Source organism: Lactuca virosa, chromosome 4 (genome assembly GCF_052849685.1).
Source record: "Lactuca virosa cultivar CGN04683 chromosome 4, Lactuca_virosa_CGN04683_v6, whole genome shotgun sequence".
Lineage (NCBI taxonomy): Eukaryota > Viridiplantae > Streptophyta > Magnoliopsida > Asterales > Asteraceae > Lactuca > Lactuca virosa.
Window position 1 is genome coordinate 410,537,842 of NC_136429.1, and position 72,089 is coordinate 410,609,930.

Sequence of the window (72,089 nt, forward strand, 5' to 3'; positions counted from 1 at the left end):
GTTGAAGGGCACGAATATCATATTCTAACTGATACTGTTTAGCAAGGTTGGACTGAGTATACAGTCTCACCAAGTGATTTCAAACTTCCTTTACTATGTCATATTTAGCCAACTGTGTAACAGAATTGTTAATCCAAGTAATTACCTTGAATTTATCAGTTTCCCAAGCATCAACCAACAAATCGATATTCTCAGGTTGAGGCCTTGAAGGTTTGGCTTTAGTACGAGTGACATAGCCCCACATATTCTTCCCACGAAGGAAGTTCTTCATAACATAACTCCAATACGTATAATTCTTTCCATCTAATCGAGTACTGATTGACTGAATGGAATCATCATTTCTAGTTATGTTGGCAATAGATAAATAACCACAACAATAGAGAAGAAATCAGAGAATGAGAACAACAACAAACCAACAAAAGCAACCAATTGAACAACAAGAGATCGAACAGCAACAACAAACTAACAACAACAATAAACGAATACCAACAAGCAAACGGACATCAACAACGAAGGATCATCAAACAGATTGGAAACGAAACGGCTACAGTAACCCTAACAACATATCAAATGTCACACCCCCAAACCAAGGATGGCGGAAACGTCCGGGGGTGGAGGACTTCATGTATAGTATCACAACAACGAATATAATAATGCTCAAAGTAAATACAACCATCATAAATATAAATGAAAAGGTTACACCATGGAATAAGTTGACATGTTTCAAAATCAATTACATTATGATGACAAAATGAACTGTTTGATGATTTATCGTCCCATCCTCAAAATGCTGTTGGTTTTCCTGTTTCACTGATTTCCTGAGAATACAAGTAGTTTTGAAAAAGTGTCAACAATTAAGTTGGTGAGTTCATAAGAGTTTTGTTTGAGAAAGGAACTGTTTTCCTTGAAAAAGCGACAGAGTATGTTTCCAGAAAATCCAATATTTTCTTTATTAAGTGTGAAATGAATGCTTCTATGTTATATGATAATGGACCCTAGAAGGACCCATAGATTCCTTCTATAATCGCCCAACATATATAAGTTATATAAAAGTTAAGTTAAATAAACCGTTGGATATAATGGGTCTGCCCTAGGTCCACAACCAAACAAGGAACAGGAGATAAGGCGGGCCCACCAATTCTAAGTCGATTGTGACTAGATTCTTATATAACCCTAGCATATACACTTAGCGATTATAGCTGAAGTCTAACAATTCTAGATGAAATAAAGTTTAACAAAAATATGTTTCCAAAGAAAATCCAATATTTTCCTTATAAAAGTTATGTAGCCTTAGATGTCCAGACCGAAATATACAAGTATTTTTCCATACTTAAAGTAATTCATGGGAGTTAAATTGACATAACTCGCTAATTGAAAAGTAAAACCCGTAAATCTTATGATTTGTTAATACCACATGTGAGCTATTATAACCATGCTAAGACTCAGACGGCCTCGTAATACGACGTTCTTCAGGCGTCGCAAGTTAAATGACACTTGTCACCTCAGACCTGCCGGTCTAGTTGTTGCATGCAGCTCAGGTGCGGGCTTGTCAGACCCAATATAGATCTATACACAACTATCACGCTCTCCCTACAAGAGACTCTGGTTACAATTTACAGGACTTTTGACTTTGTTACTATGAAGGTAACACGAAGCGAATATCTCACAAATTTATTCATTAACAAATTTACGTGAACTGAACTGAAAACCTTTGGTAAATGAGTTTGAAATGTAAATGATACATAAACTATACCTATTATAGTTTATCCAAAACGTTTGTAATGTAAAAGAACCCCTTTTATGAAAATACATTAGTGCTATGAGTCCATAAACTATTACTATTATGTAGTATATGAAAAACTCATTTGTTTTGAGAGTAAAACCTTTCTCATGTAGTAAAAATCCATAAACTATGCTTATTATAGCTTATTATATGTGTTCGAAATGAATGAAGAATCCTTATCATGAATGACTAAATTTCAATTTATGATGATAAACTAACAAGAAAATACATTCAATATTTAGAACTTATTGTTATACACTTTGCTCAACATAATACAAAGTGTTATGAAAGTTATAAGCTGTTAACTAGTTTTTAACCTTTCTGCACTGTTTTAGAAAAATCATACGAAGTTGAAAACTAAATCCGTAAATTCTAAGAGTTCATAAAATGTGTCTAGTTTATTCATAATTTTTATTATGATTTTTAGAAGTCTTTAACTTGTGTTAAAGTGTTCATATTCACAGACTGGTCCGAATTCGTTTCTGAAATGGTAGGCAGTTTTGTAAAAATCAACATAAAAGTAGAAAAATCGTATGGAGATGTGCAAGTAGTCATTTTAAAGGTATGAACCTGAACTATTTGCATATTACACAGTTTTGAAAGATATTAAGTTTAAGATAGTCAAAACAGTCCGTGAATAAGACTCAACTTTTCTGATGAAAGTTGTTGTTTGAGTTTAGTTAAGTTTTTAGTGTTTTAACTTGTATCCCCCCCCCCTAAAACTTGAAGAAAACATGAAAATGTAGGGGTATGAACTCACCTTGAGTGATTTCAGTAGATGGATGATGAAGAAAAGAAGTGTTCAACTCAAGAACACTTAGAAGATTGCTTGAAGATTCGAAGAACTAACACAAATATGATGAAGTTTGTGTAAGTAACCTATGATTTGAATAGAAAGAGGTGGAATAATTATACGAATGATGATAATACTTACCAGCTCTTTGGTGGAAAATGAGAGAAATGTGAGGAGAGAGGAGGGCTTTCCAGCTCTTGACCAAGTGTCTGGCTGAAAAAATGGTGGGAAAAGTACTATGGAATGACTAGGTATGGTGGAAGGACAAGGGGTTGTACTATGAAGGTATGGGGAGGTTGCTTGTGTCCTTGTCGAAAGGATAAGTCAACACTCCACCTAAATATCTCACTAAATAGATTTTATTCTTAGGCAAGGATTTTCCCCAAAATATAATTAAAATATGAATATTTAGGGTTTATTATGTTAAAATACGAGTTTGGGTGAAAATCCCGTGTTAAAATCTCGAAAAACGGGCTCAAAATGCTAAAAATATTGGAAACCGGGCAAAAACTGTCAATTTCCGAAGTTCAGGGCCGGAGGTTCGGTCCTAGTCCTTAGAACCGAAAGTAGAAGAAGAAACCGAGAGTAGGGTTCGGCTGCGCAGGGTCGCCTCTCGGACCGAAGGTGTAGTCCTCTCGGACTGAAAGTGTAGTCCTCTCGGACCGAAGGTGGGAAGAGGAGAGCTGAAGGTCAAGTCTCGGTTCGGATTAGTCAGGGGACCGAAATAGACCGAGCCCTCGGTCCATTTCGGCTGAGAGGGTTTCGGTTCTGATGCAAGGTTTCGGCTCCTAAGAAGGTTCAGTTCCTAAGAAGGTTCGGTTCCTAAGAAGGTTTGGCTCCTTAAGACTGTTTTTCGCGTAGACTTCCGTTTTCGAGCTGTTTTCGTCAAATTCGAGGGTCGGGATGCCCCAAGTGATTATAAGAAGTTGAGAGAGATTTTGAGAGAGATTTGGGAGAGATTTGACATACTTGGAGAGATTTGGCATACTTAGAGAGATTTGGGAGAGATTTGACATACTTGGAGAGATTTGGCATACTTAGAGAGATTTGGGAGAGATTTCACATACTTGGAGAGATTTCTCATTCAGAGAGAGATTTGGGAGAGATTTCACATACTTGGAGAGATTTCTCATTCAGAGAGAGATTTGGGAGAGATTTCTTTTGTGACCTTTTTGAGTGTTTGGTTTTGTAACGCAAGGTTTGTAAATCTCGTTAAGTCTTGTTATGATTATTATATGCCCCCCGAGGGTTAAGGAATAATGTTTTATCGAGTAGTTTCATCACTTGCCCTAATTAGGGTTTAGAATTTCCGAACACGTGAAAACTCTAAGTGATACTTTGTATTAAGATTGTGAGTAGTACAATAAGAATCATAATGGAAACCCTAATATACAAGGGTTAGATGAGTTGACCGGTTTGACTTGTTGACTTTAGTTGACTTTGACTTGGCCAAAAATTAACGGTTGTCACATCAAACCTCCGCTCTGATACCATAATAATATTGCTATATGATTATTGAAAGAGAAAAATTACAAGGTTCTTGATGAAAAGCATAAAAGCTAAAAACAACAAATAGTGGAATAAATACTAGCTAAGACCAAACCCTAATGGGCTAAAGGCTAAAGAGCTCATAAACATGTGGGCTAACAACATATAGGCTAACATGTACAAAATAAAAATTAATAGTTTAATGGACAATCAAATTGCAAATCTGTTGATATTTCTTACCTTTTAACAAAAATATGTTTCTATTTTTGGCCCTCAATTACTTGATTAACTAGTTAAAGTTTCTTTTGAGAAAATCACTATAGTGATCCCTTTCTTTTCACCTGTTTCTTATATACATTAAACCAGAGGTTCCTAATCAACTAATTATATGTGTATTCAAGTGCATCTAGTGTAACGGTATCTAGCGTTGCTTTTCCTTTCTGATGTCGATGATACAAGTTGTGTCTGGGACATAGATAAAATTAGAAGTAGTTTAAATTAGATTAGATTTTCAGTTAAAAAAAACTAATTAGGTGCGGATGTAATGTGATAACAGCCTTGTCCTTGTTATGTTTTTATTAGTGTATGAAACGGCTTGCACATGGGCTGTCATGGGGTTGCACAATGTGGGTTTTAATGAATAGGTGGATACAAGAGAGCGACTGCCTATTGTTTATGTCGATATCTTTTATAATGTAAAATCCACATCAGTATCTAGATTCTGTTACCTATGATTTTATATGCCTAATCAAAATGTGAGTTTTAACTAATTATTTAATGTAAATGATTTAAAATGGCTACTTTAGATCAATAAATCATGACTAGTGTACACTAGAATGTTTGCATATAAAATTCCATGGTGCATTGCTACTAAGAGACATATTATCTTGGTTTGGATTTTTAAGAGATTGTTATGTATAATTGAAAGTCTTTTATAGATCGAAACCTTTGAGAGAACCATTCAAGGAACCTATTTTCTTGGTTTGGAGTTTTGAAGGATATCATGTGCATCATTAATTTATAGAGCATAAAAGATAATGCTTGCTATAAAGTTTCCATTGCCAACTAAAGGTACATATATACTTATGAGATTGTACGTTAAGGCAATTTTAAAGGTCCGTTGGGGTTTTATATGTCATTCGATTGTCTTTAATTGTTATTTAAGAACATTATTCACACTAGCACCCTTTGTTAGGGAGGTATCGGCATACAATTTTCCAGATTAATGTTTTGTAAAACAATATTATTTATTTGAATTGTGATCAGCTCAAAATGTATACAGTCTGACAAAATTATAAGGTTACTATAACAAATGATTTTGTGCGTTATTTAGATTATTTTTCAAAAGTTTATGTTCAATCATGACAATTATTTACATGGCATTTTATTTTATAGTTTAATTACGAACAATCATATAATTATTATTTGGCAAAAGTTAAATGATAATCAAATTCATTTACACATATGCTGAAATAATTACACGTCAGATTTTACATTTTTTTGACATGAACGATAATAGAATAACTTTTTTATTTTTCTATGGGTGTATCTATTTTAGTTTGAATTAGTTAAAACAAACTATTTCCAAAATAACCTCTATTATGTAGATTAGCCAACAAAAAAAAATAGATATTCGTCGGAAATATTCATGCAAACTATGATCTATACAAAATAGACACAATTTGGTTGGCTAACAATATGCATGCGATCGAAATTAGTTGGCGATTATAAAGTTCCATTTATGGATGATTATAAAGTTCCATTCATGTCAACTATGGTTAGCCTAAAAATTGTCGTTTAAAGGATTTATTAGCATTATCAGATCATTATGTTGTTCTAGGTAACATCATATGCTCCCACATCAAGACATTAATACATAATAAAAATTTAATGTGACTACATGTTCTCCAGATTTTTTTTTTTTTTTTTTTTGGATTAAGTTTTCAATGATTTGATATGAAACATGTCCATTATGCTGAATGAAATGAATTTTTAAGACATTTAAAGAAAATCCGACAATGTTGGTGAATACCATAGAATATATGATTGATCAAGAGAATGTGTTCAATGCCTTTTTGAACTTTTCTTCAAGGAGTGTAGATTGTTCCATAATACATGATGGCAAAAAAAAAAAAAAAAAAAAAAACTAGCATGTATGGTTTAGATTAATGAAAAACTGCACTCTTAGAGATATTGTATGAGCTTTAGGAGAATCTTTTGAAGACCGCGGCCAATATCATTAATAGAGTTGCAAAACCCTTATGAGCCTTAGGAGAATCTTTTGAAGACAACAATTACTCAAAACCCTTATGAGCTTAGGGATACTAAAAGACCTAGCATTATGCATGTTGTGACATGTTCTACAGGGGTTTGGATACTGGATGATGGATCTGTCCTGGTGACTTTCCTGAGAACATAAACACAAAAGAATCGTTAAAGGGCGTACGGGTGTTCTCCCGGGACGTCGCTCCGACGATCAAGTTAGTTTTCTGGGAGAGGTAATTTTAGGGTAATATTCGAGAGCGAGAGAGAGAGAGAGAGAGAGAGAGAGAGAGAGAGAAGATGGATCCCTTCCTTAAGGCGGAAAAGACCCTTTTATACCTGCTTCTAACGGATCGTGGAGACCTCGTCTAGTGGGTGTGAGACATGGCCTCCTCTGACTGGGAGGATCACGCCCACGTTAACTAACCGCATGGTGACGTCGGTTTTGGGCATCACCTAAGCCTTTTGTCACGTCCTTATTGGTCGTGAGTGAATGAGAGGATCACGGGGAATATTCTTTCCTTGTGAAGGAAAGTGAGCTGTCGCCCTGGTCCTGGCTCTCTTAGGCCGAGACTGGGTCTTGGCCAAGGCTCTGGCATGGTAACATCTCTGTTACGTTTTTCGTTACATTTAACGTGGCCGTTCGTGGTAACGTTAACAAGTCCTTTAGACCAGTAGGCTCATGCGTTCGTGACGTAACAAAGTTGTTCTGGTCTACCCACAGACATGTGGCGGGCTGCTATTGACAGTGATGGGTTTTAAGCACTATAACACTCCTATGGTGCACATGCAACCCTAGATACTTTGGATCTAAGTTTTCTCTAATTATACATGCAATTTCATTTTTCCAAAGCATACATCCTAACTAACATATGATGGAGGATATACAACATAAGAACTAAGTTAGATGAATACCTCTTGATGTAGTTAGTAGTTCTTGGCCTTCAAAAGCTTTAGCACCTCAAATGTGATGCCTCTAATGTGTTACAAACACCAAATGCAAGAGGAGGATTGAGAGAATAGGCTAGTTAGCTCAAAAATCGGATATCACTCTCTTAGAATGCATGGGCACCGATTTTAGGGGCTAGGGGGTTGCTTTTATAGTGTAACAAAAATTAGGGTTTCATCCATGCAAACCCTAATGCACCATGAACCTTCATATTTATTAGGCTCCATGGGTTACACCTCCATGGACTATCATATAGGTTTAGCCCATCCTAATCAACCATGGATCATTAGCCCAAACTATAAGTTTTACTGATTTACTTAATTAGTCCCCATAAATTTAATCAGTCTCTTTTGATCACTAAATTAATTACAAACTAATTCTTGATCAATAATAATTAAATAATATGATTTCTCAATTAATATTGTAACACCTAGTTCTGAAAATACTTTGGTTATGGTCTAGGAGGCCTAGGGTATAGGCGATTCGGTCGTTATGGGTCTCGGGTTCTATTCGAAAGGTTTTAAGGCTTGGGGGCTTCTCGCCACCTTTTCGTGGATATAAAGTTTGTCGGAAACAGACTTAGAATGAAGGAGTTATAGTGCTTTGAAGTTATTGGCAATATTGGTCCTTAATAGAGAAAAATGGAAAGAAAGGACCATGCATGTAAGGTGGCCAGCGCAAGAGTACACCCAGCATAAGCTTGGGTACGCCCAGTGTAGAAGGGTTAAGTGGTCGCAGATGCTGGAGACGTACACCCAGCGTATGAGATGTACGCCCAGCGTACGCTCAGAGACCCAAAACCCTAATTTTAGGGTCAAGCACTATATAAGGAACATTAGGACTCAAACCCTAGCCCCTTATCAGCCTCCCCAACCTCAGAAAAACCCTAGAACGTCTCATCCCTTCATTCTTGTGTGATTTTGATCATGAGAAGCCCATCTTGGTGGTTTTAAGCTTGGAAGAAGAAAGAAGAAGTTGGCAAAGAAGGACTTGGGCAGCTTGAGCTCATAGATCCAGGATAGCATCATCATTTGGGACTCTTTGGAGGTATAAAGTTCATAACTTTCCTCAAGTATGCTTAGATCTAGTGTAGTGTGGTTTTGGAAGTCATTTTGGTCCCAAGTATAGAACTTTATGGTTCAAATCCGATTTCTGGACTTAGAGTTGCCACTCTCAGTTCTAAATGAGTCCCTAAGGTAGAAAGTTGCCATCTTGAATGTCTTATTGGGATCATGCATGAGTTAAGATCATTTTTATGGGAATGGAATGTTATTTTGGAGTTTAGGCTTATTAGGGTCATGTAAAGTCACCAAGTCAGTGACTGTATGGATTAAGACGTTGAAAAGGACTTGGATCTATGATTGTAGCTTCTGGATTAGAGTATTAAGTACTTAATGGGAAAGTGGCTTAACAGGGGAGTACGCTGAGCGTACATGCATGTACGCCCAACGTATGCACCATTTAGCTTGTACGCTTAGCGTACATAGGAGTACGCCCAACATACTCATAAGATATGGGCTTGGTTTGTTTTGGGCCTCGGTTTGGGCCGTGAAGGGGATTTTGGTTCTTTGGGCGTTAGTGGGCCATCAGAAGTCAGATGTTTTGGGCCAAGAATATGTTTGGGCTTAGGGTAAGGCCCATTAGAGGGATTGGGCCCAATTTACCAAATTGGGCCATTAGTGGACCACTAGTGGGCTTGGGAAGCCTACCTAGTGTTGGGCCTTTTATATTATGGTTTTTGGCCTTAGATATGGACCAAGTTGGACTAGGGGTAAAATGGTCATTTTACCCTAAGTAGGATTATTGGTTTTTGGGCTAAGCGTTATTTTTGTACTGATAGTTCGAGGAGCCGAAGGAGCAGCAGTTCGGGGAATTTCCAGTTAGTAGCCAGAGGTTTATCGGTGGGATTTCAGCAGTGCGAGGTGAGTCTCCTCATTGTGTGCATGGGTCTACGGCCACAATGCCGGCCCATTATGTTTGTGTACAGTAGAAAGACCCGGGGGTTAGCCCTAGGCATTTTTATGATATATGTTCTGGATTACGATCTGATGCCGGACGAGGTCCGAGGTATGTTAGTATGCTAGAGGTCTTTGTGATTCTTGCATGTGTCGGTAGTATGTTTCCGGAATAGGGTTCGATGTCGGGGTAAGCCCGAGGAATGTTATATGTTGCATAGTAGTTTATACTTGTTGTCTTTGTGATACATGTATGTGCCTGGTAGAAAGGTGAGTGTGGGCGAGGTCCCGTATCTCACCACTAGCTGACTACGGACGGGGTTCCGTATCTTATTATTAGCAGAGAAGGGGCGGGGCCCAGAACAGGAAAGAGGTGAGTGTGGGCGGGGGCCCGTATCTCACCATTAACAGGAGTATGGACAGGGTTCCAAGAATCTTCAGTAGCAGGACAGAGGCGGGGCCCAAGATAGGCGAGGCCTTAGAATAGGAATACAGTAGAGTATGTTTTCGTATTGTGCTAGTATGTTTATGTGATTGTATATGCATAGCGGGCGGGGCCCGGAGACAGGCGAGGCCTAAGAGAAGCAGATATGTATACCGAGCGGGGCTCGATGCCAGGCAGGGCCTGATGCCGGGCAGGACCCGATGCCGGGCAAGTCCCGATGCAGCGGACGGGGTCCCAGTATGTGGTTATGTGTATGGTATGTGGTAGGTTGGGGAACTCACTAAGCTTCGTGCTTACGGTTTTTAATTTTGGTTTCAGGTACTTCCGGTAGCGGAGGGAAGAGCTCGGGATGACTGCATCGCACACACCATGATGTTTAGCCTGGGATGTTTTACTCTGATTTTTGATATGGAACTCTGATGAGAATGTTTTGATGAAATGCTTTGATAACTTATGGTTTATTTAATTAATTAAAATGAAATTTTTGGTCTTGATTTTTGGGATGTTACAAGTTGGTATCAGAGCCTTGGTTTGAGGGATTCGGGCACACTCTCGGGTGTGTCTGGACTCAAACTGAGGACGTGGTATGAAAATTTTTCAAAAGAAAATCATTTTTATAAGATCTTTCAGAAAAAGAAAAGAATTTTGAACAGAAAAAAGAACTTTGAAAAGAGATAAGGGTGTGGTGCATGCAATCAGCCGAGCTCAAGTAAGTTCTCCCAAATTACCCATACATGTTTGTTTAGATATGATATACTTATGAGAACTGCATGCTAGATTAGGGCTAAGGATCTAGGAAGGATTCCTTATGTGCCTGTTATGTGTATGAGCTTTATAAGTTGCATGCTAGTACAGATTCCTGATATGTGGATAGAATTGCTTGATCATGTTTATGGTTAGATTTTCCGTTGGTCTGAATACTGCTTGCTTTGTGCTTTATGGGACTTTGAGTGATGGGAGTTAGCTACTAGGTGAATACGTTAAGTCACATGTGACCAGGGTTGAATAATCTCAGAGTGCTGTATTTGACCCTATTGCGCAACTCTCATCTGAGTCTAACCGTTGTAGGGATGAGTCCTTTACTCGAAGGATTATTCGAGCCTCGTTACATCTGATGGTATTCACGTAGTGGCTAATTGGCATTATAAAGAGTCCTTCAGCAACTGAGGACTAGGTTGGGTTATAGATTCCCCTAGGCTAAGCCTAGGATGAGATTAGTGCTGGGAGCAGTAGTAGTAGTGCAAGGGATTTGGTGGAGTCAAGGCAATCTTTGAGGAAAGTACGGATAAATGTGGAAGGTAGTAGGGGCCCATACTACTGAAAGCAGAGGATCTGTACTCGAATCAAGGAGGGCTGAGATAGAACCAGGGAACTTGTAGTGCGTGTGTGATCCATCAGAAGTGATGAGTATTCTGATGATTAGTATGATATGTTGCAGAATGGTGACGCTACGGGGTAGACCAATTGGCGATTCAGGTGCCGGTGATGGATCATGCTCGGGCTCAGGAGCCGAGCAGCTCGGGGAGCAGATGAGAGAGTTTATTTCAACAGAGATTACGTGCAGTATTCTAGACCAGACTCCTATGATCTTTGGTTCGGTCAAGGAGGGTATTTTAGAGCTTCTGGATGAGAGGCTGGGAGTTTTCCGTACTGAGATGATGGCCATGATGGGGGCGCGTACCCTGACATTCCGAGAGTTCAGAGCTTGTGGAGCTCCAGATTACCATGGGGCTCGGGACCCGATCGCTAGCAGCAGGTGGTTGGCCGATGTTGCCAACGTTTTCCGTACGAGCCGATGTCCCGAGGGGGACAAGGTCCGACTTGCCTCCTGTCTTCTGAAGGACAGAGCACGAGATTGGTGGGAGGAGGTTGGACATGCCATTGGGGATGATGCCGCGTTGGACGCGATGACATGGAGTGATTTTTCGGATGGGTTCAAGGCCGAGTTTGCACTGGTGATTGAAGTGTAGCAGCTAGCGCGGGAGTTTGAGGACCTCCGGCAGACAACTGAGACTGTGGCGGAGATTACCGCCAAGTTCAGGGAGATGGCTCTTCTTGTTTCGTAGTATGTGGCAAATGAGGAGATGAAGAAGGCCCGATATCACGAGATGCAGAGGGATGACATCAGGCAGTTTGTGAGTAGGTCCAGCTGCAAGACGCTGGAGGATACGATTGCTCAAGCCATGGAGAGGGAGATCGACCTAGAGCACCCCAGGAAGAGGAAGTCGTATGAGATTCAGTTAGCCACAAGTTCAGGCAAGAGACCCAAGGGGTCAGATTCAAGATCGAGGGACTATCAGAGCCGCAACCAGTGTGGCAAGTGTGGCAGGACGCACGAGGGTGCGTGTAGGAGCGGTAATGGTGGTGATTCTGGCTGCTTCAAGTGCGGCCGGACTGGTCATTTTAGCAGAGATTGTACAGCTACCACCACCCAGGGATCAGAACTGATCTGCTTCCATTGTAGTCAGCGGGGCCACAAGAAGGCCCAATGTCTGAGCTTGGTTACCACGAGACAGGTGATGGCACCTGCCCCTGCGACGTTGAGGGCCACCGACAGCCGTCAGGGCCGGGCAGAGGCACCTACGGTGAGGAGCAGGGCTTTCCAGCTGACCACAGAGGAGGCACGAGGAGCTTCCGATGTTGCAGGTGCGTATCTTTTGCTTTCCTATCAGCTTTTATTTATGATTTTATTGTTATCGTACTGCATCGATATTGAGTTATATGCCATTTGCATACTTTGGATTTTAGAATAGTAGTTAGAGGTCGTTCCCTTTTAGAGAAGGTTATCAGGATGCAGTAACTGTAGCAAGCGTGACTAGAACTCAGGATATGTGTCGCTAGTATTTCAAGAGAGGTATTGATTGGTACTGGTCAGTAGATCACAAGCAGTGGTGAGCGTCGGATTGTGAGCGGATCGATCGTTGGGCGGTAAGAAGGATGTAGAAACCTTTCCAAGGCTGTGAGCTGTAAGGAGTTAGTTGAATCGAAGTGGCGGAGAACTATCCAAGTATTCAGGAGCAGAAGTAAGTGCAATCCGGGATAAGTTCGCATCATGTTGGGTACGGAAGTGGCCTGGTTGACCATGTGGATAGAGTAGTGCAGGAATTGGAAGTTTGGGAAACTTCCTGACGTAGGGTTCGTGTATGCACGGCAGCAGATAGATGGTTTGGGAAACCAGGTCGGAGAATTCCTAACAGGACGCGGGTTTAGCCAGGATGTAAGACTACGGGATGGCTGTGGCACCCACCAGCAGTCAGACAGTGAGAAAAGGGTTGTAAGTCTACGAGATAGTCGTAACATTCATTAGCAGCCTAGTTAGTGGAGTGTGGGCGAGGGCCCGTATCTCCTAGATAGCGGAGTGTGGGCGAGGCCTGTATCTCCTAGTCAGCATAATAAGAGTCAGGATAGGATAGCAAGATGAGATTGGAGGAGGGGTGGGCCTGCATAGCCTTAGAAAGGTGAGACATGTGGGAAAGGCCGCTCCGAGATATAGTTTGGGTGGGACCCGTGGGCGAGGCCCGTGTACTTATAGCAGCGTAGGTGGGACCCGATAGAGACCGTAGGGTCAAGGTAGGGGATCGAGGATCCCAGGACTTATAGAGCCAGAGTGGCAAGGTAGATAGAGCAGGTTTAGATAGCCGGAGTTTCTTCGGAAGTCGCTGGGAGCGAATGAGAGATTGAGTTTGGGTTTAGTGACCGGTGGGAGTCCGGTAACCCAGATGATGGTAGACCAGTTGGGACCAGGGTGGTCCCGGTTCATTCGGAAAGCGGATAAGAAACAACAGGATCTTCGGATAGGTAGTGATAAGAGAATTCTGGAGTGGAGCAGCTAGTTAACCGAGAGGTGTTAAGTCACTCACAACTAGATTAAATAATCTCAGAGTAAAGGGTTTGACTCTGTTGCACAGCTCTCGTACGAGACTAACCGTTGCAGGGATGAATCTTCTACTTGAAGGATTATCTGATTTTCACGCTGAGTTGAGTGTCCAACATCTGGACATAGTAAGTGGAAGCATTCAGTGGGTAACAGCGAAGGGACCAGCACTGGGAGTGGCTGGAGATTCGTTACAGCGAAGGATCTGTCCTTCGCAGAGACATGAAAAGTTGTCGCTTGTGTACAGGTGCCTTGGGAAGGCATTGATTGCGCAGGGTAATGGTTGGACCTCAGGAGGTCAAGTGTAGCGGTCCTTTCGGGAAATCATACTGAGCAGACAAGGTTCAGCGTTGTATAAGAAGGGATGTGAGCATTCAGGCTAGCTTGGAGTAGCTACTGTGACCCATGAGAAGTAACCGAGATAAGTATCCGAAGAAGACTTCGAGGACGAAGTCTAATTCAAGTGGGGGAGAGTTGTAACACCCAGTTCTGAAAATACTTTGGTTGTGGTCTAGGAGGCCTTGGGTATAGGTGATTCGGTCGTTTATGGGTCTCGGGTTCTATTCGAAAGGTATTAAGGCTTGGGTGTGTAGTTAGGAGCATAGGGCTTCTCGCCACCTTTTCGTGGATATAATGTAACATACACGTTAATAACCTTGTTCGATTATCGTGTTTTGTAAAGCTTATTAGCTTAAAATGAATAATATTATATGGTTTTGAACATTGAGTTCTAACAAGATAGTTTTATGAGAATTCAAGTAAAACTATGTTTAGAATCATTTGGGAAGTATTGGAAGTCTTATGAGATTCCAATCAAAAGTCAAATATTGAAATATTAAAATTAACGAAAATATAAAGTTGGAAATAAATAAAAATAATGTTATTGAAAGTTGTATATTATCTTGTTAGAAACATTTAAGCGAAAACCCCATCGAAATCCGAGTTATAACGAAGAAGTTATGACCAATCGAAGATCCACGACAAAACCGGCAAACACTATTTAGCGTAAAAAGTGAGTTTTCGATAAACTACTTTTTAGCTTTAATTATCTAAATGAAAGTTGTAGTATTCGTTAAAGCGAGAATTTTCATAAAAAGAACGTCAAAACTGACTTCGTATGAGGAAGTTATGATTTTTCTAAGTTTCAGTATAGCAGTATACAGCTAAAAACTCGAAATAAAGATTGAGTGATTTTTAGCCGACACAACCTAAATAAGAATCAAAGGTCTCGTCAATAGTAGTACAATGGTAAAAAGACAGACGAAAACGGACGTCGGATGAAGAAGTTATGAATTTTTAACGGATTTTCCTGTCCTGGTCTGTTAAAAATAATAATATTAAAAATAAAGTCAAAATTAGCCGACGGAGTCTAAACAAAAGTTGTATAGTATAATCTCGCCTACGCGTGCATATAAAGAACGTCCAAAACGGAGTTCGTATGCGAATGTTATGGATTTTTTAAGTTCGGGACACCAAATCCGAGGAATTTCGCATGGTCAGGGTTCGGCCACGTCAAAGCTGATTATTGGTGTAAAAGCTGATTATTGGTGGCCTGGATTAAAGAAAGACATTGGAAGATACGTATAGGAATGTTTAGTATGCTTACAAGTCAAAGCAGAGCACCAAAAGCCTTACGGAATTCCAGAAAGCCTTAGTGTTCCTGTGTTGAAATGGGAAGAGCTGTCCATGGATTTTATTACCAAATTGCCAAAGACTGCTAGACAGAATGATAGTATTTGGGTAGTTGTCGACCGATTGACTAAAAGCGCACATTTTCTTGCCATGCGTAAAACGACCCCAATGGAGAAATACGCACAAGTGTACTTGGATGAAATTGTTGCGAGACATGGTGTGCCACTAAAGATTATTTCCAATCGTGATACTCGCTTCACTTCTCATTTTTGGGCGAGTATGCAACGTGAATTGGGATCTCGAGTTGCTCTCAGTACAGCCTATCATCCCCAGACAGATGGTCAGACGGAGAGAACGATCCAAACAGTAGAAGATATGCTTCGTGCATGTGTCCTGGAGTTCGGTGGTAACTGGGACAAGTACTTACCTCTTTTCGAATTTTCATATAATAACAGTTACCACGCTTCAATCAAAATGCCACCATATGAAGCATTATACGGTCGTAAATGTCGTACTCCATTATGTTGGCGTGATATAGGACAGAAAATCCTTGGAGGCCCTGAAATGATTCAAGACACTACTGACAAGATTTAAATTGTACGAGAAAGAATGAAAGCGGCCCAGGATCGAAAAAAGTCCTATGCAGAAAGGAGGACACGACCCATAGAATTCCAGGTGGGTGATTTCGTAATGCTGAAGGTATCCCCATGGAAGGGCATTATGCGATTTGGGAAAAAAGAAAAACTAAGTCCTAGATTTGTTGGTCCTTTTAAAATCATCCAGAGAATTGGTAAGAAAGCATACTGTTTGGAATTGCCGGAATATTTGGCAGGTATTCATGATGTGTTTGATGTGAGTTATCTACGTAAATGTCTAAGCATATATGATGAAGCGGTTCCATTATCCGATGTGAAACTGGATAATAAGTTAAGATATGTAGAGGAACCAGAAGAGATCGTAAACGAAAGAACGACTAATCTACGTAATAAAGAAGTGGAGTTGGTGCTTGTCAAGTGGAAACACCATAGAGGCCCAAATTATACTTGGGAAATAAGAATGAGATAAGAGCGAAATATCCCCATTTGTTTAAATCGTTGTAATTTCGGGGACGAAATCCTCAAAAGGAGGAGGTATGTAACATACACGTTAATAACCTTGTTCGATTATCGTGTTTTGTAAAGCTTATTAGCTTAAAATGAATAATATTATATGGTTTTGAACGTTGAGTTCTAACAAGATAGTTTTATGAGAATTGAAGTAAAACTATGTTTTGAATCATTTGGGAAGTATTGGAAGTCTTATGAGATTCCAATCAAAAGTCAAATATTGAAATATTGAAACTAACGAAAATATAAAGTTGTAAATAAATAAAAATAATGTTATTGAAAGTTGTAGATTATCTCGTTAGAAACATTTAGGCGAAACCTCATCAAAATCCAAGTTATAACGAAGAAGTTATGACCAATCGAACATCCGCGACAAAACCGGCAAACACTATTTAGCTTAAAAAGTGAGTTTTCGATAAACTACTTTTTAGCTTTAATGATCTAAATGAAAGTTGTAGTATTCGTTAAACCGAGAATTTTCATAAAAAGTACGTCAAAATCTGATGTCGTATGAGGAAGTTATGATTTTTCTAAGTTTCAGTATAACAGTATACAACTAAAAACTCGAAATAAAGATCGAGTGATTTTTAGCCGACACAACCTAAACGAGAATCAAAGGTCTCGTCAATAGTAGTACAACGGTAAAAAGACAGACGAAAACGGACGTCGGATGAAGAAGTTATGAATTTTTAACGGATTTTCCTGTCCTGGTCTGTTAAAAATAATAATATTAAAAATAAATTCAAAATTAGCTGACGGAGTCTAAACGAAAGTTGTAGATTATAATCTTGCCTACGCGTGCATATAAATAACGTCGAAAACGGAGCTCGTATGCGAAAGTTATTGATTTTTGAAGTTCGGGATACAAAATCCGAGGAATTTCGCATGGCTAGGGTTCGACCACGTCGCCCCTCTTCGTTGCTGCCGTGTGTCCGACTCGTGGCGTGTCCGAAACTCCGAAGCGAGCCAGCTCGCCTGAGCACCCGACGCGTGCCTCGCCACGCAACCGCCACCTGCCCTCGCCTCGCATCCGACGTCTGGCTCCCCCTCGCATGCGACGCGTGTTTCTTCCTTCTCCCCTTCATCCGAACCCTCGCACCTATATAAAGGGAGGTGCGAACCCTCCCGGTTTTGGTTGGAAAATTCATACTTTTTACACATTAAACCCCATTTTTAGCTATTTCACAACCCCCGAAGCCCCGGGATCATATCTAACACCTGAAAAACGTCCCGAAGTGCCCGAAGACCCCGATAAATTTATATTTTCGGTTTGAAACTTAACCCTCGCAAGGCCCGGTTTTCAATAAAAACTCCTGGTTTTAAATAAAGCTCCCGGTTATCATCGAAGAAAGTTAATTATAGAAATGAAGTGCTGCTCAAATTACTATTTTAACCCTCGGTTATTTCACGGTGAGTTTAAATTATAGGAATAATTGTATGTTATGTGTTATATGTTCAATATGATTTCCCGTGTTTTTATGAAAATGTGCTATACCTTTGACTTGAAGTGAATGACTAAGCATCACTTGGGTATTGGTATGTAGCCTTTGACCATGAAGTGTATGAGTAAGCATCACTTTGGCACTGGCAGAATGCTGGATATGGCTGAAAGCCTGTAAAGTCTAGCAAAATGTTTATTCAGGAAATAGTTTATTTTCTGTGCCACTTGGGCCAAAGTCTTATTGATGTATATCAAGTTGAAATTGTTGTATCTCATTGATTGTAAATCTTTGAATCAGATTATTTGTTGATATGGAAAGCATGACATATGATACTCATCTGCCTTTGTTGTTCTTTGTTCCTCTTTGCTTCTTACATATTGGTATATATATGGCATAACGTTATATTGTATCTATTTTTGAACTCACTAAGCGTCACCGCTTATCCCTCTTAGTGTTTAACTATTGCAGGTAATAAGGATCCAGTATAGACATATAATGTTGGAAGATTTAGAATAGTTAATAATATTACTTTTGTTTTTAGTGATCATGTATGTATAAAATTATAATTTCCTGGGTAGTTATGTAATATACTAAAACTTAGTCGGTTTGTATCCAGTCTTTTGTAATTAAACTATCAATGTAAAATATTGTTTATAAATATGCATGTAGCATGTTTTGGAGTAATATGATGTAATTTTAGAGAGGGGTTCTTTTATAGAAAGTTCGTCGGAAACAGACTTAGAATGAAGGAGTTATAGCACTTTGAAGTTATTGGCAATACTGGTCCTTAATAGAGAAAGATGGCAAGAAAGGGCCATGCATGCAAGGTGGCCAGCGCAAGAGTACGCCCAGCTTAAGCTGGGGTACGCCCAACGTAGAAGGGTTAAGTGGTCGCGGATGCTGGAGATGTACACCAGCGTACGAGATGTACGCCCAGCGTATGGTCAGAGACCCAAAACCCTAATTTTAGGGTCAAGCACTATATAAGGAACATTAGGACTCAAACCCTTGCCCCTTATCAGCCTCCCCAACCTCAGAAAAACCCTAGAACATCTCATCCCTTCATTCTTGTGTGATTTTGATCATGAGAAGCCCATCTTGGTGGTTTTAAGCTTGGAAGAAGAAAGAAGAAGTTGGCAAAGAAGGACTTGGGCAGCTTGAGCTCATAGATACGGGATAGCATCATCATTTGGGACTCTTTGGAGGTATAAAGTTCATAACTTTCCTCAAGTATGCTTAGATCTAGTGTAGTGTGGTTTTGGAAATATAAAACCTTGTATGTACAAACCATGAAAAGAAATAATGTTTCTTGCCATTTCTGACGAGTAGCAAAAATCATTTAAATCTAAACCTAACCCACGAATAAGCACTAAAGAGTAAACTCCAATCTTGGTGACAGGCGACGCTTTCCTATTCCCCATGATCAGGTTCATCTTGCCATGCTCCACATCCCTACTTCTTCTTAGACCCTGCAAATCAGAACAAATGTGAAAACCACATCCTGTATCAAGGGCCCAAGAAATAGCATGTGATGAGTTGTTAGATTGAATAGTATAAATACCTGCGAAGGAGGGCTTTATCTTCCCATCCTTGATGTCCTGCCGATACTTCGGGCAGCTTCGTTTCCAATGCCCTTTGTCGTGACAGTAGAAGCACTCTGCTTCTTTTGGGTTGGAAGAGGGGGTAGCAGAACAAGCTTTGGTCCCACTAGAAGAGGATCCATCAAGGGGTTTACCCTTGTGGCTCTTAGAAGGAGCCTTCCTCTTCTTTCCTTTCCCTTGCCCAATAGCCAAGACAGGGGCAGCAATAGTAGGAGCAGATGCAGTAGATTTGCCTTTTAGAGTACTCTCAGCAGTCCTTAGCAGGCCTTGAAGCTTGCTCAGAGTGACCTCCTCCTTGTTCATATGATAGGTCATACGAAACTGGTCATAACAAGGAGGCAACGAGTGTAGAATGATATCTATGTCCAGCTCCTTGTCGAAGTTCACATTCAACATTAGCAAGCGGTCCACAAACCTTTGCATTTTCTGCAAGTGGGTCGTGATGGACTCTCCATCCTTCATTTTGGTAGTGATCATCGGGGCGATGATCTCGTACCTCTCCTGCCTAGCACTTTGATGGTACCTTTCCATCAAATCTTGGTGCATCTCGTATGGATAGTAGTCATCGTAGGACTTTTGGAGTTCAGCAGTCATTGTTGCGAGCATGATGCAATGAACCTTCGTAGCATCTCGCTCATGAGTTTTGTATGCAGCAATTTCCTCGGGGGTAGCAGTGTTCACGTTAACCTCCTTCAGCTCCTTGTCGATAACATACTCTTTGTCCTTGTAGCAGGTGACCATGCGTATGTTATGGGTCCAATCATTAAAATTGGTTCCATCAAATATCATCCTCCCACACAAGTTCATGAGTGAGAATGAGCCAGAAGTGGTTGAGCCAAAAGCGTTGTTGTTTTGAGTAGACATCTGAAATAGAAAAGGAACAAAGTTTAGATTAGATAATAATCCCCAATTAAACACCGAAAAGAGAAATTAGGGCTAGGACCCAACATAATTATTTACAATTTAGAAGAGGGATGCCGTAATCTAATTGCAAATAATATGAAGGTAGGTAAATGACGATTTACCAATTTCCACCATGAAAAACGAAAAGGATTGAAGTTTTAAATGAATTGAAATTCCTAGAATCTTTTGAGATTCATTGAACTTTTCAATGTCATGTTTAAATCTCGATTATGCCCTTCAAGTTTGTGACTGGGATACCGAGGATCACAACAAGGTGTGAATAACCATACAAATGTACTTGGTACTCTCGATGTCATTTACCACCTAATCAATGTGCCGGTTAACCACACACGCTCCATTGATCTATGATAAACATCTAGTTACCATTTGCCACCTTTGCTAATCCCAAATTAGTGTGTCGGTTAACCACACATGCTTTACTAACGACTTGGCTAGGTGCAAAGTGTAATTTCATGGAATAGCATACATTTTCACGTTTTTCCTAAAGTAACTAAGATTGGGAATATATAAAACATTTAGTTACTTTATTAAAATCATTATACTTATTAATGAGGAATTAGCTGCCCTATCATACCCGTTCGGCTAATGACCATCCACCAATCAAGGAAGCGGTGGGTGAGAGTGGACACCTATTAAACCACCATTTTATAGGCAGTAACCTTACACCCCCCTTATAGATCGGCTTCGTGAATGAGGCCTAGTAATGGTAAGACTAGCTTATCTTATCTTATATATATATATATATATATATATATATATATATATATATATATATTATATAATTATTAATCTTGTAATATTATAATAGTATAAGAGTTGAATTTTAAACTTGTAAAATTCTAGGGTTTAGAATTTAAATATTTCAAAATTAAAACTATTAATCAAAAAATTTAAATTCCAAAAACTTGAGGGAAAGTTTTGAAACTTTTCAAAACCTTATTAGATCAAAAATAAAATATAATTTAATTAATCAATTAATTTATCATTATCTAGATTTGACCTAATCCATTTTAAGGGAAGATAATTCAAATAAAAAATACAAATAATCAATTTTATCTTATAAACAAGTAATTATCTTATTTATTGACAATTATCTTTCAATTGAATTAGGATAATCAATATCATATTGAAAAATTCGAATTTTATCTGTCAAAACGTTTTTGGTAATTATCCCAATTCAATTCTGGCCAAAATCCTGAAAAATCTGCCAACAGATGAGTCGACTCGCCGAGTCACAAACTGGACTCATCGAGTAGCCCTGACTCGTCGAGTTCATCAGGTGACTCGACGAGTTCATCAGTCAGATGCAAAATTTTTTGACTTTTGAGTTTTGAACAATTTAGCTATGCATCAAATACAAAAGAAAAACGACCTAGGCTCTGATACCACTGTTGGGTTATGAGCAAAACAACAATCCTATGGTGCACATGCAAACCCTAAATCTTTGGATCTAGTTTTTTTATTTGTACTTGCAATAATCATCCAAAGCTTGTAAACCCTAATCTAGCATACAACAAATCGAAAACTACATATAATAAACAAGTTAGAATGTTACCTTTGATTGTAGCTTGATAATCTTGTACCTTTGAGAACCTAGCACCTCAAATGTGATGCCTCTGATGGATCACAAACACCAAAGCAATTGGAGAATCTTGGAGAGAGAGGGAGGAGGCTCAAAAGTCGGCTCGCTATCCTTCTTAGGGTTCAGTGGCCGATTTTGGCTATCCCAAGGGTTCCTTATATAGATAAGCAGTTAGGGTTTCAGTCAAAACCCTAATCTAGTTGCTTAGTCCTTAAGCAGCCCAAAGGATCCTTCCAGAAGGCCCCCTTGGACGATTTCTATGTGGACTCCCACATAGAATTCGTCAATTGCTTCCCTATGGATCCTAAGCCCAACTTTGTAACTATCTTATAATTACAGTATCAGTCCCCTTGATTTAATTAATCTCTTTTGACCACAAAATTAATTATTGACCAATATTAATTAAACAATATGATTTCTCTTTTAATATATTATTCATATAATATATTAATAAACCATAATAACCTCTTTCTCCATTATTCATCCAGCCAAGTTACTTTGGTGAAGGCAACCCAAAAGGACCATGCTACAACCAGGTCAAGTACATACCAAATATAGTTATGGGCTTAGACACCTAATCCAACAGATCTTTCATTAGGTCTGAAAGGAAGACTTATTTGGTTAAGAGCATGCCATGCTCAAGAATCACAAAGGTTGGGACCAAAAATGCCCTAAATGAAGGAATAACTAGATCCATAAGAAAAGATTATCAAGATATGAGCTTTTTACCTCCGGAAGGTTGCTAGTAAGGAGAGAATCCCAAATCCAAGCTTCTTCCAAGCTCTTATGTCCTTCTACCACCTTCTTCTTCTTCTTCTTTAAGATCACCACCAAAACACACCAATGAGCTCAAGATGCACTCTTCACACTTAGGGTTAGCTAGAGGGACGATTTTTAGGTGGAGGCTGATGAGGGTGAAGGTCTTGGGGCCATAAAGGGGATTATATAGGTTATAAACGCTCAAAACTATGGTTTTGGTCTGAACATCGTACACGCTGCGTACCGAATGAGTACGTCGGGCGCACTCGTGCGAGACCCGCTTTTCTCATGCATGAGTACGCCATACGTACACTCCGAGTACGCACGACGTATGGGCCAAAAAGGTAAACTTAAACATATTTAGGGTTAAAAACGAACCTTCTCGAGACAGGTGTTATATATAGGTAAGTTCAATTGAGAAAATAAAAAAGGTTGAAAATTGGGGAATCATTCTTAACCAGTCATTTACTTTTGTCGCAAAAAGCGTCGGCGTACCGGCGCGACGGAGATGAGTAATATTCATATATGAATATAAATGTAAATGTATTCATATATGAATCTACTACATTCCCTTCGCCGCCAACCACCACTGCCACCAACGACCGTCGTCATATTCATATATGAATAATCACATCTTCTATACTTATTTATATATGAATATATGTATTCATATATGAATACAGTTATATATATATATATATATATATATATATATATATATATATATATATATATATATATATATACGTATTTATATATAAATATGATATGTTCCGTCGGTCCGGTACGTTTGAGCACTTAAACGTCAGATTCAAAATGAATAGCCCAGATTCGTTCTCTCATTTTCAATCTTCTCTCTCTCTCTCTCTCTCTCTATATATATATATATATATATATATATATATATATATATATATATATATATATATATGTATATATATATTTTCTACTTCATTATTGTACATTGAAATAGGTGCATATTTTCATTCTTGAAAATGTTGAGCCTTATTCTTTATTTCTAATTCAATTTGGTGTGAAGATTGGAATTTAGATTCTTTTTCTTAGGTGCTGTTTGGTTCGCGGAATGTTGCTGAAGGAATTGGAATTGGAATTGGAAAATGAATCTGTCAGGAATTTGAATCCAATTCCATGTGCTGTTTGGTTGGTAGGAAAAGGAATTGGAATTAATTCCAGATCCTGTTTGGTTTGTAGGAAATGAAATTCGAATTCATGAAAAGTGACTAAACTGCCCTTTTGTCTATTTTGCTTAATCATATGAATTTATCATGTTCATACAAAATCATATCGTATTGAAGGTGTAATGTAATTTCCAGCAAGTATATCTAAAACGCAGGAATTCGAGGGAATTGGAATCCTTTTCCCTCGAATTCCATTCCAATCCTGCCAACCAAACAGGCCCTTAGTTAATTCAAAGTATTCTATGGTTTCAACAAGGGAAATCTTCAGAAAAGTCCTAATATTTACGCAAAAGTTACACTTTAGTCCCTAGATATTTTTTTGAACGAAAAAGTCCTGAAAACCGGTTGAAATTTACAGTTTGACCCTTTTTGACCGGTTAAAACCGGTACCAAATTAATTTGGGACTATTTCGTAAACTAACCCAAAATATTGGGACTTCTCTTTAAACAAAAAATATTAGGACTTTTCTGTAAACAAAAATATTATGACTTTTTCTACAAAGAAAAGTCTTATTATTATTATTATTATTATTATTATTATTATTATTATTATTATTAAAAATACAAATAAGAATACTTAACTGAGAATAATAATACTTAACAATTTAAAAGAAGTTGTTATTTTTAATTCAAATTTGTTATTATTAATATCGGTCTTTTCTGGTTGTGAAAATGAGGATGTCACAATTTCACATTTGTTATTATTGTTTTTAATTCAGAATAATAATACTTAACAATTTAAAAGAAGTTGTATATTTGTAAAATTGTTTATAAATAGTTTAAGGTAGAAGGATTTCTCACTTTGTATATAAAAATGTTTAAGGTAAAATTGTTTATAAATAGTTTAAGGTACAAGCAGACATTCAAGATTTCAATGTTAAAAGCATCATCATCTCTTCCACCTCCACCCTTAAACAATGTCATTAATATTATTTTTTTCATTTAAATGCATTTATATGTATTAGTAACAACATTAATAATAATAAGTTCAAAAAATAGTATTCTTATTTATATTTTTAATAATAATAATAATAATAATAATAATAATAATAATAAGGGTTTTGTTTACAAAAAAGTCCTAATATTTTTTGTTTACAGAAAAGTCTCAATATTTTGGGTTGGTTTACGAAATAGTCCCAAATTAGTTTGGTACCGGTTTCAACCGGTCAAAAAGGATCAAACTGCAAATTTTTGCCGGTTTTCAGGGCTTTTTTGTTCAAAAAAAAAATCTTTGGACTAAAGTGTAACTTTTCCGTAAATATTGAGACTTTTCTAAAGATTTCTCTTTCAACAAAATTGGGTTTGTGTTTTTAGTTTTGATAGTTGTTTTTTTTCCTTTAGTTAAACTTTGTTTCAGTTGTGACTTGAGTTTTAATTAGCTAAAAATGATGGCATTATTTTATAGTAAATATTATAGAGTTTAATGTATTGACAGATCATCATTTTATTTCATTTTATTTTCGTACAACTTTTGAATTTTTATTATATAATGTATGGAATTCTTCAAGTTTAATAAAATATATTAAAAAAACTTTTATTATAAAACTTGATTTATGACCTTTATTTTAGGATTAAAAAGTTTCTTTTTTTCCAAATGAATAGATTAATGGTCATTGAACTTCATATATGTTAACTCGAAGGTGAATCACAGTTGAGTTTAATCCATTAAATGTAAACTAGACATGTAATCTCATTAAGCTATTCTTTTCTTTTTTTTTTTGAACAATTGAAATATTATTAACTCCACCAGCAAGAAACTAGAAAAAAAAATTTTACATAGACTCTTGGATCATTGCGTTTTGTAACTACAAAATCCAAGTGATACTACTCTTATTTCGTCTATCAATAAACTCGTTAAATGAATGAATTACATACAAGTTGGGACTAGCCCATTTGGCTAACATGGTGGTTCTAAACTAACAATTAACTAGGAGGTCCTATTAAAAATAATATATATTTGTCGTTCAAATGAATGAATTACATTACTTAAAAATATGTGGTAAAGACAATAACTTCCAACACCTTCATTTTCAAAGCTAGTAAAGAGACCGTATGAACCAAGAAAGAACCTCTACCACTAACCACTTTAATCCAAACCTGAGTAGCTACCCCACATTCCACGGAAACATGCTTACAATCCTCAACCTCTTACGAACAAGTTGGACATAAAACTGTGGGAACATCTACATTTCTATCTACCAAATTCTGTTTAGTATGAATTCTATCGAACAACTCGTCAAATAAGAACATTTAACTTGATGGGGACAATATTACACCAACGAGTAGGAAACAAACCTCCAAGAAGAATGATATCATCTATATGGGGTCTAGTAGAGCTAACGAAAAATCATCACCTCCAACTGATTTGTCGTGATGCCATCCCGTCTTATCTCTCGGTTCCACTCCCACATCCAATCTCCATCTCGCCACCTATTTGCAACCAAGCAATCTTTATTTGTTTCTACATAAAAGGTCTACAGAAACGATCCTGAAGTCTTTCCACTCCCACCCATACCTACGGTGTAAAATAGTTGAGAAATCTAGGATAAAATCTTTATTTATATATATATAATTTTCCATAATAATACATGTGATTTCTGTGGTTTAGCTCTAAGAACGTGAGTCAGGCGTTCTGTTATATTTTGCTAATGTTATTTATTTGTGACTTTTTACCTCATGGGTCTTATATACGAAATTTGCAAAAGAATATCGAGGGAGATAAATTGCATTTCTTTAAGTAGGTTGAACGTTGAAGGTTTACTTGCATGTTGGAACGAATGGGTAGTCATAAGTTGATTACAATCTCAAATTATATGTTTTTATAAATTATAGCCCCGACCCTCTTGTTTTATAATTCAAAAGCATTTTCAGACTTTAACTACCAAAACTTACCTCTGATGAGTTTACCATTCAAAGCTTTGCGGTTAGATGTATTTTTCATATTTTTAATTAGGTTATTTTAACATTAAAATATTGAACGACTTGTGCACATTTTGTTGCTTCAAAACATGTTGGAGTGTAGTTATTAGCAATGTGAAGGTTCCACAAGGTGGGAATGCGTTTCATGCCTCATGTTGCTGACGTAGACGGCCCAAGTCACGCTTCTTGCTTAAATAAATAGTATGTATTATTATTATTACAATTGCCGACCATTTGTCATGGAGTCGTGCTATATTGCTATTGTGCATCAAAATAATCTAATTTACATAAATGGTCCATATATTATCTTTACTTATTCAAATACTATCTATGTTATTTTGAAAACCTCATCAACACAATTAAACTAAAAAAAAAAAACTAAAACTTTAAAAATTGAAGTAGAGTCAAAGTGGGTTTTATATTGTTTTTAAGATAAAATATATTTTACATCAAATATTATATTTCTAAGGTGATTTGTTTGCTAATATCGTGATACATGAGTTTGTCAAATAGATTTGGAAGACTTTTCAGTAAGATTGATGTAAAATTGTATTAGGGGGATAATTAACGTATAAAAAGTTACAACTGAAAGTTGATGAGATTTGTGTTGGTGGTCTTGTAGCTCCGTATAGATTAAACATGATGATTTACCTCCGTATATAGGCTTAGTTTTATATGAGACAACCTAATTTTATTAGACCGTGAGACGTAATCCTAGCCACTCATTTAGTAGATAATAAAAACATTTTTTAAATGCAAAATAATTGACAATTTTCGGAAAAAAAATTTCAAATATTATTTTCGGAATTTATATTTTCCAAAAAAAAAATAAAAAAATACCAAAAAAAATAAAAAATAAATAAATAAATACATTTTTTACATATTCTAGCAGAATATTAGAATATTCTACATATCTGAAAAATCTAATACAATATTCTAACATTCTAAAAATCACATTAGAATATTTACAGTGTAATATTCTATTAGAATATTTCACGTATTTTTCAAAAAAATCGGTAATTTTTTTTATTTTATTTTTTATTTTTTTAGTTAATTAAAGTTCCGAAAATAATAATTAAAAAAAGAATTTTTGGATTTTTCCTTTTATTTTGCATTTTAAAATTATTTTTAAATTTGGTCTCACGGTCTCATAAAATTAGCATGATCTCAAATGAAACTGAACATATATATATATATATATATATATATATATATATATATATATATATATATATATATATATATATATTAAAGTTATGAAGAAAATGAATAGTAAACTTGTCATTTTTTTGGTAAAATTGGTTCCTGTATTATTATTAGGTTTCAAAGTTTGGAATAATAAATTTGGATGTTTTTTTGACAACTTTGCTCCTCATTCTTTAACTATTTTGACACTTTTGCTCTTTGCAACCAATATTTTTACACTTTTTAGGAACCTTTTAATATTTAAAGTTTGGCCACAAAACTTTAACGGTTTGACAACTTTGATCCTTTTTCTAAAAAATTGCAAATTCCTACCCCTTTAATTCTTTAGCCATTTTGACACTTCTGGTCCTTGCAGTCAAAACTTTTACATTTTTTCATAAAAATCGGATGTTTTTTGGCAACTTTGCTCCTCATTCTTTAACCATTTTCACACTTTTGGTCCTTACAATCAATATTTTTACACTTTTTAGGAACCTTTTAATCTTTAAAGTTTGGCCACAAAACTTTAACGGTTTGACAACTTTGATCCATTTTCTAAAAAGTTGCTAATTCCTACCATTTTAATTCTTTAGCCATTTTGACACTTCTGGTCCTTGCAGTCAAAACTGTTACATTTTTTCATAAAACCATGAAAAAAACGGTCTGGGGCAAAGTCCGGGCTTTTCATCCTTGCACTTTCTACGTCTGTCATATTTATCGATTCGCAAACAACATTGAAAGCTTCTGCCCCCACATAGCGGGGGTAACCTTTCTAGTATATATATATATATATATATATATATATATATATATATATATATATATATATATATATATATATATATATATATATATATATATATGGGTAAAGGGAATATGTGAGTGTTAGGTATGTAATGTTGAATATAGAACCCTCAATGCATCGTCGTTTTGGAAGATATTATTTGAAGTTGCATCCAAATTTTTCGTTTTTCTCCCCAGGGCGTACAATATATCTATTAAATGTTAATAAATATGAATACTTAATCGTTATTCTTTATCACCACTGTTTTGTTTATCGCTTTATTCTGCAAATCGTGCTTGAAACCTATAGTAATGAATTGTTAATTTTTAAATTCAAATCTCGTGTGAAAAGATATGTGATTCGTCATTCAAAATTTAATGACAAAAATTTTAATAGCTAAATTTCATTCGAAATCACTAATGAAAATGGCACATCTTTTTAAGACATAACAATATCTATGTTAGGCATAAACGAAGAATATGTCGATGTGTTAACGAAGTAAAAAAAATTAGCATTCATCTTTTATTGAGATTTTTACTGAGATTTAATATGATCATAGTTTACATATATAGTAAACACAATATTGAAATGTTTGGTAAAAGATTTGATAGAATTTCCTTCAAAATGACGTAGTATTGAAGGTTCCACACCTAAGCTTCTATACATTACAGCTACATATTCCTTTTACCCATATATATATATATATATATATATATATATATATATATATATATATATATAGAGAGAGAGAGAGAGAGAGTTAGATTTATGTGAAACGGCCTAATTTTGTGAGACCGTGAGACGCAATCCTAGCCACTCATTTAGTAGATAAAAAAGGGTAAATTACATCAATCGTCCCTCGTGCATATGCCAAAAAGCGTGTTTAGTCCCTATTTTCAAAAATTAACTCGGACCGTCCCTCGTTTTATTTAACCTTGCACGCTTCATCCCTGAAAGCCGATTTTGTTGCGAATTTAGTCCCTGTCAAGTTTGAAATGACCAAAATACCCTTGTATTTTTATTTTTCAATTAATTTAATGCTTTTATTATAGGTTTCAATTAAAAATTTAAAAATAAATAATAAACGCCTCTTTACTTTCCCTAACCATCCACAATCGCAGAAAACACACACACATATCAAATCGATGAGAGGGAAAACGGAGACCTTTAACTCATTGGCCAGTCACCAGCTACCATCGCCGCTTCCACTTCTCCGATGAACCTTCCCCATCGCTTTCACTGTATTACTAATCGAGAAAACAAGAAAAAAAACACACAAACTGTAGATCGGTGGTTGTGGTCTGAGTTTTTTGGGAGGAGATCGGTGGTGGATTAACATCTTAACGATGATCAGAAAAGAGAGGGGGATAAGGAGGAAGCATGGGTATGTTTGTCAATAGGGGAGGACCAGTGGGATTTCGGTCGCTAGGGCATTTCCATCGCCAGAAACTTCCGACAACTGTCCGCACAGTTGCACGTATTGTGGCGGTGAAGAAGATGATGTTCATTCCTCTCGGTCGCCGGCATACCTCCATCATTCCTTTCGGTCATCGTCTCTGAAGTTTTGATGTATGTCGAAGTTCAACAATCTAGGGCATTAATCGAGGAATTTCATGACAGATTTTGGTTGCTTCATTACGAATTAGGTTTAGGGATTTCATCTCGAAATGATGTTGATTATCATAAAATTAAGATGATTTGATTTGGGTTTGAGTTTGATGGTTTTTTGGTATGATTTCATACTGCTTGATGATCTTGGTGAAGGTAATATAAGAAGCTTGATGATCTTGGTGAAGGGAATGTAAGAAAAAGGTAGACGAAGGAGCTGGGAAATGGGAGAGGGAATGGTGGGGATGAATTGTTTTATTTATTTATTTATTTTAATTTAAAACTAATAAATAAATAAAAGAAAATGATAAAACAAATTATTAGGGGTAAAATAGTCATTTCATGGTAATAGGGACTAAGCGTGCAAGAAAAAACAAACTCAGGGACGGTCCGAGTTAATTTTTGAAAATAGGGACCAAACACGCTTTCTGGCATATGCACGAGGGACGAATGGTGTAATTTACCCTTCACTTTTTCTTTTCTGAGAACTTACAAAACTTGAAGAACAAAGAGAAATTCATGATAAAATTTCGCCATATCTGATCGATTCTTGCAATAATCGTTGAGATCTACAAGAACCGCTCTGATACCACTTGTTGAGAATAATGACGAGATGATGAATGCGGAATCTGAAGAACAATCATGAATCAATCACTAGAATATGCAACTAATCTGACAAAGGTTTGTTTCTTATTGATTTGGAATGGGACATACAAATAAATCATTTTCTTGGAAAGAACTTACATCAAAAGCTAACCTAATGATTATTTATAAAGAAAATAAACCATGTACCAAAAATACAAAACCCTAGAAAGGCTTCCCTAAATAACCAAAAATATCAAATCAGTTTCAATATCTCAAATACTCAACAATTAGAACATATGAAATTAAAAATTTATATTATAAAACTTATATTGAATCATATGATTTTGATTGCATTTATTGCAAGTTACATAATAATAAAATTTATGTATAATTTTTAATTTATTATTATTTATAAGTATTATTAAACTTAATTGATTTTAAAACTACTTGCTTGTTTATTTCTTCAATTTTCTTATGGTAAGACTTTATCATTTCATAGTTTTTTCTAACATATATTTAGTTATTCTTTATATGTTATTAATAAAATCCACCACTTCCTAGCAAATACTTTAATCATTTTGGATGTTAGTTTTGTTGATAAATTATAACAACAAAAGATACGTTTCTGGCGTAAATTATAAATTAAGAAATAATATTAAAATGACAAACAAAATAATAAACTTTATTAATAGAATCAACAACAAATGATAAGTTTCAATTAGAAATTAGAGAATTAAAAAAAAACAATATTAAAATGAAAAACAAAAGCATACACTCTAATTATAGAAAACAATATGTAAAAAAACAAAAGAAGTTTAACATTAAAAAGAAATAGAAAGAAAGACATAATAACAATCTATTTGACGAAAATGTCTATGGAACAATCAAATTATTGCTTATGTTCTATCCCATGAAATAGAACTTCGTGTCTTCTTAGGTTTTTTCGTCTACAAATCTTATTCTTGAAATCCTAAGAATCTAATATATATATATATATATATATATATATATATATATATATATATATATATATATATATATATATATATATATATATATATATATATATATACACTCTAAATTAACCAATTAATGTAACATAAGTTACATAAACTCTTGGCTTATAATAGTTAATTAGTTAAAATCTAAAGAGTTCTAATATAAAAACAATACTTAATACAATTAATACAGTACTTAATATCAAACTTTATCATAATATTTATGATTTATGATTAGAATCGTTATTAAAAGACAATTGAATGGTGATTCGAGTTTCAAATGCAAGAAACAATAAAGAATAAACTTTAATAATAGAAACAACAACAAAAGATAAGTTTCAATTGAAAAATAGAGAATTAATAAACAATGTAAAACTAAAAAACAAAAGTATAAACTCTAATAACAAAAAATAAAATGCAAAAAACAAAAAAAAAATTAGCATTAAAAAAGAAATAGAAAGAACGACATAATAATAATCTAATTGACGAAAATATCCATCAAACAATCAATTTTTGCTCATATTCTATCCCATTAAGTAGAATTTTGTGTTTTCTTAGGCATTTTTTCTCCAAATCTCATTCTTGAAATTCTAACAATCTAATATATATCCATAAACTATATATACTCTAAATCAACCAATTAATGTACCATATCTTGATTTATAATAGTTAATTAGTAGAAAGCTAAAGAGTATTAATATTAAAAGAATACTTAATACAATTAATACAATACTTAATGTCATACATTATCATCATATTTATGATTTATGATTACAATCATTATTAAAATATAATTGAAGTCTTGTTAGAGTTTCAAATGCATAAGGTTCAAATATTTTTGTATCTATTACAATTAATTAATTTAAAATTTACTTATTTGACAATCTTTTAAATTAGATGATAATGATACTTTAAAATATCAAACAAGGTTTTTAAAATGACGTAACATAATTTATAATTTTATGTTACTATTAATTATAATTATCGTTAAATAATTTTAAAACAACTCATTATTATTAAAAACTTATTAGTAATTTTAAAATCACTTTCTTTATAATTAAAATATTATAATTACTAAAAGTATTTAAAAAATTATGGGAGTTTCAAATAAAATAACTATCTAATAGTTATAAATAATTTAAAGGTTGTTAATCCTTACACGTATTTGAATAAATAAGTAAAAATTATAAACTTTAAATTTGACCCTTTTTATTATTAAATAAGTTCTCTTGAAAACATGATAGATTATTATTTAAGGGTTTAGGTCATTTTTGGTCACTTAACTTTTGGTTTTGTGTTCATTTGGTCACTTAACTATTTTTAAGTTTTAAAATGTCATCAAACTTTTGACTTTGTGCTCATTTAGCCACTTAACTTTTGGTTTGGTCACTAAACTTTTAGATTTGTGCTCATTTAGTCACCTAACTTTTAAAATTGTGTTCATTTAGTCACTAAACTTTTAAGAAATTTTAAAAGTTTAGTGACTAAATGAGCAAAATTTTAAAAGTTAGGTGACTAAATGTGACCAAAACAAAAGTTAAGTGACTAAATGAGCACAAAGCCAAAAGTTTGATGACCTTTTTAAACTTAAAAAGAGTTAAGTGACCAAATGAGCACAAAACTAAAAGTTAAGTGACCAAAAATGATCTAAACCCTTTATTTAATATGATATTTTTTAAATTAACGACAATATAAACATATATGGGAGTTTATTTAATCAAGTTGTACTTATTAGAACTATAAAATAGTTCATTATCGTATCAAGTAGAAATTTGAAGAGTTGTGAGTGCTTTAACTTTTATTAGCTACTTGATTAATATTTTTTCAATCTAAAACACTATGAAAAAGACGATTCAATATAAAAATAATTCTTTAATGTGTTGTTTTTCTTGCAATAAATAAAAAATTCATATTTTAAATTAAATAACAATATCTACTTATGAAGAAAAAAAACTAATCTTCCAAAATTTCAAATAAATTTAAACTTTTTAAAACATTCATACTTATTAAAATATCCATTCACTCAGTTACTTAATCAAAACTATTAGCTTCAAACATTCAAATTAATATTTCAAAACATAATTTTAATAAAACAAATCCATTTATAACTTAATCAACAGCAAAATAATAATAGTCAAGAAAACTCATATCAAGTGTCTATGATAAAGACCCAATCTACAATCGCGTCAACATAAACCCTTACTCTTATTCGTACCTAAAGTACATGTAATTGTCCTTTATAAATGAAAGGGTAAGCATGAGGCTTAGTGAATTCCAACACTACATAACAATAGAAGCATTATACCCTACTCCTACTTATCATGTCTTCATCAGTCATACAAGCATACATACATCATAAACATCAAAATCAAGCAACTCGTGCCTATTCACTAAGATATCCTAAACAACACCCAAATAAGGACTTGACATTTCTACCTTCGGTCCACGGACTTGGCGTTTCCACCTTCGGTGCCTCTGACTTGGTACAATGGCCTTCTGTCATTCTGACTTGGCATAAGGTCTTCGGTCAGTCAACTTGTCTTTTTAGCCTTCAGCCCCAAACACATCAAATGTAATGTAGAACCCGATTCTTGGTACGCATTTAAATTAAAGAAAATATTGCATTTTACTCTGGGACTCGTCGAGTAGACTCGACTGTTGATCGGGGGTTTAAGTGACCTGCTCGACGAGTCGGAAGACCGACTCGACGAGTAGGAGTTGTTTGGACAAAACCCTAATATTTAGGGTTTGCACCCTATTTAAACAACTTAACTCGTCCCAAACCAGCCTCCATCGTCCCTTTCACTTCCAGAAAACCCTAACTTGAAACCCTAGCCATTATTGAGTGTTCTTGAGCTTTGTGGTGCCATTTTCTTGTGTGATTGAAGTTTGAGAAGGAGAATGAAGCTTGTGAGATCAAGAGGAAGCAAGAAGATCCAGAGTTTTGGGCACATTTCCAGCTTACTTGAGGTATAAAGCTGAAACCTTGGCTACCCGTTGCTTAGATCTTGATTTGGGGCTATTTTCTATATCTTTCTATGTATTAGTGAAGTTATATTCGGGATTGGGTGTAGAAGTGGGTTTGTGCTTTAGATCTGGAACCATTGAGGGTTCCTATGGCATAAAGGTGCCAACTTTATGGCCATGGGAGACCCATGCATCATATAAACCCCTTTTTATGGCTTTTTGAGCCAAAGGCCCCATGCATGTGCTCCAAGTTTGGAGCTTTACGTATAAAATGGACATTAGGAGGCCAGATCTATGGTTTTGGTGTGTTAAGACCCATTTAAATCGACTGTATAGTGTTGGTCAAGGATGGACTCGACGAGTTGTTCTTGGGACTCGGCGAGTCGCGGTGTATTGACCACCAAATCCTTTCTGTGGATGGACTAGTTGATAGGGAGGAAGTCCCATGGATGTTTAGACATGAAAAGGGACCTGGGAATCATGGGACTCGACGAGTGTATGAACAGACTCGGCGAGTCCAAGGCAATCTCCCAACTTATGAAGACGGACTCGGCGAGTTCAAGAGGAACTCGGCGAGTCATCGACTGAACATCTTCTTATGGATGAAGATGAACTCGACGAGTTCAAGAACGAACTTGGCGAGTCGGTTGAAGATCTGTCTGAACTGTTGGTGAAGGCGAACTCGTCGAGCTCTTGCTAGACTCGACGGGTAGGAACGGGTTTATGACATTTTGTGGTTATGGTGACTCGACGAGTTGGCGGGCCAACTCGGCGAGTCGAGTCAACCAGATGTTGACTTTAACCAAAGTTGACTTTGACCATGGATTTGACCTGGGCATTGACTGGGATTGAGTGACTCTTGTAAGGGTTACGAGTATGAGTTGATTACTTAGAAGAGTTGTCGTGTAGGTGATGGGTTTTGAGCATTCTAACACTTCCTAAGTGTACATGCAACCCTAATAACCTTGGATCTATGTTTGTCTAATAATCATGCAAAGTTGAATTCCAAGGTTATATTCCTATCTAACATACATGGGGAACATTTTTAACTTGAATGAAAGATAGAATAACTTACCTTGTTGTTGATTATGATCCTTGAAACCTTGTGAGCCTAGCACCCCAAGTGTGATGCCTCAAATGCTTCACACAATACCAAATGCAAAGGAGTAAACTTTGAGAGAATCTTACACTTGCAAAATCGGCTCTAGCCCTCTTGTTTCTTAGTGTCGCCGATTTTGGTGGAGAACATGTTGCTTATATAGTGTGTCACATCTAGGGTTACACTATGTAAACCCTAATGTGGCATGACTCTTCATTTCCATGACCCATGGGTTTGTAACTCCCATGGAGCCTCCATGGAGCATCCTATGGGTGGAACCCAACTTGATAATCCATGGAGCCTCTTAGCCCACTATATAAGATATGGAAGATTTACATAATCTACCCATATATTTAATTAGTTATCTTTTGATCACTTAATTAATTCTAAATTAATTCTTGATCAAACTAATTAAATAATATTATTAATATATTAGAACTTATAATATATTAATAAACCATAAGTGTTATTTCTCTCATTTTAGTTTATCCAATTGCATGGTGCGATGCAACCCAAATGGACCATGCCGGGTCGGGTCAAGTACATACCAGAAATAGTTATGGACTTAGACACCTTATCCAACAGTCTCCCACTTGGATAAGTCTAATAACTATAACTGCAATACTTCAGGAACCGATCGGCAATCGTAGCTCTTTCAAGGTCTCTCGGAACTGAGAAGATGATGATATGCCATTTAAGATAAGTGATCATAGAATCCTCTGTTCTAGATATCAGCCGAACAAATACATGGAACAATGTCTTACTTATTGTCCAGCAGTTTGTTTCCCGATTTCCGATTTGTTTGACAAAGAACTTAATTGAACACATCAACTTAGTTCTGAACGGGCCCGGTACATAGGTCAAAACAAAATCATCGAGGGGCCCAGATATCAGCTTCTAATCCAAGAAGGAACAGATAAACTTCGACTCATATGTTTGTTCTACCACTCATTGAATTATACACAAAAGCACGTTTTATAACATCGAGTTACCAATGCGTTAACGTACAATCAATGCATAACCAACTCATAAGTAACAAATCATATCTCTAGGTTTGAAGACTTATATGATATTACCGTCTCACGATCACTCGAGATAAATTCCATGAAGTGATTCCAGTGAGCGTGGGTGGAGTCCAATGCTTAGAACTTATGAGCACTCATGAGTGTTGTAGCCATGTCCAACAACTTAGACCTCTGCAACCAATCATGACAGTCTTGATTCATACCTACTTCCGACATATGACCGACTGTGGAGGTTCGAATAATATGATATACCAAACATAATTATTCTGGAAGTCAAAACATGCAAAAGAAATATAGTAAACGATCGACAAGAGATAGCAACACTTTACTCATAAATAAAACACCTTTTATTCATCATCTAATGTCAATTACACTTTACAAATTTCAAGGTTATCTAACTACTAAATCTAATATCATCCTTCAGCCCTATGCTCCGAGCATGCTGGAGATGCTTAACCCGAGTCAGTCCCTTCGTGAGGGGATCTGCTGGATTCTCATCCGATGATACCCTCTTTGCCACGAGGAGTCCTTCTTCTATTCGATGTCTGATGAAATGGTATTTTCTATCGATGTGTCTGGATCTCCCGTGATCCCTTGGTTCCTTGGCTAAGGCAACTGCACTTTCACTATCACAGAAAATTTCCATTGGCTCTTTAATAGCTGGTACAACTCCAAGGTCTCCAATGAAGTTCTTCAGCCATATCGCCTCCTTTGCTGCCTCGCTAGCTGCTATATACTCTGATTCGCAAGTTGAATCAGCCACTGTCTCTTGCTTGGAACTCTTCCAAGAAATTGCTCCTCTGTTTAACGTAAAGACCCAGCCTGACTGAGAGCGGAATTTATCCCTATCAGTCTGAAAGCTAGCATCACTATACCCTACAACTCTCAAGTCTTCACTCCCACCGAGGGTAAGGACCCAGTCCTTAGTCCTCCGTAGGTACTTGAGGATATTCTTTACCGCAGTCCAGTGTGCCTTGCCAGGGTTCCCCTGATACCTGCTAACCATGCTCAAAGCAAAGGCTACATCAGGTCGAGTACACGTCATAGCATACATGATCGATCCTACAGCCGAAGCATAAGGTATTCGACTCATTTCTGCTATCTCAGCCTCAGTACTAGGGCTTTGTGTCTTACTCAATCTGGCATTACTCTGGATGGGTAACTCTCCTTTCTTGGAGTTCTGCATGCCGAATCTCTTCAACACCTTATCCAAGTAAGTACTCTGACTAAGTCCAATTAGTCTTTTACTCCGGTCTCTCAAGATCCTTATCCCTAGAATATAGGCAGCTTCTCCTACGTCCTTCATAGAGAAACACTTCCCAAGCCAGGACTTAACTTCCTGCAGAGTTGGGATGTCATTTCCTATGAGTAGTATGTCATCCACATACAATACCAAAAAGCTAACTATACTCCCACTAGCCTTGACATATACACAAGATTCATCTTCACTCCTAGAAAAGCCAAATTCCTTGACTTTCTCATCAAAACAAAGATTCCATCTGCGAGGTGCTTGCTTTAACCCATAAATGGATTTCTCAAGCTTACACACTCTATTAGGGTACTCTGTGTTGACAAAACCCTCTGGCTGACTCATGTAAACATCCTCAGCCAACTTTCCATTAAGGAAAGCGGTTTTGACATCCATTTGCCATATTTCATAGTCATGAAATGCGGCTATGGCTAACAGAACCCTAATAGACTTAATCTTGGCCACTGGAGAAAAGGTCTCATCATAATCAACTCCCGGAGTTTGTGAGAAACCCTTTGCAACCAGTCGTGCCTTATAAGTGTGTACATTACTATCCATGTCGGTCTTCTTCTTGAAGATCCATTTGCACCCTACAGTCTTACGACCTGGTACATTCTCAACCAAGTTCCAAACTTGATTGTCATACATGGACTGTATCTCGCTGTCCATTGCCTCTTTCCACTTGGCTGACTCAGGGCCTGCCATGGCTTCCGCGTAATTGTTAGGTTCATCCAGACCTATCAGTGTCTCATCACTGATAAGTGTATCACCTTCCGCAGTAATATGGAATCCATAGTAATGCTCAGGTGCATTCCTAACCCTTGTGGAACGCCTCAGAGGTACAGACTTGTCAATTGGCTCAACAGAAGTTTCCTCCTCAAGTTGAGTGCTAGGGTTTGAAGTTCCTTCACCACTTGACTCTTGAATTTCTTCAAGGTCAACTTGCCTCCCACTGTCTCCTTGGCTTATGAACTCTCTCTCTCGAAAGAAAGCCCTCCTAGCTACAAAGACCACATTCTCACTAGGTCTGTAGAAGAGGTAACCAAAGGATTTCTGTGGGTAGCCGATGAAAATACACCTCTCACTTCGAGGTTCGAGCTTATCATGAGTCTCGTGTCTCACGAAAGCCTTGCAACCCCAAATCTTAATGTGGTCTAGTTTGGGTACTTTACCAGTCCACATCTCATGAGGAGTTTTGACAACTTTCTTTGTGGGAACTAGATTAAGGATATGGGCGGCAGTCTCTAAGGCATACCCAAAATGAGATTGGTAGCGAAGCTCGACTCATCATGGAATGAACCATATCCAACAAGGTTCGATTACGCCTCTCAGCTACACCATTCAACTGCGGTGTCCTGGGAGGTGTTAATTGTGAGACAATCCCACATTCCCTAAGATAGTCGAGGAACTCTGAACTAAGATACTCACCACCTCGATCGGATCGAAGCATCTTAATGTTCCTGCCCAATTGATTCTCGACTTCCTGTTTAAACTCTTTAAACCTCTCAAAAGTCTCTGACTTATGCTTGATTAAGTAGACATATCCATATCTACTGTAATCATCAGTAAAAGTCAAATAATAATGATTACCATCCCTTGTGGCATGTTTGAAGGGCCCACACACATCCGTGTGTATAAGATCCAACAGACCTTCACCCCTCTCACAAGAACCTGTGAAGGGTGACTTTGTCATTTTTCCAAGTAAGCATGATTCTTAACTATCATCTGACTTTAGGTCAAATGACTCCAATACTCCATCCTTTTGGAGTTGGCCTATGCGTTTCTTGCTTATATGTCCAAGACGACAATGCCATAATGATGCTTTATCCAAGTTATTATCATTAACAGAATCAATACACAATACATTATTTCCTAAGTTATCAACCACAGATACAGTTTCATACACACCATCACAAGGTAATGCTTTAAAATAAAGAACATTATTAAAGAAAGCATTAATCGAACCAACTTCATTATCAAATGAAAAGGTGAAACCTTGTTTATACAATGCATGAAAGGAAATAATATTTCTTGCCATTTCTGGCGAATAACAATATTTATTCGAATCTAAACTAAACCCACTACTTAGCGATAAAGTATAAACTCCAATCTTGGTGACATGTAAAGCTTTCATATTCCCCATGATTAAGTTTATTCTTCCATGCTCCACATTCTCACTTCTTCTTAGTCCCTGCAAATCAGAACAGATATGAATACCACAACCGGTATCAAGGACCCAAGACTTAGAATGGGGTGAGTTATTAGATAAGATAGTGTAAATACCTGCATTGTTGGGTTTAACTTTCCCATTCTTCACATCTTGCTGGTACTTTGGGCAGTTTCGCTTCCAATGTGACTTTTCATGGCAATAGAAGCATTCAGCCTCTTTAGGGTCAGAGGAAGGAGTGACAAAACCTTTCTTGGTTCCACTTGAAGAAGAGCCATCAAGGGTCCTAGCCTTGGTACCCTTCGAAGAGCTCTTCCTCTTCTTCCCTCTACCTTTCCCGATTGCCAAAACCAGGGCGGAGTTTGGAGTAGGAGTGTTAACAACCGACTTACCCTTAAGACCTGTTTCTGCGGTCTTGAGGAGTCCCTGAAGTTTGCTGAGTGCGACCTCTTCCTTATTCATGTGATATGTCATGCGGAATTGATCATAGCACGATGGTAAGGAGTGAAAAATGATATCTATTGCAAGATCCTCAGGGAAGTTCACATTAAGCTTCAGCAACCGATCCACATACCTTTGCATTTTCTGCATGTGGCTCGTGACGGATTCCCCGTCCTTCATCATGGTTGTTATGATAGAGCATATGATTTCATACCTCTCTTGTCGTGCACTTTGATGGTATCTTTCCATCAGATCTTGGTGCATTTCAAAAGGGTAGAAGTCCTCATAGGACTTTTGGAGTTCCGCTGTCATGGTGGCCAACATGATGCATGCCACTTTTGTAGCATCCCTTTCATGTGCCTGGAAGTCAGCGATCTCCTAGGGAGTTGCTGTGGTCTCATCAATCTCCTTAAGCTCCTTGTCAAGGACATATTCTTTGTCCTCGTAGCGGGTAATCATCCTGATGTTTCTGATCCATTCATTGAAGTTGGATCCATCAAAAGTGACTTTCCCACACAAGTTCATAAGGGTAAATGAGCCATTAGGATTAGAGCCAGAAGCAGCATTGTTTGAAGACATCTGAAAGAAGAGAACAAGATTAGTTTAGATATTAAGAGAGTCCTTAATAAAACACCCAAATGTAATATTAAGGCTAGGATCCAATCACAATATATTATAACTTAGAAGAGGTATGCCGTAATCCAAGCTATAACATATTTGAAAGGTAGGTGAATGACGATTCACCAATTTCCACCATGAAAAACGAAATATAAATATTAGGTTTTTAATTGGTTCTTAGAAATTCCTAGATTCTTTTGAGATTCAATGAACTTTTCAAAGGCATGTTTCAATCTCGAGTGTGCCCTCCAAGTTTTGTGATTGGGATACCGAGGATCACAAAACGAGGTGTGAAGTAACCATGCAAATCACTTGGTACACTCAATGTTTATTACTCAATCGATGTGCCGGTTAACCACACGAGCTCCACTGACCTATAATAAACTTTAAGTCAACCTTTACCTACCTTGTTAAGTCCAAGTTAGTGTGCCGGTTAACCACACGAGCTCCACTAACGACTTAAACAAAGTGTAAAGTGTAATTTCATGGATTAGCACCTTATTCACATTTTCCTAAAGTAACTAAGATTGGGAATTTAATAAAAGCATTTAGTTACTTTATAATATTCATCATACTTTTAATGAGAATTTATAAGTCCTTGTCCTACCCATTCGGCTAACGACCCTCCACCGATCAAGGAAGCGGTGGGTGAGAGTGGACACCCATTAAGTTGCCATTTTATAGGCAACAACCTTATACCCCCCTTATAGACCGGCTTCGTGAATGAGGCGTACTAGCGGTAAGACGACTTGACGTTATACATATATATATATTAGTAACTTATAATATTATAAAGTATAAGGGTTGAATTTTAACTTTTAAAATTCTAAGGGTTGGAACTAAAGTTTTAATCAAGACTTTACATGTTCCAAAACTTGAGGGCACGTTTTGTAAACTTCCAAAACTTTTCATTTCTTATAACTTATGAATTAATTGAGTAATAAAAATGAAGACTCTTCATTTTTATAACTCTTGTGTTCTTTTAATGGCTTTAATAAAAGTGAGACTTTTGGTTTTCCATAACTTGAGGACAAGTTATGGACTCCATTAAAACACATTATGATCATGAATTAAACTACCATGAAGGTTACACACAATTCCTATGATCATCTAATCTTCATAAGTTCAAGAACATGAATATGAAGACTTTCAAGAATAAAAAATTACACTTAAAAAAACTTGTAATTTTAATAATTGCCATTGTAAATGGATTAGCATAGACATTACACCATCTAAAACAAGCTTTAAAACATCAAAACAGTTTAGGGTAATGTTTCTAGTCCATTTCCAGCAACAAATGTGCAAACTTTCATACATGCAGAAAACAGAAAAACGATTTTTTTCCAAGCTGTTTGCACACAAAAAAAAAACAACAAACAAACCTAGGCTCTGATACCACTGATGGGTTTTGAGCATTCTAACACTTCCTAAGTGTACATGCAACCCTAATAACCTTGGATCTATGTTTGTCTAATAATCATGCAAAGTTGAATTCCAAGGTTATATTCCTATCTAGCATACATGGGGAACATTTTTAACTTTAATGAAAGATAGAATAACTTACCTTGTTGTTGATTATGATCCTTGAAACCTTGTGAGCCTAGCACCCCAAGTGTGATGCCTCAAATGCTTCACACAACACCAAATGCAAAGGAGTAAACTTTGAGAGAATCTTACACTTGCAAAATCGGCTCTAGCCCTCTTGTTCTTAGTGTCGCCGATTTTGGTGGAGAACATGTTGCTTATATAGTGTGTCACATCTAGGGTTACACCATGTAAACCCTAATGTGGCATGACTCTTCATTTCCATGACCCATGAGTTTGTAACTCCCATGGAGCCTCCATGGAGCATCCTATGGGTGGAACCCAACTTGATAATCCATGGAGCCTCTTAGCCCACTATATAAGATATGGAAGATTTACATAATCTACCCATATATTTAATTAGTTATCTTTTGATCACTTAATTAATTATAAATTAATTCTTGATCAAACTAATTAAATAATATTATTAATATATTAGAACTTATAATATATTAATAAACCATAAGTGTTATTTCTCTCATTTTAGTTTATCCAATTACATGGTGCCATGCAACCCAAATGGACCATGCCGGGTCGGGTCAAGTACATACCAGAAATAGTTATGGACTTAGACACCTTATCCAACAGTAGGGATTGAGGAGACGGGGAGAGTCGATTTCCACACCGAGATCAGTGCAGACACTACGCGACAGCGAGGTGAGTTACCTTCCGGTAGGAGTGGGTCTACGGCCACAATGCCGGCCCACTAGTAGGAGTCGTTTGCTAGATGATTGTCTTTGTTATTATTATCTTATATGCTTTATGTGCTAGGATGCTATGACATATGTGTTAGTAATGATAGGGGTGGGATAGCCCTAGTTACCGGTTGAAAGACACCGAAGGGGTAGGTAGTACCCATGCGTGCCTAGCAGTATGATTATGATATGCTATAATGCGATCAGTATGCTTATGATATTTTATTATGAAATAGTGGTAAGGGAGACATAGTCCCCAGTTACCGGTTGAAAGATACCGAAGGGGAGGTTAGCTCCCGGTTACCGGTTAAAAGATACCGAAGGGGAGGTTAGCTCCCGGTTACCGGTTGAAAGATACCGAAGGGGAGGTTAGTTCTTGGTTACCGGTTGAAAGATACCGAAGGGGAGGTTAGTTCCCGGATACCAGTTGAAAGATACCGAAGGGGAGTCCAGCTCTCAGATATGCCAGACTGATACCGGTTGAAAGATACCGATGGATAGGCTTTATGTGGTATGTGGTATGATGGGGGAACTCACTAAGCTTCGTGCTTACAGTTTTCAGTTTTGTTTCAGGTACCTCTTCAGCGAAGGGGAAGGAGCCGGCGCGGTAGCGGCACATCACACACTCGCATGATTTCCGCACTATGAGATTTCTTTGGATTGTACTCTGATTTTTATTACTATGGATGATATGGTTTTGAGACACGTTATTACAGTTTTATAAATTGATTTGACGTTGGTGATGTTTTTGGTAAACTATTTTATGAGTTACTTAATTAAAAATGAAATTTTTGGCCTTGAAAATTGGGATGTTACAAGTTGGTATCAGAGCCTTAGTTTTTGGGATTCGGATACACTCTCGGGTGTGTCTGAACTCAAACTGAGGACTTGGTAAGAAAAATTTTCAAAAAGAAAATCATTTTATGAAAAGAAGTTTGAAATGAGAAAAAGGAACTTCGAAAAGGAACAAGATGTGTGATGTGCTCGACCGGCCGAGCTCAAGTAAGTTTTCCCAAGATACCCATACATGTTATGTTATGATATGATATGATTATGAGAATTTCATGCTAGATTAGGGCTATAGGATCTAGGAAGGATGCCTTATATGCCTACTGTATATGTATGAGAAATGCATGCTAGATTAGGGCTAAGGATCTAGGAAGATGCCTGATATGCCTGCTATATGTGCTTTTGAGCTGCGAGATGTTACTGGTTAGTCAGTTATATGATAGCTTGGATAGAGTACGAGTGGATTGGGTTACTCAATGCCCGAATGCTGTTGCTTTGTGCTTCGGGAGTCCTAGTTATATTTAGTTAACTAGTAAACGAATACGTTAAGTTACGTATTGCGAGGACGAAATAATTCCAGAAGGTTAGGTCTAGCCCTACTGTGCAGCTCTTGTTTGAGTCCAACCGTTGTGGGGTAGGACCTTTCACTCGAAGAATTATCTGGTCTTAGTAATATGTAATGGTATTTGCGAGCTAGTTAGGTAAAGGTAGTGGGGGTTCCTTATGCAGCTGATGGTGGAGAGTAGGTCGGAGAATTACCCTAGGGTAAGCCTAGGACAAGATTGGAAAAGAATGCAACAGTAATAGGAGGGACTTGGTGAAGTCGAAGCAATCCTCGAGGAAAGTACGAATAGATGTGGAAGTTAGTATGGGCCCGTACTATTGAAAGCAGAGGATCCGTACTCGAATCGAGGAGGGCCGAGATGGAACCAGGAAACTCGTAGAGTGTATGAAACCTCTCGAGGTTTATGTGTGATTCTGACAGTTATGTGTTATGTTTCAGAATGGTGATGATCACACGACACGGAGGAGGTTCAGAGTCAGGATCCGGTTCCAGATCAGGTTCAGGAGCAGGTACCGAGCCAGTTGATGAGGGACTACATGAGTTCATTGCTTATGAGATCACGAGAGGTATCCTTGATTCGACCCCGGTGATTTTCGGGTCGATCAAGGAAGGGATCATTGAGTTGATGGAGGATCACCTCAGGGCGTTCAGGAGCGATATGGCATCCAGTCAGTCAGGATCACGCACACTGTCCTTCAAGGACTTCAGGAGCAGTGGTGCGCCGGATTTTCATGGGGCTAAGGACCCCATCGCAGCCAGGAGATGGATTGTAGACATTGAGTATGCATAGTTGACGAGCTTCTGCCCTGAGGGGTCGAAGGTGCGATATGTTGCAGGTTGTTTGAGAGACCGGGCCAGGGATTGGTGGGAGTGGGTTGGTGACTCGTTGGGAGCCTCGGCGGTTGAGGCTCTGACTTGGTCAGACTTTGTGACCAGGTTCAGGTCTGAGTTTGCGCCAGCTGTAGAGCTTCAGCAGTTGGCCAGGGAGTTTCTGGATATGAGGCAGACGACGGAGTCAGTGGCGAAGATTACTGCCAAGTTCCGGGAGAGGGCATTGTTGGTGCCCCAGTATGTGGGAGATGAGGAGATGCGGAAAACCCGCTATCATGACATGTTGAGGGCAGACATCCGGGAGCATGTCAGCTTCTCAGCATGTCCGACCCTGGATTCCATGATTGTCAGGGCGAGGGAGAGGGAGATAGACTTGGAGCACCTCAGGAAGAGGAAGGCGGAGGAGGGACATGTTACTGGGGCTTCGGGGAAGAAGCCAAAGGGAGCATACACTAGGCCGAAGGGCCAGTCGGGACAGGGCCGCTGCAGGAAATGCGGCAGGGCTCATGAGGGGGTTTGTACGATGGGATCATCGGGCTGCTACAAGTGCGGCAAGACGGGGCACTTTAGTAGGGATTGTACCGCCCCTGCGCCCACTTTCCAGACATCGGAGTTGCGGTGCTTTCACTGCAACCAGCGAGGTCATAAAAAGGCCAATTGTCCTCAGTTGACAGCAGCAGCGCCAGTGAAGGCGCCAGCTCCGGCGACCCTGCGGATCACTGATGGTCGGCATGGCAAGACAGAGGCTCCAGTGGTGAGGAGCATAGCCTTCCAGTTGACAACCGAGGAGGCACGCTCCGCACCCGATGTGGTGACGGGATCGTTCGATGTGAACGGTATGCCAGTTCAGGTACTGTTTGATTCGGGCGCTACCCGATCATTTGTCTCTCTTGCGCTTAGCAAGAGGTTCCCTGAGTCTTCGGGCATGTTGGAATGCCCTCTAGAGGTCGAGATTGCAGATGACCGATCAGTTCGAGCGTCGGTGGTTTTCAGGGATTGTGTTCTGAGGCTATTCGAGGAACGCTACCTGGTAGACTTGGTTCCCATTCCGTTGCGTGGGAACAAGGTGATTATAGGCATGGATTGGTTGAGCCCCAACGGGGCGGTGATCGACTGCGCGCAGCAGCTGGTTCGGATCAGGACCCCGAGTGGTAGAGAGCTGGTGATTCAGGGCGAGAGGCCACAGCGCGGACCAACACTATGTTCAGCAGCGAGGGCTAGGCGTTATCTTCAGCAGGGCTGCGCTGGGTATGTCGCCTATGTTATGGATACCCGAGAGGCGGGCAAGGCATCGGTGAGCGATGTACCCGTGGTGCGAGATTACACGGATGTATTCCCAGAGGAGCTGCCTGGGATACCTCCAGAGCGACAGGTGGAGTTCAGGATCGACCTAGTCCCTGGTGCGGCTCCGATAGCCAAGGTACCATATCGGTTGGCTCCTCCCGAGATGCAGGAATTGTCTACAGAGCTGCATGAGCTGTTAGACAAGGGATTTATCAGGCCGAGTAGTTCGCCTTGGGGAGCCCCGATCCTGTTTGTCAAGAAGAAGGACGGGTCGCATCGCATGTGCATAGATTACCGAGAGCTGAACAAGGTAACATTGAAGAATCGTTACCCACTCCCGAGGATAGATGACTTGTTCGACCAGCTTCAGGGAGCATCTTGATTTTCCAAGATAGACTTGCGGTCAGGCTACCATCAGATGAGGGTCAGGGATGAGGATATACAGAAGACTGCTTTCCGGACTCGCTATGGTCACTACGAGTTCGTGGTGATGCCCTTCGGGCTCACCAATGCTCCTGCCGCGTTCATGGACCTCATGAACCGCGTGTGCAGACCGATGCTGGATCGGTCTGTGATAGTTTTCATTGATGACATCTTGGTCTACTCCAAGACACAGGAGCAGCATGAGGAGCATCTGCGTGAGGTTTTGGATACCTTGAGGAGGGAGAGCTTGTATGCCAAGTTCTCCAAGTGCGAGTTCTGGTTGCGCGAGGTGCAGTTTCTTGGGCACCTTGTCAACCAGAACGGAATATTGGTGGACCCGGCCAAAGTAGAGGAAGTGATGAGATGGGAGGTTCCGAAGTCTCCATCTGAGATTCGGAGTTTCCTCGGATTGGCAGGCTATTATCGGAGATTCATTCAGGATTTCTCCAAGATAGCCGTACCTCTGACCCTCGCCCTGCCAGAGGGTGTGGAGACACTGAGACAGAGACTATGCGAGCCGCCGATCCTCGCCCTGCCAGAGGGTGTGGAGGATTTTATAGTATACTGTGATGCGTCCATCTCAGGTTTGGGCTCAGTACTGATGCAGCGAGGGCATGTCATCGCCTGTGCCTCGAGGCAGCTGAAGCCTCACGAGGCGAACTACCCGACGCATGATTTGGAGTTGGGGGCGGTCGTCTTCGCCCTCAAGATTTGGCGACACTACCTCTATGGGGTCCGTTGTACCATCTACACGGACCACAAGAGTTTGAGGTACCTCATGGATCAGCCGAATCTGAACATGAGGCAGCGTCGGTGGTTAAACGTGGTGAAGGATTATGATTGTGACATCCTTTACCACCCGGGGAAGGCCAATGTCCTGGTCGATGCGCTTAGCCGCAAGGCAGCGCCGATCAGGGACATTTGCGTGAGGATGACCGTGGTGACTCCACTTTTGGAGCAGATCCGAGAGGCCCAGCTGGAGGCCATGAAGGAGGAACATCGGAAGAGCGAGCGTATTGTGGGACAGGTTTCCTCCTTCGACTACGAAAACTGAGGGTTATTGACTCTACATCGTAGGGTATGGGTTCCCTACCATGGGGGTGTGTGCCAGGTTCTGATGGAGGAGACGCACAAATCCTGATTCTCGATTCATCCCGGGGCGACGAAGATGTACAGAGATCTTCGTACCGATTATTGGTGGCCCTGCATGAAGCGGGATGTAGCCTGGTATGTTGAGAGGTGCCTGACCTGTAGGAAGGTCAAGGCCGAGCACCAGAGGCCTCCTGGCAAGATGCAGCCATTGGATATCCCTATGTGGAAATGAGAAGATATTACTATGGATTTGATCACCAAGCTTCCCAGGACTGCACGGGGACTGGATTCGATATGGGTCATTGTGGATCGGTTGACCAAGAGTGGCCACTTTATACCGATCCAGGAGAGCATCTCAGCCGAGAAGTTGGTCGATATCTACATCCGAGAGGTAGTAGCTCGGCATGGAGTGCCAGTTTCAGTGATTTCGGACCGAGACGTGCGATTTACTTCTAGGTTCTGGAAGAAGTTTCACGACGAGCTGGGAACTCCTCTGCACTTCAGCACATCGTTCCACCCGCAGACGGATGGTCAGAGTGAGCGGACCATCCAGACTTTGGAGGATATGATGCGGGCATGCGTTCTAGACTTCGGTGGTAGCTGGGATACCTATCTTCCATTAGCTGAGTTCTCTTACAACAACAGCTATCACGCGAGTATCGATCGTCCTCCCTTCGAGATGTATTCTTTTAATGGTTATTTATAAATGTGACTTTTGGTTATCCATAACTTAAGAACTAGTTATGGAATCCATTAAAACACATAAAGATCAAGAATTAATCTAATCAATTATTAGCACATAATTTCTATGATCTTCTAAACTCATATGTTTATGAATGTTCATATCAAAAATTTCAAGAATCATAAGTACATATACAAAACTTGAAATTTTGATACGAGCTTTTGAACAAAACTTCGATTTTCAATTTTTTTTTTTGGCATCAAGTATCAAATAAACAAACCAGGCTCTGATACTACTGATGGGTTTTCAGCATTCTAACACTCCTATGGTGTACATGCAACCCTAGAAACCTTGGATCTATGTTTGACTAAGATACATGCAAATAATTATTTTTCCAAGGTTCTTATCCTAACTAGCATGGCATGGGGTACTTGAATCAAATAAAACTAGTAGAATTACTTACCTTGTAGTAGTAGTAGTTGATTGCTTGGAGTTTGAGAGCCTAGCACCAATAATGTGGATGCCTCAAATGGAAGTCACAAATCACCATAAACTTGGAAACTTGAGAGAATAGTCACAAACTTCTTGAAATCGGCCCTCTTAGTTTACACACATCAACTAGTGCAATTTCAAGAACCAAAGCCTCTTTTATATAGTGTGGTGGATTAGGGTTACATCCATGTAAACCCTAATACCCATGTCTTTTCATTTCCATGAGATCCATGGGTTAAAGCTCCATGGAGTATCCATGGACTTTCCATGCAAGCCTAGCCCATTCCAAATACGCATTAGCCCACACTATATAAATACAAGAGCCCATATTTAATTAGTCATACTTTTGATCTCTAAATTAATTATAGATCAACACTAATTAAATAATATGATTTTATATTAATATATTAGAACTTATAATATATTAATAAATCATAACTTATACTATTCTCAAAAGATTATCCGTAAATTGTTCGGGTGAAGTGCAACCCAAATGGACCATGCCGGGTCGGGTCAAGTACATACCAAATATAGTTATGGACTTAGACACTATCTCCAACAGTCTCCCACTTGGATAAGTCTAATAATTATAGTTGCAAGTATGACTTCAGGAACCGATCAGCAATCGTAGCTCTTAAAACTCTGTTGAACTATGAAGCGCCATTTTAGATAAGTGATCATATAATCCTCTGTTCTAGATATCAGCCGGACAAATACATGGAACATGGTCTTGCTTATTGTCCAGCATTTGTTTCCCGATTTCTGATTTGTTTGACATAGAACTTAACTGAACACATCAATTTAGTTCTGACCGGGCCCGGTACATAGGTCAAAACAAAATCATCGAGGGGCCCAGATATCGCTTCTAATCCTAGAAGGAACAGATAAACTTCGACTCATATGTTTGCTCTACTACTTGTTGAATTACACACAAAAGCACGGTTTATAACATCGAGTTACCAATGCGTTTTCGTGCAATCAATGCATAACCAACTCATAGGCAACAAAACATATCTCTAGGTTTGAAGACTTATATGATATTACCGTCTCACGATCACTCGAGATAAATTCCATGAAGTGATACAAGTGAGCGTGGGTTGAATCCAATACTCAGAACTTATGAGCACTCATGAGTGCTGTAGCCCCGCTTTGTCTAACATCTTAGACCTCTACAAGCCAACCCATGACAGTCTTGATTCATATCTACTTCGAACATATGACCGACTGTGGAGAGTTTGAATAATATGATATAAACCATAACATAATTATTCTGGAAGTCAAAACATGCAAAAAGAAATAATAGTAAACGATTGACAAGAGATAGCAACACTTTACTCATAAATAACAGCTTTTATTTATCATCAAATGTCAATTACATTTTACAAATTTCAAGATTATCTAACTACTAAAACTAATATCATCCTTCAGCCCTATGCTCCGAGCATGCTGGAGATGCTTAGCCCAAGTCAGTCCCTTCGTGAGGGGATCTGCTGGGTTCTCATCCGATGATACCCTCTTTGCCACGAGGATTCCTTCTTCTATTCGATGTCTGATGAAGTGATATTTCCTGTCAATGTGTCTGGATCTCCCATGATCTCTTGGTTCCTTGGCTAAGGCAACCGCACTATTGCTGTCACAGAAAATCTCCATTGGCTCCTTTATAGCTGGTACAACTCCAAGGTCTCCGATGAAGTTCTTTAGCCATATAGCCTCCTTTGCTGCCTCGCTTGCTGCTATATACTCTGATTCACAAGTGGAATCAGTCACTGTCTCCTGCTTGGAACTTTTCCAAGTAATTGCCCCTCCGTTTAGAGTAAAGACCCAGCCCGACTGAGAGCGGAAATTATCCCTGTCAGTCTGAAAGCTAGCATCACTGTACCCTACAACTCTCAAGTCCTCACTACCAACGAGGGTAAGGACTCAGTCCTTAGTCCTCCGTAGGTACTTGAGGATATTCTTTACCGCAGTCCAGTGTGCCTTGTCAGGGTTCCCCTGATACCTGCTAATCATGCTCAAAGCAAAGGCTACATCAGGTCGAGTACACGTCATAGCATACATGATCGATCCTACAGCGGAAGCATAAGGTATTCGACTCATTTCTGCTATCTCAGCCTCAGTACTAGGGCTTTGTGTCTTACTCAATCTGGCGTTACTCTGGATGGGTAACTCTCCTTTCATGGAGTTATGCATGTTGAACCTTTTCAACACTTTGTCCACATAGGTGCTTTGACTAAGTCCAATTAGTCTTTTACTCCTGTTTCTCAAAATCCTTATCCCTAGGATATAGGCAGCTTCTCCAAGGTCCTTCATAGCGAAACACTTCCCAAGCCAGGACTTTACTTCCTGCGGGGTTGGGATGTCATTTCCTATGAGTAGTATGTCATCCACATACAATACCAAAAAGCTGACTATACTCCCACTAGCCTTGATATAGACACAAGATTCATCTTCACTCCTGAAAAAGTCAATTTCTTTGACTTTCTCATCAAAGCAAAGATTCCATCTGCGAGGTGCCTGTTTTAATCCATAAATGGATTTCTCGAGCTTACACACTCTACTGGGGTACTCTGTACTGACAAAACCCTCTGGCTGAACCATGTAAACATCTTCAGCCAACTTTCCATTAAGGAAAGCGGTTTTGACATCCATTTGCCATATTTCATAATCATGAAATGCAGCAATGGCTAACAGAACCCTAATAGACTTAATCTTGGCCACTGGTGAAAAGGTCTCATCATAATCAACTCCCGGAGTTTGAGAATAACCCTTTGCAACCAGTCGTGCCTTATAAGTGTGTACATTACCATCCATGTCGGTCTTCTTCTTGAAGATCCATTTGCACCCAACTATCTTACGATCAGGTACATTGTCAACCAAGTTCCAAACTTGATTGTCATACATGGACTGTATCTCGCTATCCATAGCCTCTTTCCATTTAGCAGCCTCAGGGCCTGCCATGGCTTCCGTGTAGCTGTTAGGCTCATCCAGATTTACCAGTGTGTTATCACTAATAAGTGTCTCACCTTCTGCAGTAATATGAAAACCATAATAATGCTCAGCTGCATTCCTAACTCTGGTGGAACGCCTCAGAGGTATAGATTCTTCAGTCGGCTCAACAGGAGTTTCCTCCTCAGGTTGAGGGCTAGGGTTTGAGTTTCCTTCACCACTTGACTCTTGAATTTCCTCAAGGTCAATTTGCCACCCACTGTCTCCTTGGCTCATGAATTCTCTCTCTCGAAAGAATCCTCTTCTTGCTACAAAGACCACATTATCACTGGGTCTGTAGAAGATGTAACCAAAGGATTTCTGTGGGTAGCCGATGAAAATACACCTTTCGCTTCGGGGTTCGAGCTTATCGTGAGTCTCGCGTCTCACGAAAGCCTCGCAACCCCAAATCTTGATGTGGTCTAGATTGGGAACTTTTCCAGTCCACACCTCGAGAGGTGTTTTGGCAACCTTCTTTGTAGGGACTAGATTAAGGATATGGGTGGAAGTCTCTAAGGCATACCCCCAAAATGAGATTGGTAGCGAAGCTCGACTCATCATGGAACGAACCATGTCCAACAAGGTCAGATTGCGCCTCTCAGCTACACCATTCAACTGTGGTGTCCTAGGAGGTGTCAATTGTGAGACAATCCCACATTCCTTAAGATAGTCAAGGAACTCAGTACTAAGATACTCACCACCACGATCGGATCGAAGCATCTTAATGTTCCTGCCCAACTGATTCTCCACTTCTTGCTTAAACTCTTTGAATTTCTCAAAGGTTTCTGACTTATGCTTGATTAGGTATACATATCCATATCTACTAAAATCATCAGTAAAAGTCACATAGAACCGATTAGCATCTCTTGTGGCGGTTCTGAAGGGTACACACACATCCGTGTGTATGAGGTCCAACAAAACTTCACCCCTAGCACAAGTGCCAGTAAAAGGTGACTTTGTCATTTTACCAAGCAAACAAGATTCACAACTATCATCTAACTTTAGGTCAAATGACTCCAAGACTCCATCCTTTTGGAGTTGGCCTATGCGTTTCTTGCTTACATGTCCAAGACGACAATGCCATAAGGATGCTTTATCTAAGCTAGTGGAAGAGTTAATACACAATACATTATTTCCTAGATTATCTACAAGAGATACATTTTCATACACGCCATCACAAGGTAATGCTTTAAAATAAAGAACATTATTAAAGAAAGCATCAATACTACCATTATTATTATCAAAATAAAAGGTAAAACCTTGTTTATACAATGCATGAAAGGAAATAACATTTCTTGCCATTTCTGGCGAATAATAACATTTATTCAAATCTAATGTAAACCCACTATTTAGCACTAAGGAATAAACTCCTATCTTGGTGACAGGTGAAGCTTTCCTGTTTCGCATGATCAAGTTTATCTTTCCCTGCTCCACATTCTCACTTCTTTTTAGTCCCTGCAAATCACAACATATGTGAATACCACAACCTGTATCAAGGACCCAAGACTTAGAATGAGGTGAGTTATTAGACAATATAGTGTATATACCTGCATGGTTGGGTTTTACTTTCCCATCCTTCAAATCTTGCTGGTACTTTGGGCAGTTTCGCTTCTAGTGCGACTTTTCATGGAAATAGAAGCATTCAGCCTCATTAGGGTTAGCAGAAGGAGTGACAAAACCTTTCTTGGTTTTGCTTGAAGAGGAGCCTTCAAGGGTCTTACCTTTGGTACCCTTAGAAGGGTTCTTTATCTTCTTCCCTTTGCCATGCCCGATTGCCAAGACATTGGCCGCAGTTGGAGTAGGAGTAGGAGTAGTAACAACCGACTTACCCTTTAGACCACTTTCGGCGGTCTTCAAGAGTCCTTGAAGTTTGCTGAGGGTGACTTCTTCCTTGTTCATGTGATATGTCATGCGGAATTGATCATAACACGATGGCAAGGAGTGCAAAATGATGTCTATTGCTAACTCCTCAGGGAAGTTCACATTCGGCTTCAGTAAACGGTCCACATACCTTTGCATTTTCTGCATGTGGCCCATGATGGGTTCACCATCCTTCATTCGGGTTGTTATCATGGAGGAGATTATTTCATATCGCTCTTGACGAGCACTTTGATGGTAGCGGTCCATCAAGTCCTGGTGCATCTCAAAAGGATAATAGTCCTCATAGGACTTTTGGAGCTCGGCTGTCATGGTGGCCATCATGATACATGCCATTTTTGTAGCATCTCTTTCATGTACCTCATATTCAGCAAGCTCTTCAGGAGTAGCAGTTGGCTCGGGTACCTTCAGCTCCTTGTCGAGAACATATTCTTTGTTCTCATACCGAGTGACCATCCCGATGTTTCTGATCCAATCTGTAAAGTTGGACACATCAAAGATGACTCTCCCACAAAGATTCATGAGAGAGAAGGAACTAATAGGGTTTGAGCCAGAAGCATTGTTATTGGAAGACATCTGAAAAGAAGAGGGAATAGATTAGATTAGATATAGAGATAGTCCTTAACAAAACACCCAAATGTAATATTAAGGCTAGGACCCAACACAATATTTTATAACTTAGAAGAGGGATGCCGTAATCTAAGCTATAAGATATTTGAAGGTAGGTGAATGACGGCTCACCAATTTCCACCATGAAAAACGAAATATTTAATTAGGTTTTAATTGGTTTAGAAACTCCTAGATTCTTTTAGATTCATTGAACTTTCTTCAATGGCATGTTTCAATCTCGAGTGTGCCCTTCAAGTTTTGTGACTGGGATGCCGAGGATCACAAAACAAGGTGTGAAGTAACCATGCAAATTACTTGGTACCCTTAATGTATTACCCCTCAATCGATGTGCCGGTTAACCACACAAGCTCCATCGATACTATGATAAACATTAAGTCACCCTTTACCTACCTTGTTAAGTTCAAGTTAGTGTGTCGGTTAACCACACACGCTCCACTAACGACTTAAACAAAGTGTAAAGTGTAATTTCATGGATTAGCACCTTATTCACATTTTCCTAAAATAACTAAGATTTGGGAATTCAATAAAGTTTAGTTACTTTAGTATTATCATTATACTTTTAATGAGAATTTATAAGTCCTTGTCCTACCCGTTCGGCTAACGACCCTCCACCGATCAAGGAAGCGGTGGGTGAGAGTGGACACCCATTAAGTTGCCATTTTATAGGCAACAACCTTATACCCCCCTTACAGACCGGCTTCGTGAATGAGGCGTACTAGCGGTAAGACGACTTGATCTTATACATATATAAATATTATTAAACTTATAATATTATAAAGTATAAGGGTTGAATTTTAACTTTTTAAAATTCTAGGGGTCTGAACTAAAGTTTTTAATATGACTTTACATGTTCCAAAACTTGAGGGCAAGTTTTGTAAACTTTCAAAACTTTTCATTTCTCATAACTTATGAGTTAATGGTTATTAAAAATGAAGACTCTTCATTTTTTGTAACCTATGTGTTCTTTTAATGGTTATTTATAAATGTGACTTTTGGTTATCCATAACTTAAGAACTAGTTATGGACTCCATTAAAACACATAAAGATCAAGAATTAATCTAATCAATTATTAGCACATAATTTCTATGATCTTCTAAACTCATATGTTTATGAATGTTCATATCAAAAATTTCAAGAATCGTAAGTACATATACAAAACCTGAAATTTTGATACGAGCTTTTGAACAAAACTTCGATTTTCAAGTTTTTTTTTTTTTTTTTGTTTTTTTTGTTTTTTCCATCAAGTATGAAATAAACAAACCAGACTCTGATACCACTGATGGGTTTTCAGCATTCTAACACTCCTATGGTGTACATGCAACCCTAGAAACCTTGGATCTATGTTTGACTAAGATACATGCAAATAATTATTTTTCCAAGGTTCTTATCCTAACTAGCATGGCATGGGGTACTTGAATCAAATCAAACTAGTAGAATTACTTACCTTGTAGTAGTAGTTGATTGCTTGGAGTTTGAGAGCCTAGCACCAATAATGTGGATGCCTCAAATGGAAGTCACAAATCACCACAAACTTGGAAACTTGAGAGAATAGTCACAAACTTCTTGAAATCGGCTCTCTTAGTTTACACACATCAACTAGTGCAATTTCAAGAACCAAAGCCTCCTTTATATAGTGTGGTGGATTAGGGTTACATCCATGTAAACCTTAATACCCATGTCTTTTCATGTCCATGAGATCCATGGGTTAAAGCTCCATGGAGTATCCATGGACTTTCCATGCAAGCCTAGCCCATTCCAAATAAGCATTAGCCCACACTATATAAATACAAGAGCCCATATTTAATTAGTCATACTTTTGATCTCTAAATTAATTATAGATCAACACTAATTAAATAATATGATTTTATATTAATATATTAGAACTTATAATATATTAATAAATCATAACTTATACTATTCTCAAAAGATTATCCGTAAATTGTTTTGATGAAGTGCAACCCAAATGGACCATGCCGGGTCGGGTCAAGTACATACCAAATATAGTTATGGACTTAGACACTATCTCCAACAGATCCTCGACAGGATGTCGAAGGAACTGAGGAACAAGAGGGTGGAGCTGGTGAAGGTGCAATGGCAGCACCGCATGGGATCAGAATGGACTTGGGAGCTGGAGGAAGAGATGAGGGAGCACTACCCCGAGCTTTTTCCAGATTCAGCAGCAGACTTCGAGGACGAAGTCTAAAATAAGTGGGGGAGATTTGTAGCACCCTATTCTTGGTACACATTCAAATTAAAGAAAGTATTGCATTTTACTCTGGGACTCGGCGAGTTGGAGGCCCAACTCGTCGAGTAGACTAGACTGTTGATCGGGGGTTTAAGTGACCTGCTCGACTAGTCGGAAGACCGACTCGACGAGTAGGAGCTGTTAGGACAATACCCTAATATATAGGGTTTGCACCCTATTTAAACAACTTAACTCGTCCCAAACCAGCCTCCATCGTCCCTTTCACTTCCAGAAAACCCTAACTCGAAACCCTAGCCATTATTGAGTGTTCTTGAGCTTTGTGGTGCCATTTTGTTGTGTGATTGAAGTTTGAGAATGAGAAGGAAGCTTGTGAGATCAAGAGGAAGCAAGAAGATCCAGAGTTTTGGGCACATTTCCAGCTTACTTGAGGTATAAAGCTAAAACCTTGGCTACCCATTGCTTAGATCTTGATTTGGGGCTATTTTCAATATCTTTCTAAGTATTAGTGAAGTTATATTTGGGATTGGGTGTAGAAGTGGGTTTGTGCTTCAGATCTGGAACCATTGAGGGTTCCCATGGCATAAAGGTGCCAACTTTATGGCCATGGGAGACCCATGCATCATATAAACCCCTTTTTATGGCTTTTTGAGCCAAAGGCCCCATGCATGTGATCCAAGTTTGGAGCTTTACGTATAAAATGGACATTAGGAGGCCAGATCTATGGTTTTGGTGTGTTAAGACCCATTTAAATCGACTGTATAGTGTTGGTCAAGGATGGACTCGACGAGTTGTTCTTGGGACTCGGCGAGTCGCGGTGTATTGACCACCAAAGCCTTTCTGTGGATGGACCAGTTGATAGGGAGGAAGTCCCATGGATGTTTAGACACGAAAAGGGACCTGGGAATCATGGGACTCGACAAGTGAATGAACAGACTCGGCGAGTCCAAGGCAATCTCCCAACTTATGAAGACGGACTCGGCGAGTTCAAGAGGAACTCGGAGAGTCATCGACTGAACATCTTCTTATGGATGAAGATGAACTCGACGAGTTCAAGAACGAACTTGGCGAGTCGGTTGAAGATCTGTCTGAACTGTTGGTGAAGGCGAACTCGTCGAGCTCTTGCTAGACTCGACGGGTAGGAACGGGTTTATGACATTTTGTGGTTATGGGGACTCGACGAGTTGGCGGGCCAACTCGGCGAGTCGAGTCAACCAGATGTTAACTTTAACCAAAGTTGACTTTGACCATGGATTTGACCTGGACATTGACTAGGATTGAGTGACTCTTGTAAGGGTTACAAGTATGAGTTGATTACTTAGAAGAGTTGTCGTGTAGGGATTGAGGAGACGGGGAGAGTCGATTTCCACATCGAGATCAGTGCAGACACTACGCGACATCGAGGTGAGTTACCTTCCGGTAGGAGTGGGTCTACGGCCACAATGTCGGCCCACTAGTAGGAGTCGTTTGCTAGATGATTGTCTTTGTGATTATTATCTGATATGCTTTATGTGCTAGGATGCTATGACATATGTGTTAGTAATGATAGGGGTGGGATAGCCCTAGTTACCGGTTGAAAGACACCGAAGGGGTAGGTAGTACCCATGTGTGCCTAGCAGTATGATTATGATATGCTATAATGCGATCAGTATGCTTATGATATTTTATTATGAGATAGTGGTAGGGGAGACATAGTCCCCAATTATCGGTTGAAAGATACCGAAGGGGAGGTTAGCTCCCGGTTACCGGTTGAAAGATACCGAAGGGGAGGTTAGTTCCCGGTTACCGGTTGAAAGATACCGAAGGGGAGGTTAGTTCCCGGTTACCGGTTGAAAGATAGCGAAGGGGAGGTTAGTTCCCGGCTACCAGTTGAAAGATACCAAAGGGGAGTCCAGCTCTCAGATATGCCAGACTGATACCGGTTGAAAGATACCGATGGATAGGCTTTATGTGGTTTGTGGTATGATCGGGGAACTCACTAAGCTTCGTGCTTACAGTTTTCAGTTTTGTTTCAGGTACCTCTTCAGCGAAGGGGAAGGAGCCGGCACGGTAGCGGCACATCACACACATGCATGACTTCCGCACTATGAGATTTCTTGGGATTGTACTCTGATTTTTATTACTATGGATGATATGGTTTTGAGACACGTTATTACAGTTTTATAAATTGATTTGACGTTGGTGATGTTTTTGGTAAACTATTTTATGAGTTACTGAATAAAAAATGAATTTTTTGGCCTTGAAAATTGGGATGTTACATGTAATCCATAAGACAATTAATAGCATCAAATATACGTCAAGCAACAAATATAACATCAACTATCAATCACAAAATTCTTAGTCGCACCCGACCTAATAATAGGCATATAACACCCTAAATTTATGAAGTGAGAAATTCACCTCCGATAGCAAACACTCTCCAAAGTAGCCTGAGAAACCCTTTACACCAGGTCAACCTTCAACCTTCCTAATAATAGAAAATAGAATTAAGTTATGGCTACTTTGATACCCCAAAACTACAAATGGTTTATGGGCTAAATTTCAGATTTTTATATCAAATTTATATTCTGTTCGGGACCTGTTTTTCCCTCCTTAAACTTTGAATTTTACAAAAACGTATTCCTTGTATATAGTTAAAGTCAACACCTTTTCAGTGACTACTCGTATGCCTTCATACAATTTTTCTACAATGTTTGGCTAATTTTACAAAACTGCCTTGCATAGCAGCTCATTCCAGACCAGTCTAGGTAAATGATCAATTTCATCCTAGTTAGAAGAATTTATGATTTTTTTTTTCAAAACTAATGAAATGGAGTATACTTATATATGAAGCTTTGGGAACTAGTCTCGAGCCAAAATGATATCCAATGATTTTTCTATAATTTTTACAAGACTGGGACAAATTGGTCAATTTTCCAATATTTCCAACTTTGGTTATTTAGGGTTAATTAACTTCTTAACCCATTAAGACCTAACCAAAGTAACTTAATATAAGCTATAAATTGATTCCTCAATAGTATAATTAATCCTTTGGATCAAAAAGCCAATAAGAACTCCAATCTAATACCCCAAGGTACATTGCTTTAAGGAGAAAAACAAAGTGTGATGCTATAAAGAGAAACATATCTAGGGTTTAGGTTTTCTCGACCCTCAAGCCATTAGAAGTTGAAATGGAATCACCGACTACCACCATTACATGGTGGACAGTGGTGGTCGGTCGATGGTGGCCATGGCTGGTAGCCATGGCGGCTTACGGTGGTGGAGGAACAATTGAGACCTCAATGGAAGAAAAAAAGGAAGGAAAAGCTAACAAACTTAGTGGAACCAACTAATGAACCATTACAAGCTTCCTTCTAGTCGATCACCTCCAACACACCTCATCTTCTCAAAGAGCAGCCCTAATTGTAGTCTTCTTTCCTTTCTTTTTCTTTGCATCGTAAGTTACACCAACACACACCTTGCGATATATATATTAAACGAACTAGGGATTAGTCCAAGGAAAGAGGCTGCCAATAAAAAGGAGACGGCCGACTTACCCTTATGAAGGCTCAAAGATATGGCTGCAAATTCATATTTTCAGTTTACCCCCCCCCCCAAAAAAAATGTTTTACATAATGACGAAAATAGCCCCCATAACCAAATTTTTTTACATTCTAAGGTTTCTAACATGACCATTTTAGCCCGTCATCATAAATATGATTACATTTCCCTCAAATACTCATTCCTTAGTTATTTTTATTCTAAATCTTAGTAATTTAATAAATTAATTCTTTTTTATTAATTAAAGACAACCTGGACAATTTAAATAATTAACTAAATTACTCTACAACTTAGGCCGTTACACTTGTGAAGAAGAACAACAACTAAAGGAAACAAAATAACAAAAGTGAATCTTGGTTGTAGAGAAAAACATGACGAACAAAATATTAAACATGTACCATTTTGATTTCTTCGAGTGCAACAACATTTCAATCAACTTGTAGTTGTATTCATGAATAAAATTGCAACATTTTTTGGAACTTTCAACTTTAGCAATATATTCCTCCGATTTAATAAAATTGAACACTACAATGGTATTCAACTCCACGCCATATTTAATCATTGAAATCATTTTTTAGACATGACACGGCTACAACCTTCTTCTTTATTTTCAAGCAATCTATATAAGACAAAAGAAAAGAGAAGAAAATGAAATATAAGTAACCAAACATGGAAGATAATGTTCTTATTTTGACAGAAGATTACAATTCTCATTCCTTTAAGTAAAAGAATAGGAAGACTTAAGGAGTTTCAAATGAATATGGTTGAAGACAAAAGCATATCTTGAACCATATTGATTTAAATAGCCTCCTTTATAAGATTTAGGATCACCAGAACTGGAGTAAAGGGAGACGTTGGAGGTAAGGCGACCTTCGAGCTTAAGTGAAAGAATATGTTTTAGCTCCGTTGAAGTGTAGGAGGAACCTGGTGGTACATTGCTAGGTTAGATATGAGATACAATGGCTAGATGCTTCGAGTTCGATGTCATCGGAGTGGAAGGTGTCGGCGGAGTTAGGCATCACCGAAGGCTTGGCTACATTGACCAACTTAAGACCCAAGCAACGGTTTGACACTTGGATGGTGAGGTACCTTTAACCTAATCAATTGTATCTTTTTGGGTATTGGACTTTAACTTGTTGGGCTAATATCTAAAGGATTCTTTATATGCATTATGCTTTGGATTTAGTAAATCATGTTATTTGTTTGGACTTTGAATTGGAATAAGATGATAATTAAATTTTATAGATATTGTTTACTATTTTTAGTTTTTGTGCATATTTGGATATTGGATGACGATATTGAATGTAGTGGATTGGGTAACAATACAAAATCAAGTGGATCTAAAAAAGGTAATTTAGTATCTTAAATAAGTGTTTCTTTTTATCAATTCAAAGGATGGTAAGTATCATGTTTAATTTTACACTATAGAACCAAGAGATCAATATTTTAATTCCCCACCATACAACAATTACATGCGCCTTTTGTTCTAACTATGTACTAAAAATTAAAAATCTTATTACTGCTTGAAAGAGCATTTATTTGTTTTGGTGAAAGATTTAAAAGGTTATTTTTGTCTTTTTTAATATTTACATTTTTTTAATTTTTTTTGTGTTGGATTAAAGTGTCTAATCTCATAACTAAATTAATTTGGAATTAAATTTGGGGCTAATTGGAATTAATTGGTAGTTAAGGGAACATTTATAATTGTTTAATAGTTGAGCAATTGAGAGATTCCATAATCTTTCATGCTTGGAAAGATTTGTGGGATCCCTGAAGGGCATTCTAGAAGCCTCTAATTAACATAAGGAAACTAGATATTCATTGATTTGAAATAATATTATTTTGTATTCAAATTTAGGGTTTCCAAGATTACCATGGAGCTATATAAAGGGTCCTAACCCCTTATATTTTCGGTTATCTCTCTCTTGTGAACGCATAACAAAAAATTCTCCCCTCTCCTCCTCTCTCCATAATTCTTCTAGTTTCTAGGGTTTGGGTGTGAGCCATTAGAGACATCATACTTTTGGTGCTAAGCTTTATGAATTTCTACATGGGAATCAAGGTTATTGTTTGCTATAACAATACCAAAGGTATGTAATCCTAACTTGTAATGTTCGATTATAACATAGGGTTCTTATAGTTTCATCATATGTTTCTATGTAACGCCCGTAGATCCGGGCTAGTCAATTTAGAGATAATAGGGGTAGAAAACGACTTTTCGACAAAAGATTATTTAGAATAACTAATCTTAACCGAGTTGTAGAATATGTCTGAAGGGTTCCGTGCATATAAAGAACGCTGAAATCCGAGTTATAACGAAGAAGTTATGGCCCATCGAAGTTTTTCGGCGAAACCGGCACGACACCGGGAGACGTAAATAGTGAATTTACGATAGAGGACTTTTTAGCCTTAGTGATCTAAAAAAAAGTTGTAGTATACGTTAAACCGAGAACATACAAAAAAAGAACGCCCAAATCTGACTTCGTATGAGGAAGTTATGAATTTTCTAAGATTTGGCATAGCAGTGCACAACCCGAAACTCAAATTTTAGTTCAAGCGGTTTTTGGCCTATGCAACCTAAATTAGAATTGAAGATCTCATTAATAGGAACTCAACGGTAAAAAGACAGACGAAAACGGAGTCCGTATGTAGAAGTTGTGAATTTTACGCGGACATTTAACATTATAATCTCCTCCTACTGTTAAATTTAAGATCGGTCGAGAATTAGCTGACGAAGTCTAAATGAAAGTTGTAGATCTTGTTTTTAACTACGCGTGGATATAAAGAACATCGAAAATTGAGCTCGTATGCGAAAGTTACGTGGTTTAGAAGTCGGCAGGGTGATGTGCGAAATCGGGTGACGTGGCTGAATATGGGCCAAGGCTTTCTCCCCAAGGCAAGCCACCAGGTGGTGACACCTGGCCATGGACTCGACGAGTAGGACCTCCTACTCGACGATTAGAGCAGGATTCCAGCCTATAAATAGAGGTTCCGGGTTCCCTCATTCTTCACACCATTCCAACTTCTTCTCTCTCTCTCTCTAAACTCTCTCTCTAGCCTCCAAAACCCCCCTAAAGTCTAGGTAAACCCTCTAGCACCCGAAGGAAGCCCCGAGGCCACCGAAGCCCCGAGAAAAGAGCCTTTCGGCTCAGGAACTCTGCTCCGACGGAGTCCAATTTTCGAGAAAACCCACAGTGAGTGAGCTATGCCTACCCTATCTTTAGTATAGCTTATGTTTTAATATAGTAACATTATTAGGACCTTAAAATAATTATTTGGGCTATTATTATGAGTTATATAAAAGTGTTGCTTAACTCTTATATAATAGTAATAATAGCTAGACTATTAATTAGTCGCGGTTAACGTTAGACTAAACCCTAGTGGTATTGATACTAGGTTTTGTCAAGGGAAAATTGTTTTGAGATAACGAATTGCTGTCCGAGTACCGAGTCACCACTTTACCAAGCGAGTGCATAATTACTTTTATCTTACACATAGATATGAAGTATTTTATATAAACTACGTGCTATGTGTGCATATTATCTGTATACTTGCTATCTATGCTGGATGAACGATTTTATACAAGTTTTATATGATTTAAACTGTATATGTATTTATATCTACATAATATGTTGGGTAAAACATGGGTAGATGAAATATGAGTTGGATGATGAGTTGAGAGGTGATATAGACCATGAGGTAAGGGTGAGAGTTGGACGATGTGAGAAGGCTTGTTCCCAAATGTTGTCCCTGTCATCTAGCAGAGTATGGATGACAACCACAGACTATTCTAGACAGTCCAGTGGAACACTAGCAGTCTCGCAACCTGTAGGTGTTATGAATAATGTGTTCACCGGTGTACTCTAAAAACCCATTGACATGTATTGCGAGTGGAATCTCGAAAACGATACTGTCAATAAACGAGATAACCCTCGGCGACTATGGAGTTAGCACCTGTTGAGTAAACCCTGGCGACTATGGAGTTAGCGCCTGTTGAGCAAACCTTGGTTACTATGGATTTAGTGCCCGTTGAGAAAACCCTGGCAACGATGGATTTCGTGTCATTTCCTTAGGATAACCCTTAGGAATAAATGAACGAGGAATAGCTGATTCTTAGGGTAGATCCTTAAGAGTAAAGAAGATAACGGGGATGGGTAATTGGGTTGATTGTTTGATGTTTAAACATAATAATTATATTATTGTGGGTTGAAAACCCTATGTACTCACCAGGTTTCACAATCTGGCCCACTCAGTTTATTTGTATCACAGGTGTCGATATGAAACTACTTTACACTGAGGGATTTAAAAGAGATGTAGATCACTAGTGTAAATGAATGTAAGTTCTGTTTATGCTTATGTTTCTGTATTGAAGATGACATCCCAAATGTTTTAAAATGGATAAAAATATATTTCTTCGGAAATGCTTTGATAACGTAGTTATCATGTTTTTCTGGGAACAAATTCCGCAACATTTTTATTAAAAGAGGTACTCTGATTTTTATAAAGCATAAACAAAATCGGTCTTTTCTGGCCGTGAAAATGGGGATGTCACAGTTGGTATCAGAGCATTAGTTTAAGCGAACTAGGAATATGGATTTAGTACTAGACTTAAACTTAGAATGCTAAGCGATGATCGTGAGAAGAGTGTTTAATATATTTTAGGTAGTATACCTGAATAGACACAAGCACTAGCTAATTTAGGAAAATGAATAACATGCTTTTATGTGCTAAATGATTTATGATGCTAAATGTCTGATCGGATCTATGGTCTGTTGCCGACCGGATCTGGAAATTTTATGTACTCAAATTTCTAAAAGTTTAATTACGGTATTAGAACTGGCATGTAACTTTTCGGAGTAATAGAGAGATTTACACGTCGATCGTAAATAAAATCTTTCCTATGTTAATTCTCATCACCACACACCGAACGTCCGACTTGGTGTATAAATCGACATGGTGAGCACTCGAAGCGGATTTGGAAGCGGTAACCCACAACCCGAGCCACAAGAAATTGAGCGTGTCCCAGAGGTAACAGTTGCACCCGAGCCAATCACAATGGCAGGAGTACAAGCAATGATGCAGATGATGTTGGATCGTCAGATGGAAGACACTAGACGATTACTTCAACAAAGTAAGGACGAACTTACTGTGCCAGTACGCCAGGAACCTACTATTGAGGCAACCATCTGGGTTGCAAAGACTGTTGAAGAAATAATCAACGACAAGACTGCCAACAAGATTGAAGTTGGCAAGAAGAGGAAATTTGAAGGGCCTTCAAGGTCCAACAAGAACAACATGTTCTCAAAACCTGGCAAAGGAGGAGGTAAAGAAAATTGGTGTGAGCAGTGCAAAAATAAACACTTTGGAAAGGAGGTGACTTGCTACAAATGTGGAAGGAATGGGCATTACGCCAAAGAGTGTACATTTAGTGAGAAAGTGTGTTATGGATGTAGGGGAGAAGGGCATTTATCTAGGGACTGCCCGAAGAAAAATGAAGCAGCAAGAGCGGATGCACCTGCAAAGCCAAGAAGCATCCTTGACGAAGTAGCTAAAAATACAAGGAATCAGGAGTGAGGACAGATATCCGAAGAACAAGTAGTCATGTAGATAGTACCACGTGGTGTAGCCTATTAGATGCATAGTATAGGATGAACTTGAACGCCTATGTAATCGTTTCAAGAAATAATATACACCTCGGTTTTGTTATCTGATGTGTTGAATGATTGTGTGAAATTCTTGAATGGTGACTTGGAAAACTGTGAGACAATACTTGCGACGAGTATGAGTAGGTGTGAATGGTAGTAGAGGCCTATACTACCGGAAGCACATGACTCACACTTGGATCAGGGAAAGTCACAAGGTTACCAAGAAGCTAGTAATTGATACCATTTTATTCAAGTATGTCATTACCATTGTTTCGGTAATGACTAAGAATATGATTGTTAATCCGACCCTAGTCATCATATCAAATCGAGTTCGACTAAGATGAGTATGTTACAAGGTTCAGAGAACCAAGATCGATGTAGCATTTGATTTAAGCTAGAAGATTGGAATGAAAAATAAACGAAGCGATTAGTAGAAGTATCGCAATCACTGTTAAAGTAAGAAACTTGTAGCTAGAAGTGCTACATACTAAAAGGTGACTATATCACATTAGGACAAGAAGGAAGTTATCTTCAAGACTGGAATTTGACTCTAAAAGACTTGAGTCTAAGCGTTGCAACATACGATGATAGGTCATTACAATATGACACATCGGTCCATGGTAGTAATCTTAAGATTGTTAAGAAGAAGAAGCAGTCTCCAGTAAGGATTGAGATTGTGACTTGAAGGTTGTAATTTGGAGTCCAACGTGAGATAGGGAGCAGGTGCAAGATCGAGCACCGCCTGCAGTTATGGAGTCCAAGAGTTAGATACTCGTTTGAAGCAACATCAAAGTTACGGTTATTACTTAGGATGAAGAGATAACGTATGGAGTCATCATGCGAGCCCTGTTTCGTTGATGATTCCGGGACGTAATCATCCTAAGGGGGAGATAATTGTAACGCCCGTAGATCCGAGCTAGTCAATTTAGAGATAATAGGGGTCGAAAACGGCTTTTCGACAAAATATTATTTAGAATAAATAATCTTTACCGAGTTGTAGAATATGTCTCAAGGGTTCCGTACATATAAAGAACGCCGAAATCCGAGTTATAACGAAGAAGTTATGGCCTGTCGAAGTTTTTCGGCAAAACCAACACGGCACCGGGAGACGTAAATAGTGAATTTACGATAGAGGACTTTTTAGCCTTAGTGATCTAAACAAAAGTTGTAGTATACGTTAAACCGAGAACATACAAAAACAAACGCCGAAATCTGACTTCGTATGAGGAAGTTATGAATTTTCTAAGATTTGGCACAGCAGTGCACGATCCGAAACTCGAATTTTAGTTCGAGCAGTTTTTGGCCTACGCAACCTAAATTAGAATTGAATATCTCATTAATAGGAAGTCAATGGTAAAAAGACAGACGAAAAGGGAGTCCGTATGTAGAAGTTTTGAATTTTACGCGGACATTTAACAGTATAATCTCCTCCTACTATTAAATTTAAGATCGGTCGAGAATTAGCTGACGGAGTCTAAATGAATGTTGTAGATCTTGTTTTTACCTACGCGTGGATATAAAGAATGTCGAAAACGGAGCTCGTATGCGAAATATACGGGGTTTAGAAGTCGTCTGGGTGCTGTGCGAAATCGGGTGACGTGGCTGAATATGGGCCAAGGCTTTCTCCCCAAGGCAAGCCACGAGGTGGTGACACCTGGCCATGGACTCGACGAGCAGGACCTCCTACTCGACGAGTAGAGCAGGATTCCAGCCTATAAAATAGAGGTGTCGGGTTCCCTCATTCTTCACACCATTCCAACTTCTTCTCTCTCTCTCTCTAAACTCTCTCTCTAGTCCCCAAAACCCCCCCCCCCTAAAGTCTAGGTAAACCCCCTAGCACCCGAAGGAAGCCCCGAGGCTCCCGAAGCCATGAGAAAAGAACCTTTCGGCTCAGGAACTCTGCTCCGGCGGAGCCCGGTTTTCGAGAAAACCCGATGTAAGTGAGTTATGCCTACCCTATCTTTAGTATAACTTATGTTTTAATATAGTAACATTATTAGGACCTTAAAATAATTATTTGGGCTATTATTATGAGTTATATAAGAGTGTTGCTTAACGCTTATATAATAGTAATAATACCTAGACTATTAATTAGTCGCGGTTAACGTTAGACTAAACCCTAGTGGTATTGATACTAGGTTTTGTCAAGGGAAAATTGTTTTGAGATAACGAACTGCTGTCCGAGTACCGAGTCACCACCTTACCAAGTGAGTGCATAGTTACTTTCATCTTACACATAGATATGAAGTCTTTTATATAAACTACGTGCTATGTGTGCATATTATCTGTATACTTGTTATCTATGCTGGATGAACGATTTTATACAAGTTTTATATGATTTAAACTGTATATGTATTTATATCTACATAATATGTTGGGTAAAACATGGGTAGATGAAATATGAGTTGAATGATGAGTTGAGAGGTGATATAGACCGTGAGGTAAGGGTGAGAGGTGGACGATGAGAGAAGCCTTGTTCCCAAATGCTGGCCCCGTCATCTAGCAGAGTATGGATGACAACCACATACTATTGTAGACAGTCCCGTGGAACACTAGCAGGCTCGCAACCTGTAGGTGTTGTGAACGATGTGTTCACCGGTGTAATCTAAAAACCCATTGACATGTATTGCGAGTGGACTCTTGAAAATGATACTGTCAACAAACGAGATAACCCTCGACGACTATGGAGTTAGCGCCTGTTGAGTAAACCCCGACGACTATGGAGTTAGCGCCTGTTGAGCAAACCTTGGTAACTATGGATTTAGTGCCCGTTGAGAAAACCCTGTCATAATACTTAAGAATAAATGAACGAGGAATAGCTGATTCTTAGGGTAGATCCTTAAGAGTAAAGAAGATAATAGGGATGGGTAATTGGGTTGATTGTTTGATGTTTAAACATAATAATTATATTATTGTGGGTTGAAAACCCTATGTACTCACCAGGTTTCCCAACCTGACCCACTCAGTTTATTTGTATCACAGGTGTCGATATGAAGCTACTTTACACTGAGGGATTTAAAAGAGATGTAGATCACTAATGTGAATGAATGTAAGTTCTGTTTATGCTTATGTTTCTGTATTGACGATGACATCCCAAATGTTTTAAAATGGATAAAAATACATTTCTTCAGAAATGCTTTGATAACGTATTTATCATGTTTTTCTGGGAACAAATTCCGCAACATTTTTATTAAAAGAGGTACTCTGATTTTTATAAAGCATAAACAAAATCGGTATTTTTTGGCCGTGAAAATGGGGATGTCACATTCTATTAATGTGCAAAGACATATATCTTTTAGGTTGTATGTACCCTTAAGTGTTTGAAGTGGATTTTTTCCGTGTAGACTTGTAACCTACGCATTCTATAATTTTTATAAATAAAAAAACACTAAGGCATGAATAGTCTTTGTGTAAAACTCATTCAATAACTTTTGATCAAATAACATTATTTCATAATTAGTTAAGAACAAAACGAAATCCTCTCATCTCTTCAACCACCTTCGATGAAGACCACCACAACTACCATAGCTGACGGTGACCTCACCACCGCCATCACAGTCGGTGATAGGATTTCAAATATGGAAATGTCGTTACCTCTTCCATTACATCTCCAATTTATTGTTTCCACCTCCTACCACTGGTGAACCACCGTCATTAGATGTACATGCTCCAGATGGTTCTAGATCTGTGATTTTATAAGATTTATAAATATCGTTTTGAAGTTTCTTTAATATTTTGGTTTAGGTTTTAATTCTAATACCATATTTAATTTAAAAAGTCATATATATTATATTAATAATTCAAAATTTAAATATAGACATTGTATTTAACACGGGGAAGCACCTCTCGTTTCCTTTGGTTTATATATTATTAAAACTAATCTTGGTTTTGCCTGTCGCAACTACAAACGTTGAAAGGTGTTTTTCTACAATAAAGTTGTTGAAAATCAATTTACGCAATAGAATAGATGACGATTTTATGAATGGTGCTTTGACATGTAGTATATAAAAGGAAGAACTTGAGATTTTTAGACATGAAACAGTTACAACCTTCTTCTTTATTTTCAAATAATCTACATAAGAAAAAAGGAAAGAGGAGGGAATGAAATATGAGTAACGTAACATGGAAGTTAATGTTTTTATATAGACGGAATACTACAATTAATCATTCCATTAAGTAAAAGAATTTGAAGAGTTTGAGAGTTTGAAATAAATATGGTTGAAGATATAAGCCTATCTTGAACCATATTGATTTGGATGACTTTCTTTATAAAATATATATATATATATATATATATATATATATATATATATATATATATATATATATATATATATTACAAAAGACCTATTTGATTATTATATTTATTCTTCAACTTTAATGTTAAATATTTTTATGTGTGTTATATATTATTAGATGAAACTTATAACAATGAAAAGACGATTAAAACACAATCCATTCATATATTTTGCATCAAGTATTATATAAAAAAAATATTTAAGGTCAAAATTGAAGAATAAAAACTTTAAAAATAAAAAATAGACAATAAATATAAGGAGGAGTATTATAATTCGATAGGGTTATCAAAGAAATTGTTCTAATATATATATATATATATATATATATATATATATATATATATATATATATATATATATATATATAGGTAAAAGATCAAATAAGAACCCTAAAAGATTAGGAACCCTAAGAACCACAAATAGCTAACATTTAATAACATTTCAAAAACTTTATAAATTTTTTTACAAGAAAACTCTCTATACCTCTCTCAAAACTTTCTCAAACCCTCTCAAACTCTCCCAAGAACATAAACCCTAGGACCACTTCAGCTACCTATCGTCGCCACCTTCTGCCACCTGCCGCCATCACCTTCCGTCGTCACCTACCACCTTCACTCTTCCGAATGTCGATTCGTCAAGTTATTTTGCTTCAAATGCACTGCCAGCCGCCATGACAAACGACTAGATCTACATCAGATCTAATGTATTTGAGAGCTAAGCCCATCGAACACCACCACCGCTGTCAACGGTCACCATGTTGCTTCGTCTTCGCTTCAGTGAAACACGATTAGCTTGCCTACATCTCTTTCTACGTGATCTATGGTGAAAAAGAAGTAGATCTACAACAGATCCGATGTAGACATATCTGAGCTCTAACACTGATGACGTTAATCGTCGCCATCTCTGCCGCTCGTCGCTCATGTGAAACTCTGTCAGGTAGCCTTCATCTATTCTCTTTGATATTCGGTGATACACCCCCAGATCTACATCAGATTTGATGTTTTTGATGTATTTCAGTTGTAGATCTGGTGGTT